The sequence below is a fragment of the Anopheles bellator genome, chromosome 1 (assembly GCF_943735745.2).
Source record: "Anopheles bellator chromosome 1, idAnoBellAS_SP24_06.2, whole genome shotgun sequence".
Taxonomy (NCBI): Eukaryota; Metazoa; Arthropoda; class Insecta; order Diptera; family Culicidae; genus Anopheles; species Anopheles bellator.
The window spans coordinates 56,518,823-56,587,096 of NC_071285.1; the positions used below are offsets into that span (position 1 = coordinate 56,518,823).

Below are 68,274 nucleotides of genomic sequence, written 5' to 3' on the forward strand. Positions count from 1 at the left end.
TTTCCCCTTGTGTATATATGCCAGTCTTTGCTGATGTAGAGAAGTGCGATAGCGCGCGTAAGGAAGTAGAGTTCTATTTGTTTCGGTTCTCTTCTTATAAATGTTGCCAACGATCTCCGGTGTCCTCCGGTAGTCCTTCCGACGTTTCCTAGTTTCTCGGTGGGAAAACTCGGTCCGGCTTCTCGGCTTCCGACGGTTCATGTGGGATCCTCCAAGTACGCGTCCTTCGTACACGGCCTTAGAGGACGTGCAGGTTCTCGCAGCTCTTCGACTTTGTGATGTCGGTGAGACAGATTTTGTGCAGAATCTCCTTGGCGATGTGTAGCGACATTTGGGTGCGCGAGTTCCGCAGGTTCGTGGCACTGGCCCGCTTCTCGCGCTGCTCCTTCAGGCGTATCTGTCCGGTGGACGTGGCGGAGATAAATTTAGCACCATTACCGTAACGGGAGTGACAGGCGGACTTACCTGTTTGAGCACCCCGACTAGCAGCTCGTCGACGTTGTGCTGAATTCCGCTCGAAGTTTCGATAAACTTTGCCTCACGCGAAGTGGCCAAGTGTTTGCCCTCTGCAAAAAAAAAAAACAAATGGCACACAAAAGTGTCCCAACCCGTGCCCCGATTATAGGTCACTCTGCTGTATGTCCGGTTTCCCTGCCCCCTCGGCTTACCGGCCGTGGTGATGACTCGGGCTCGCGCCAGGTCCGACTTGTTGGCCGCGATGATGACCGCCTTTTCCTTCGTGTAGTGCTCGGACCAGAGGTAGTTGAGTATTTCCTCCGCCACCCGGAACGAGTTCCGATCGACGATCGAGTAGACGACGACGCAGGCGTGCGGTTCGTACGTTGACAACGAGTTTTCCACCTGCGGAATGTGGAACGTTTATGCATTCGTGTGCATAGGTGCAGGCCGGACCGGCAGCATCCAATCGGCCAATATTGGTCAACATTGCGCTCGGTGGTGGAAGAAGGCCAATCGGCCACGACCTTGGAAATTGTCACGTTTCGACCATCATCAAACATATTTGCAATGTGCGATGCTTGGGTGCCATTCCGTGGCGAGCGAATCGAAGCGTTTTTGCGCCCCAGACAATCAGAAAGTTCTAGCGGAACTGCACGGCACGATACGATTGCTTTCATTTTTCTCTCTCTCTCTTGTGGGGAAAAACTCAAGTCGGAATTTGAATCGGAAAATTAAGCGTAAATGAAAGATAGAGCCGAGTGGCGTTCGAGTGTAAATTAGATTAATGCAAATTATTCCACTTCTGCCATGGGGGAATAGACTTGCCGTGGGATGGTTGGATAATGTAGCCGAAATTCGATTATTCAGCAAATATGGTTTTAAATATTTAACAGATTATCGGTCTACAGACCAAGTTGATACTATGAAAACTCGATTAAGAGTCGCACTCTGGGCCTACTACGTACTTCATAGCAGTCGCAGCTGCTTTGATCCATGAGCTCATCTGCGACACAGTTTTTTTTATTCTAACCACTCAAACTCAGATACTTACACTCATTTCCACGTTCGGGTGATCGATGAATATCATCTCGGACTCCTCGGTGTCCAGCAGCACACTGACGGTCTTCTCGCCGAACTCATCATCTGGGAAGAATCGTGTCAAATGGAATCGGAAAATCGGGAAAAAACACAGAAACCGATTGAAGCAAGCATCGCAGCCACCCGGGCGATGTTAATTATGGCTTGCCGCCTCAACGGCCCCGAAGAAGCCGCTCTCCTTTGGGCATCAAAATTAATCATGCTACCGACCGACCACGGAGCCGTGGCCCCGACGTGCCTCGCTTCACGTTCTGGAAAATTGTTCAACTCGCACAGACCGCGGAGCAACCCTTGAAGCACCTCCGGTGTTTTCTCGGAATCGGAGTCTCAAATTGCCCGTGTGCCTGTTCTTGTCTGTCTGTGGCCGCCTCCGAGAGAGGATCATATGTTGTAACCCACTTTTCGTTTTTGCACATAATTAGGTCTCATCAAATTAACCTTTGGCCCACCGTCCCCCTCAGATAGTCCCGGCCAGCCCGGGCCGGGGGCGCACTCGGTGATTGAAACATTACAGTTTCGTGCGGTGGATTGTTAGACGATGAGGCTGTTATGGTGCCCGTGAAATGTTGTGGGAGCAAATTTTTCACTCCTCCGTTTGGCCACTGGCGGCGCGGCTCCACATTAACCAATGCTGATTAATTAACAAAGTAACGTAATAATAGGCGATTCCGTAATGAGCGTATGCTTACTGTAGCTTGGAAACTATGTTACGTTCTTGAACTGTTCTGATCCCACGTGGAGCGTCCGTTTCCGGACCGTGAGCCACGGGTCGTGTTTCATGTAGATTAGGTTTAGTATAAGTTGACTCTTTGATGTGAATGATGATAACTGCCATGGCAGTTATTGTGCCCCAACTGCTAAGCTTTACACAGTTCAACCTGTTTTGCTGTAAAGTTCTTTTCTACTAATCAATTATTTGCTCAAATGCTAACCCCCTTAGTGTCTAGTCTATGTGGAATTCTCGCCCAATACAGTCCACTACTTCAAATAGGGACTTTATACCTTTCATAGGAACAACACTTGGCTACTTACCAAGGCTAGCATCATACGTGTGCATGTACTCGGACGTCATAAACTGTGAAACCAGTGCCGTCTTGCCAACGCCAGAGTCACCCAGCATCACCACGCGGTACCTGGCGGAAGTAGATCCAAAGATCGCGAGGATTCGCTTAGGATTAATACTTTGGAAAGGGTCCTGGGTTTGCGTCCTGGTTACCTGGTAGGGATGGGTTCACTCTCGTCGTCCTCATCGCCGTGGGACGATGGAAGCGAGTCGACGGTGGCGTACCCTCCACCGCAGCACGATCCTTCAAAGGGCGACCTTTCGCTGGCCCTGTTCGGTGTTGAGGACGAGATTGGGAATGTGTCACTTGACGTCACCTTAGGCTGCGCCATCCTGCGCTCCCTCGACTTACCGGCTGGCGGTCGAGTTGACGCTGGTGTTACTCTTGGACCGCCGCGAGATGATCGAGTCGCCACAGTTCACGACCGTGCCCTTGCTGATCGAGAAGTGCCGCAACCGGTACAGATCGTCGCTCTGGCGCGGATTGTACGGTCGCTCCGGCAGCGAGCAAACGCGTGGCCGCGCGTGGTCCGGCACCGGAAGCTCCAGGAAGTTGGACGTTCGCCGCTGGCGCCCCCGAGCCGACGCCTGGAACGCCAGCGGGCCAAGGTCTTCGTTCGAGAACACGGACGCGTTGGAACCGCACGCACTTTTGATCGAGTCCCGCGAACCCTTCCGGCTGGCCAGGAAGGCGAGCCCGCCCCCCTTGTGGCTGCTGCGTCGCCGACCCGGACGACCCCCACCGCCGCCGCCGCCTCCGACACCGATCATCATGGCGGCATCGCTGGCCTGCGTCAGATCGCTGGTGGACTTGCGGCACACCAGCGACACCACACTGTCCGAGCAGGTCCGATCGAGCGTCGAGTGGGAGTTCCTCAGAACCTGCGTTTGGGAAGAGGCGGAGGTTGACCAGTAAGTAGACTCAGTACACTCAGGACATCCCTTGCCCTACCTGGTAACCGGGGTTCGAGATGATGTTGATCGTTTCGCTGTTGAGCTGGCGGCGCGAGTGTCGCGGTGAGACCGACGGAGACTTGGTCCGGGTCACGGCCGAGCTACTGTGGCCCGGTGAGCTACAGCTTGCCATCGAGCCATCCAGTATGGATTCACTGCGGAGGAGAACGAAGGAATAGAAGCTCTTGGGGACTGAGCCGGACCGGCGGCTGCTTACTTCTCGAGCGAGTTGTCCGGCGTTTTGCTGGGATAAATTCGTTTCTTCGCCCGATCGATGTCGTGCGTGTCGATTGATATGCTGTTGGAGAAGTCTTCCTTCGAGACGGAGGGATAGCAGAACTCGAACCGCTTGCCTGGGAAAAGAGGGACACACAGGAGTCACAGACAGGAGCTCTCGGGACCAGGATCACACGCAGGCCTTACGCTCAAACCGTGGACTGATGGCCACGTAGTCGAGCTCCACCGTCGACGGGGTGGTCACGGGCGTCGGGCTGCGGTAGTCGAACACGTCGCCGACGTCATCTTCGGTGGTTTTGATGATCTTCGGGCTGGCCGGCAACGAGGTGCGCTTGCTGGTGATACTGCTACTGCTCGGCCACGAGTCCGCGTGGGTTTTCTTCAGGTCGCGCCGGGCGCCACCGGACCTACCGGGGTTGGCCAAGGCGGGCTTCCTCGTTGGTGTCGGCTGCCCATCATCCATGTTGCGCCCCGGTGCTGTGTACGGTTCTGGTCCTGCTCAAGCAGGCTACATGTCTCTCGCACACTTCACTTCATTAGCATCCAGCCAATCACTTACGACGATGGGCTACCTCGAATGCCATCACCTGGAAATGCCACACACGTGAAATTTGATACGCCCCGTACCTTTTTTTTCGCCCCGTACCGTCCTGGAGTACTGTTCCCTGGGGTCTCCCCTGGTCCCTGTATAGATCGATATTTGTGGTGGTCGACACCAGTCGACGTGGAACGGCCCGAAAAACCAATCATCCATCAAAACGGACCCCCGGGGGACCCCTTTACCCGGGGGTAGACACAAAGGGTTTGGCAGTGTCCCTTGTTGTGGCTCCCGCCCGCCCGTACGCGTCGGGTGTGTTCGCTAAATCACGCGCCGTTGTTCGACACCAAATCCCATTCTGGGTCCCTTTTTCCGTTTTCGTCGGTGTCCGACGTGAAGGTGGCCACCGCCGTGAAGGTTCATCCTCCTGGCTTACTCCGGCACCGACCGGGCCCGGTGGTGGCCGTTGTTCACCCTCTGATAAATCTTCATCAAGGCAGGCAGGCAGGGTAGGATTTGTGAAAAAGGACGCGCCGGTCGATGTCGGACGGATGGAGGGGGCCTTACAATTATAGGCCACAGGGAAAACGAGTCCAGAAGGACGCTCTTCCATCGGACGCCGGGCCACGGCTTGGACCGGAAATGATGTCGAAGCGCGCGCGCCCTGAAGAGGGACCAGCTAGCGTACCACGGGTAGCGCCGGGAACCGGAAGATTAGGGACCTGCTCGGGTCGGGAAATTACATTACAACACTCCACGCCAACCTACACATCCCCAGTGCAGTGCTACAAATCGTCCCGGAACTCGCCGGCCGGCCGGTTGACGAGCCATAGCAAATCCCTGGGTTCGTCATTACGGGCGCCGTCCAAATCGATCGTCCGGCGAACGCGTGCGAAGGAAGTAGATGAAAGGTATTTGATAGGCGACGCCGCACGTGGTGGACGTAGGCGCTCCCAACTTCCGGTCACACTTCGGTCCGGTCCGGTCGGGGACTCGGGGTGTGACAACTTTACCGCGTCGCGATTACAACTTTTGGCCGCTGCCTGCCTGAAACAGATGAACTGGATGAAGAATTATGTTGCGTGTGGCCACGTCCCACGACACAACCACGCTCACCGGAAGTGGTGTGGTTTGGGTGGGTAGCGTGTGAAAATAAAATTTGCCAATACATTAATCTTGTCCCGGTTCATCCCGCGTTGACACATTTCGAGCCGGGAGCCGCCCCGGACTGAGTTCGGGCTCGACTTTGGACTCGAGAGCTTGGGGCGGACCTTAACAGGTGGTTCCCTGAGTGGTGAAGCTAGTTCAGGGTTTTGATTTTGTGGAAATAATCTTTAAATTGAAGACGGTTAGTCAGTGGACAGTAGTGAACCCATTGCCATATTACCTCTTCTAAGGTCTAAGGCCTATACAGGGTGGGAAATTTAAAATGGAAATATTGGGCAACCTAATATCGTTGACATTAGCTGTCAGATCGAGTAACAAGCCAAGGATTCAAACTGCGCTCAAGAACAATATTTGCTCAGCCATTGCCGCCAAATCTGACGAAAGCCGAAAGAAAGGCACATTTGGTTACTAAGGTCAGAGATGATTCATTGGCGCGGTATCATTTCTAAGAAGTGATTATAACAAATCTCCTTTGACCAGCATAAACGATTTTTCAAATGAACACCATAAAAATATTTTTAAAAATTGTTTTTTTAAAGAAACAAATGCTTCCACTTTAAATGGTCCACCCAAAATCATCTGACAGAATATCTTTGGCTTGCAGGAACGGCTTACTTCGTTTTGTCTGACGTTTGCACTGATTAGCGTTCCATAATATTATGACCATCATATTTTCCTTTTTACAGACCCGAAAGGGGAGCCGCGCATGGTGACGAATAACTTAAAATCACCAACTCCCAGTAACGCCACACGCCAAAAGTGAGCCTTTGAAAGCCTACCTTCACCACTTTTCGGCCCGGCTCAGCTTTAGTTTCGGTACTGTTTCACGAAAATTCCCCCCAGCTTCTCGCGAAGAACGGTTGGCCGAGCGCGCGTTGGCGATCCATTTCCGGCGATCCTGATTCCTAAGGCGGCGCTAGGGCGCTTGGCCGCGGATCTCGGCGGATGTTTTATTCATTAGGCTTATCGCCGGGCCGGGCCGGGCCGGGGAGATTACAAAATGGTGATGCTGGATAGCAGATGTCCCTGATGTGGCCGATGATGAGCGGGCTTAACATTAGCCAAATTTCGGTGCCAGGAACAGGGCGAAACATCCCCCATCCCTCTATCATCGGCACAACCAGGTGGGTCCTGTGAACGGTGGTGGGGCCGTTTAATGAACCAAATCCCCGACGGGTGTACCTGGGTGTCGTCTCCTTTTGACACTTTTGGTTAGTCGCCCGGGACGCCATCTTTGTTTCGGTCGTCTTCTTTTCTGCTGTCGTCGTCCTTTGGGGCGTTGATTGAAATTTTCATATTTAACCGTCAATCATAATGAACTCACTTTTTTGCACGCCGCCCGTACGGCAATCTGTCCTGGCCTCGTGGCGTGGCGAAAGGATCAACGTGGCACATCCTTTGTGTGCGGGCAGCTGCGGGCTTTGTGGTGCTTCGGTCCCACTTTGATTGGTTGTGACCCAAAAAGGGAGGGAGGCCCTCGCGGTGTGGCAACACCGGGTGGTCCAAAACCGTGTCCTGGCTCATAAAATGGTGCCCCTTTCCGTTGAGTGAGTTAATTTCGTACCGCCGTACCCTATTGGAGGGCGTATACTTTTACGGGCCATGACTGCATGAGGCCGACCGAGGACAAAAGAGTCGCGGTTCAATCAGCTCGCGTCCTGGCCCCCGGGTCCTGGTGGGGCACTCCCCGTAGCGCATAATGGAACCATAAACACGGTTCCTTCATATTGGTTCCCCGCCAGGGTGCGCAGAGTTTGATGTGTCGCTGGTGGGTCTCGCCCTTTCGACCGGTAACACATTAGTTTGCATCATGCTTTTGGAAAACTACAACACTCTCGGTATTGCCGGAAGTTCGGGAGATCTTCAACTTCACCGCGGACCAAAACTGGACATTGAAACCGGAGGCCGGCCAAGAAGTGTCTTCTGCTCATCTCCATCCCGGAGTCAAACCCCAACCACTCTGCGGAGTTGGCAAGAGTTTCGTGTTACGCAAACAGTCCCTTTGAACGCAAGTTATTACGTTCCAACCTCTCGTGGTAACTTTTTCTGCCCGCCTTGCCAAGTATTCAATGGGTGGAAAGAAGTTACATCCCAGGCCTGGTGGGAAGCAATTTGCAATTTTTTGGTCCCGTCCCACAAGAGCGAGAGTACGACGCGGACTTGAAAGGCGGCCATCTTGTTTCTTGCGGGGTGCGATCAATTTCATTAATGCAAAAATTGCCGCTGATTCGGTTTCTTTCAGCTCCAAGCTTGATTAAGCGCGCCCAGGCGTCGAGGCACGGACTCGTCGGACGTCGGACGGGGTGGATTGAATTTGATTAGCCAGGAAGCTGGGTTGACAGACCACCGAGCACCGACGACACTGGCTCCGGCAAAGTTTCTTTCCGGACATACACAACAGCGCCAAGGTAAGAGACGGGGTAATCTGCACAAAGTCGCTCACAGTTTGTCTCGTTTTAGGATTAGTTTCCTTCGGACGGAAATAGAGGGAAGTTACCCGCGGGTGCGGATCCCGGTCGGGCGGGTATATTGTGAGGAAGTAGTTTGCCGACCGGATATAGAGAGCGTCTATATCCCTGTATCGATCGACTTCCGCCGGTGAGCTTCCCCGGGCGTGCCAGGCCAAGTGTTGCTCTCTGTCGAGAAGTTTTGAAGTGGCGCCGACCAAGCGGCGAACGATGAGGACCCAGATGCTACACTGCAGGGAGTTCCCGGAACACCAGGTGCAGGTGCGCGGGTAAACGAGTCAATTATTCTCATCTTTCGAACCTCATCGGCGTCGCCCGCCCGGCTCCCCAGTTTCTGTGTGACGACTGTGCCGCATAATTACCCCGTTTCCTGCACGGGAGGGAGGAGGCCATTAGTATAGTGGGGCGAACGGGTGACCGATGGCGTAGTAGAACTTGTTGCAAAGGATTGATCATCCCGCCGGCCCGCGCTGGTGCCAGTGGTGGTTCTGGTGTGGCTACTTCCGGTGAAGCCGCAGCCCCGACACGTGGGCGAGGGGCTCTCGGAGGACGACCGGAAGTGGCATCATGTTGCACCGGTGCTGTGCTGTGCATTGTGTAGTTCATCAACGTCAACAAAGTGTGTGCAGTGTCGAGCAGCTAACAAGCGGCTGGCCTGGCCGGGCTTTGTGGCGTCGTATTATTCGGCCCCGTCGGAAGTCCGACGGGGCTGGTAGACCGTGTCAGAACAAGACCAGCCAGCCGGTCCAGCGTGGGATGGCATGGCGTGGTTGCTTTATGACCATCGTTGACACATCGTTGGTCGGTCGGTCGTTGCTATGGTCGCATTAATTGAATGCACCTCAGGCCGGACCACGGGGCGGTAGCTTAAAACCACCAGACTTCAACAGGACGTTCGGCTTCGGGTGTACGGCAGACAGGACGGCGTTTTGATTGGGTGCACCGCGTAGAGGAATTTAAGCTTCTCCCAGCTGGTATCTGGTATCCTGCCCGGTCAGATGAGTGTAATTGAAATATTTGCCTGAAAATGGTTCCAGTCCGTGGATGTGGAAGGGATCAACATTGATGGAGAACTTAGCGCGAAGGTTCAGTCCCAGTAGCGAAAGGACACAAATGTAGCGGTCGGTTGGACAGTTGGATATCGGAACCCACCCAGCAGCCCACACCGAATACCCGAAACCAATTCAATTTTTCAATCAGAATCTTCAGCGCACTGTGTGATGATTAAATTTCACCGAAGGGAGGATAAATGGAACCATTTTTACTGCGAACCAAGGCTCCGTTTGTACCGACGAGCGAAGAAGAACCCACGGGCTTTTGTTGTCTCGCCAATCTGTCCTCCTTCTCGAAACCCGCCAGGCGTTCGCCATTTTGTTTCTTAAAGGTGGTGGCCTCGGGAGCTGTAAGGCTACTTCGGAACACTACCACACGATTTGTTCGGCAACATGTGCTCTGCTTTATGTTGCAATCGTCCGAACGTCGTCTCACGCAAAGTTTATATAAGTTGTCTCACTCAATTCCAACAAACACTCGGACATGCTCGAGGAGCAAGGACCACGGACCACACAGAGAGAGAGCGTGTATTTATGTGTAATTGGGGTTCCATGTTTGTTGATCTGCTGCTGCTACGCGTAATAATTCCATAATCCATCTCGGTTACCTTTCGACAGGGGCCTGGCGCCGACGCTGGCCTTCCCAGTAATGCTTGGCAAACAATCAACACAACAAACAAACCGCATCCACCATTGACGTCCACTTCCCGGAGCCGGTGCTAGGGTCGCCCTGTGGCCCCGGGAATGTGATCCCGTGTCCGTCTTGGAACACGAAGGTCGGCCGAGAGGATCTTGGCTAATTAATTGGGTCCGCCTGAGCTGTTGGGGGCCATAGCCCCACATTTCACTTCACAAACAGAGCGAGAGAGAGGCAGTGTATGGTGTGTGCGTGTCGCGGGGATGCAATCGAATGCCCACCCAACGGGGAATCAATCAATAATCCTTGTTACGCCCATCGCAACGGCAAGTCAGGCAGGTGTACTTACTTACTGTGTCCGGGAGGGGAAACGGAACGGAACCAATTTAGCGATTAAAGCGATGACGGAGCACGGAAGTCGTCGGGGGGCAACTCGACAATTGGAAGCGGATTCCACTCGACAATGTAAATTCATTCGCGTGTCCGGCCTCTGGAAGGCAGCCTCCAGCGGCTTCACGAGCCACTGTTTCTTGCTGTGCTCGGTTGGCAATAAAAATGTGAGATTGGAACCGAGAAGACGGGAAACGGTGTTTTATCTGTTTTATGGCCGCCTTTCGCTGCGATAAAACGCTGTAGCTGAGGCCTCTAATATCCTTTTGCGGTCGCCAACCGTTCGAGCTCAACGAGTTGGGGGTTGGCGCAGGCCGCTGGTGGTAGTGGGTGCCAGTAATCGCATTTTAAGCGTGCCATGAATTGGATTCGAGCGACATTAATTTGAATTAAATCGTAATTAGAGCCAATCCGACGAGAGGGATCCCCGCCATTCCCAGGGGGGTCGGATTCTAAATGAATTCAGCAAGCAACCCACTGTAAGCCATCAACACCCTTAAGCGCCCCGGCACCTCGGATCGTCCTCTGTGTGTACGTGTGTTTGGGTGTGTGAGCAAAACATTGACCTAATTTTTTATGCATTTTTCAGTGCGCGAATTTCATCATTTCCGGGCCGGGCACGGCCGGTTTCCGGTCATACGATTGATGGCGAAAATGGCGTTCTCGGTCGTTTTCTAAAGCAGCCATTCTTCGAGAGATAAATGACACCCAGGAGCAGCGAAGTTTGGGCTTCGTGTTAGTCAGAAGCCAGTGTGGGCCACCCGAAAAAGGATAACCAACTGCTGCTGTAAAGCAATCATGGCGGCCAACCGCGCGCTATCCGGGATGAGTCGTCAGACTGTTGGGCTGTCGGATCGACCATTTATTTACCCATTTTGTCTTCCCTTTCCGCTGCGCGAAGTGATGTCGATGGCTTTCGACCTCGACCGGCCAAAGTTTTTGGGGTGAAGATGAAAGCCAACTCGCGGCCAACCGTTATCGGATATCGAATTTCAAATTATCCTTCGCGACGCGCCCACAACGGGCAGCTTTTCAGTTCGCTTCAAAGAAATTGTGTTGACGGCACACCAAAAGTTTTTCCATCGCCTTCGGCGGTGAAAGAAAGTTTTTTTCCCTCTCTTCGTGTAATCTGTTGGCGACTGCCAATGGTTGAATGAATCTTCTGTCCCCCTCTATGCGGGGCGCTTTTCGGAAAATCTGCGTTTCCCTTTCGCTCATTCTATTTGGTGCACGCTTCCGTTTGCCTTCAAATGGCCACTCGGCTTAGTAGTACAGTTCACCTGTTGCTACCCACTAATTGCCTTTTTTGTTGGGGTATTTGTTAGCGTTGGAGTGCCCTTCGTTGTTGTGAAGTTTAATGTTTATCGGATAGACTCATTTGCACTCTTGTTCCAATCCTTTTCCATGCGAAAAACGGCCGCTAAAACTCTTGGCATGAAACGAGCACTCATTGCAAATCGGTATGAAGTCACAGTCAAGTTTCTAGTTCCAGAATGATGAATATGATTTGGTTCATTGTGGTGGGATCGACTGGGAGCTACATCCATTATAAACTGCTGCAGAAAGTTATTGCGCTTCAATATAATCACCAATCGGAAGGTTGAACTACCTCGACACATGTCCTGTCAATGTAGTCCTCCCCGCGAAGGAGGGCTCAAAACTTAGCTGAGCTATCAGTAATCTGCCATTTTGTTGTTCTGTTTCCTCCAGCAAAAAAATGCCTTTTGTTAAACTTATTCCCCGCAGATGATCTTGAATAAGATTTCCCCAAGTAGGTGGGTTCCGATAGGTTTCCCAGAAGGGAATCCCAGGGAATGTTCCCCAGGTTGTAGGAGATGCTGCCAAATATTTTCACCCAATCCAAAAAGTTGGCTCCTGGAGTACATATTTCAGCGCAGGGGGTTTTGCCGCCTCGATCCGCCGATCGATATCCGACTTCCGGGGACCGATCACCAGCAGTAAACCCGCAGCGGGAACCGCTACCTTTCGTTCACACCACAAACCACAGAGAGTTTCAAGCACCAAAAATTCGATTTGTGTGTGCCGAGGACGAGGACGCCTTTTTGTGCGGTGCGAACTCTGCGTCAATTCGTGTCGGGGCGTACATCGGATTATGGGGCCCAAAATACGGAGCCAGGACTGCGGTGAAGTCCTTTACCGCTTTGAAAATAAATTAAGAAACCCAATAAACTCTTCTCGCAACACACATACACAGACGTGCATGTCGATCTTTGCTTCGGAAACTTTGTCCCGTTCCGTGTGTGTCGCGCCGAGGCGCAGGCATAATTTATTTAAAGCGATTACTCCTTCGTTCGCTGGGCGAACATCCTCGAACTCCGGGCGCTTCCGGCATCGCAGCGTAGCGCAGCGAGAAGAAATGGCGCGCCTTTTTTCGGGCGTCCGTTTCAAACGGCGAAAAGTTGGAGCCCCAAGAAAGGAAGTTGGAAATAAATGTCGATCCCATTCTGCCACGAGCAACCCATTCTGCGACGGCCGAACACAAAGACGTTGGCAAGACGAGCCATTTCTTTGCAACCAGCCTTGCGGTCCCATTGGATCCTAGGATTGCCTCCCTGCCGTTCTGCCATTTTTTTTTGCTTCGTTGTGTGTCCTTATTTCGGTTGGGCCTGTTGGAGGATGAAGCGATGTTCCTGCAGTCTTTTAATGTAATCCGGTGCCAAGTAATGACCTACCGGGGATTGTTTCGTGCACAGAGAGAGAGAAAGAGAGTGGGAGAATGAGTTTTGAACTTTAATACGACATCAGACAGATATGTTCCCCCTAATGATGCCGATAAAAAGTTAAAATTTGTTTAACAAACTTCGCCCAAAATTATGGGCAATTGTGAAGCCCCCCAACGCATCACGATCCTCGGGAGGACTCAACGAGGCCCCTATCAATCATCGCCATCCGTTTCGCGCAAAACCCAGCCTCCAGTGTGGGGTGTTGCGCCGTCCGTGATGGTAAATTTTATACATTCAATTTTACAACGTTCTCCGGCTCGCCGGCTGGAAACGGAGAACTTAACGCAATTTTGATCGATTCGCTCGCGCGCACCGCGTAAAGTGCTTTAAATTACGTTTGCGTCAGGCACAGCGGAGGACCCCGACGACCATCCCGACAAGCAAAGGGGACAAATCAAGTCTCGCCGTTGTCGTCGTGGAGCGTAATGTCGGACGTTTGTGCGCTAAATTGGCAATAAAGGACATACAAACCGTCTCGCTGGTCGGTTTGACCGGCTGGTTTGGCTGTCTGGTGCTACAGACGGCAGTAAAGAAGTTGGACAATGGGAAAAGTTCATCTTCTCGGTATGAGACATAAAGATAGGGCGAAGAATTCCATTCTTAGTCCAGATGGTTCTTAGACTTGTTGTTTGTATTAGATTGTCGTTGGACAGCATTAGATATCCGGTCTGGTGTCAATCGGTTCCCAATTACCACGGCTACTGCAGTATGTCCCCGGGAACAAGTGTTACCGTTTTTAATAATTTCAAGATAAGTTATAGTACGTCTCTTGAATATGATTTATAGTAAAATTAAGGTACTAGAAGGAACTTACTGGGCAATTCTTTCAAACGCTTTAGACCACCTCTATTGGGGCGAACCGAATAATTGGTCTTCGTTTGAAACAAGCATCCCCGAAAAGGCCATCCAAGCAAGGACCGGTCGTATTCCAGGAGCTCACTCGTCACACTGTGCCGCCTCTACGTCAACACTTGTCCAGCATAGCCCTCGAAGGCCCGAACACAGAGATGCGCTGCGCCGTTGTCAGATCGATTACAGAGATGTTGCGGGTTGCGTTCGGATCGTCCCTTCGCCAGTTGATGGGAAACGGACCCAAAAAAACTGTGGCCGCCTGATGAAGAGCACCATCGCATCGGGCCCTGGTCAAAGCGGTCTCTAGGAGGCAGGCTCTAGCGCTAATTTTCCGACCAACGTCAAGTACCGTCGAGTCGCGATTTCCGCGGACGGCGAATGAACTATCTTCCTCGTTCAAGAGGACGCCCATCAAGAGGTAGGACCGTTTATGATGTCCGAGTTCGTTTCACGCTTTTGATTGATTTTCCTCGCGCTTCTCTCGATGAAAATCGTACATCATCGCCGTGTAAGCGTTGCTCGCCCGGGTGGTAACACGCATTCAGGAATTATCCCTGTACCCTGGGCGTTTCAGATCAGATTGGGGCGCTTGGTTCTTGTGGGCGCACCGTAAGCTTCATTTCCGTCAACGTGCACGTGACATTCGCCTGGGCACACCAGTGTTGTACGTCGGCTTTTCGGGCGCGCTTCAACGCTCGCCAATCCATGTTCAACATCGTTATGGAGGCCACCACCATCATCCGGTAATGGACGACATTTGATGGTCTGAAAACCAGCCCCCGGACCGGCCCGGCCCGGCACAGCTTCCCACCGAGCGTTGTCGATGGCATCGAAGGGCATCGAATTCAGCTGTTCATTTCCCGCCGTCACGTTGCTCGCCACGGGCGCTGCGCTCCGGTGCTGCTGTGGGTGGCACACACAGCGCACACATCTTCATCATCCTTCACGGGGCCGCCTCTAAGGGCCTCTGCGAGTGAGTGGGTTTTGATGGGGCATCATAATGTTGATGTTCCGAACATCGGCTCACAGATATTGTAGGGGTTTTTTCGGTCTAGTCCTTCAACCGACGGCTGGATGGTTCCAATATCCTGTCACTGGGACAGACTTCGCTTTACATATTGGCGTGCAGGACAATGCAACCGGTAAATAAGTACACTCAAAGCATATCACCATCCGATATCCTTACAAAGTTTGGGCATCTGCCAAGCAACTGATTCTCCTGTCAAACACATTCGCGAACCTTTTACATCCTACTATGTTCTCACACGCATGCCAGAATGTCAATCCATGTGAGTCCTTTTTTGCCTTCAACATCACTCAGTTGTCAGTCAATATTGTCCATTCAACGGTTGTGTTCCGGTTTTAGGAAGGAATTTTTCGTTCAAGTTAAAATCAGGAAGGCTCTTTGTTGTCCATTATCAACTATAATCTTTCTTCGTTTTATGGGTAATCTGATAATTCCATCGGAGTACCATTGACTGTGGTTTCTCGAAATCGCGTCCCGGTATTTTCGGAAGCTCTTCGGTGGATCATTATTCTCAGTAATGCAAACGATGCCCTAGCTATGATAATTCTGATATATTTTCAGTTGTGAATACTGCCCCTAACAATCAACCGCTAGTCCCGGACCCGTTAACAGTTCTTGAAAGTGTATTTCCTTCAAGAATGAATCGATCTCTTCTGAATCTGAAGCGTTCCAAATGGGACTGAAATACGGTACTTGAGCCGAGCATTAAACGGAAACACAGGTCTCAGCAAAGACTAAAGGCACGTGTTGCTGCTCAGTTGTTGAAAACCTCCCTGGTGGAGAACATAAAAATGGAACGAACCTGTTTCCCGCGCGCAGGCGAGTAGCTTCCCGGCCAAATGATGATTAAATCCGAGCCACAAATTTATTTTTCCGATTACGGTTCGTTCGGCCGGGCGGAGGAAATCTGCAAAGTAACTGCGGCGTGCGTACGTGCGTGCTGCCGTTTGTGGTGCTTTTATTGCCAATCATGCTCTCCGCACAATGGCCTCGGCACGGGGCGAGATTTCGGGAAGCCACATCTTTTCGATTTATCACGAGCTTCTACACAACTCCCCGAGCGGCACCGAACCGATCATCGTCGCCGGCGCCACCGAGCAACGACGACAACATTTTGTTTAGCAAGTCGCGCGCGTAATCACGATTATCATGCCGTTGCCGCTGGGGAAAATGGAAAATCGCTTTGCCCGGTGCGCGCTAGTCTCCTGCCTTTTCTCCTGCCTTCCGACGCCACATTATCATCCCACTGTCAATTTTCCGGCTTTCTTTGTAGGCGGCCCCGGTCATACCGGGGAATTCTTTCCGGAGCGCCTTTATCGCCACTACATCAGCAGATCTCGGCAGCAGCCGCAGGCAGAGCAGGTAAATTCGATTGCCAATTCGAAGCTGCGTAAGCAGAAATGGACCAGGAAAATGGTTGGTTCGCTGCGAGGTCCATTTTGACTGTACCAAGCCAAACACAGCCGGCCCAGCCGTGTGTTTCGGAAAAATGGAATGTAATGAGGCGAAAAGTTACCGCAAGCGATAAAAGATTAATCGAGCCACCCGGCGGCGGGAGGAACTGGGGCGCGAATCGCCGACGGCTGATCAACGAGCATTTCAAGAAGTTTCGCGAACTTGCACAATCAAGGATGTGGGGCCGATTTCGGCTTGTTTGCCACTGGAATCAGGGAAGAACACACGATTTAAAACACTTCCTTTTTCCATCATTCCATTCTTTTTTCAAGGACACCGGCCGACGCGGTGGGCAGAGAAGGAAAATCGACGGAACTTTTTGTTTGTGTGCCGAAGTTTGCCAGTCCTTTGTCGATGGAAAATGGGCCCGTCAATAATAGATGGTAAATCGCGCAGAAAACGGGCGGCATTCGTGGAAGACGGGAATTTGATTTTCTCGATCCCCGAATCGGCATGGCGTGGGTTTTCCTGCAGGCACACACCCACACGCACATGAACATATCGCCAGGCAGCGGATATCGTTTGCAGATCTTTGGGCCTCTGGAGGACGGTGTGTATCGAAAACAAATAGTGGAAAAGCGGAAAAAACCGGCAGAATATGATAGAAAGAGAGAGAGGGGCAGGTAGAAGGCATTGTAGTACGGTGGAGAAAGTTTATGCAATGCCGGAACGGGGGTTTTTTTGTGTCCCCTCCGATCACAAAAAGGAATCGCTAAACGCCATGCGTTTGCTGGCGCAAAGAGAGCTTCCGAAGCTGTTTTTCCACGCTGTGTCGCCACGTAGTACAACCCACCCGGAGCAGAGGGAAAGAGTCCGGAAAACCGTCAACGTCGTCCTAGTCGCGGAAGATAAAAGGTGGCGCGTGGCGTTCCCGTCAATATCCTCGGGGCCAACACACACAGCACACAGCACTCGGGCGCGTCTTCCGGTTTTATGCTGTTCCGTGCTTTCATGTCGCGTGTTACAGCCGAAATGTGTTTATGTTTGGCACCGGAAGTTGTGCGCGCCGTGCCTTTTTCTTCCCCCTTTTCGGCTTCCGCAAAGCAGAGCGATGCGATGGGTGGCCTACGATCTCTCGTCTGAAGCGACGACGAGACCTTTTAACTCCCCACCGTGCCGGCTAAGGATCTTCTGACGAAGGGACCGCCCACCCGCCGGGAATTTGGGTCCCGCGGCTCCCCAGTGGATCCGTCAATGGACACTCAATCCCGGCGAGTTCCCAAAGGATATTGGTGCGCCGAACGCCGCAGGTGGTCTCCGTCGCTATCGACCATTAAATTTAATTTTCCGCAACGTAGCAAAAATCTTGAGCTGCTCTGGTGGGGGTCGGATCATGAAGGATGCGACACCCTCCACCCGTTTGTTGGGGCATTCCCGTCACGTGCTTGGCGCACAGCGTGTAACGACGAGACGATGACGGACGGACACGAATCTTATGCACCTTTTTGGCACTTCACTCAACGCTATTTTCTTTGCAGGAAACGGAAAACTGCGACCACCTTCGCTCGGGGGCTGTCAAACCGGAAGTGGCGAAAACTGGTCAGAGCACTACAGGACACTCACTGGCACACTGAGGTTGAGGGGGATGAAAACCGTGGCACACAAACAGTAAGTACACATACACCCACGCGATGCGGATGCTGTCCAGGGATGATGGAGAATCTTGACCAGGAAGTTGAGGCACAAAACCGCACACGGAAGAGGAAAATCTTTGTACACTCTGGAAGTCGTTACGCGAATCTCAGCAAATACGCACACTCCGTGTCCGCGCTTTGGCAGTGGGCAGGCCGTGGCCGTGTAGCGGACCGAACGAGTGCCACCGCTTGCGTGGCGAATTATCCTGGGCGATCAAGGACGACCGATCTGGTTCGCTCTCCTTACCGAACTGGTGGTGGCCCGCTAGCCTCGGCTTGCTGCTCGTCCTCGGTGGCGGCGGCGAGAGTGGCAATGGCGAGCGCAGCCACAGCGGCGGAGATGATTGATGGGAATCGCGCGAGTGACCGAACGGGGCGGCGGAACGGCGATTTCCGACACGATTGCCAGCGATTTTCTCCGATTTTCCCGCCCGCCGAGACGACGGACGGGACGAACCCGAAGTTGGCTCTCTCTCGGGTCGGGTACTAGTTTCGTCCTCGTGCCCTCGGTCCGTCTCATTTGCGCGCATCCGGGCCGGAATCTCACCCAACTGTTGAGGAGGTGGCCAGCCACTACTCGACACATGTGTTTGTGGTGGTCGAAAGGGAAGAAAAAATCGAGCAAAAATGCTCCCGCACCCCGTGGGGGGGTTCTCTGCGCCGCGCGTCCATCAAACGAAACGGCCGACAAGGGTTTTGAAGGGGTCTCCATTCAAGCTTTCGTAGCCCCCGAGGGGGAGCCGCAAAGTGCGTCGATGAGTTTCTGAATAGAGGGCTCTTAATAGGGGGCAGATGAGGGGTGATATCTTCGCGGTCAGTTGTCGTGGACAAAGTGCGTGTAGCTGCAGCACAAAATCCCCCATTAGTGGCGGCGGCACTTAACGTGAAGCGATGTCAGCAGAGGCACTGGCACTGTGGCACATGTCAATGCGGGAAAGATGAGGCCGACTTTTCGGGCTAATTCAAGTGTCTGATTTTGAATAACGAGATGAGAGGGCGCAATAATGATGGGGGGTCGTCATTCTATTCTGTCGTCGAAACGAGAAGCGATACTTACGTTGAGCAGCATGGAAAGTGTACCAATTTATCTGTGCAAAACCCGAAGGGCAACCCGGATGAAAGAGAGGAATCTAGGGCGCAGGGTGCGGATGGGCAATGCCCCGAGCAATGGCTTGGTGCAAGTTTTCCGCTAGTAAAATGCTCGCTAGGGAGCAGCGGACGGTTAGATTGAGAGAGTCGGTCGGTCGGTCGGGTCCTTCGGTCCGTGTGCACGTTTTGTGTTATGCTCAGAAAACGTGCGCATTGCACACTTTTCCAGCGTGACTCGGGTCCAGCTGATCGGAATCAAACAGGCTGTCGATAGGAAGGTCTGGTGTTGGTGTGTTATTGGTTCCGCACACATTCATTTCATTTACATTGACAGCATTTTTCGATTGTGGTGTGTTGAAAACTATTTTTCTACAAACACGCTGCTTCCAAAGGCATCCTTCAGCATTCAGTTTCGTTATTAAATATTCCATAAAACGTTGAAAACATTTTATTCTGTGCCGGTAAAATAATGATATTTGAATCGCACTTCACCGAGCGGCTTAAAAGCTCTCGTATGCTCAAAAGCTCACCGCGTGTGCCGCTGTAAACAAAGTGCCCTGCTTCTGAAGTGGATCTCCGAACGCACCGTAATAAACGAACGGGAAGCGTACCGGGCTGTCAACTGTCGAAGCCGTCACAATCGCGAACGCACGTAAACAGTGCGTAAATTGAAACCATTAGCGTGGAAATAGTTTGTTAAGTGGCCAACGAGCGAAAATGGATGCCCATCGAGAAGCAATTCAGAAACAAATTCACCAAGACTGGGCCAACCGAGAGTACATCGAGGTGATAACGGCCAGCATCAAACGCATCACGGACTTCCTGAACTCGTTCGGTTCGTAGCTCGGTACGCGGAGCTCCGGAGCAACTTTCGAGTTTTGTTAATTTGCTGCTTTTCCCCCACAAACCCAGACATGTCCTGCCGGTCACGGCTAGCGGTGCTGAACGAGAAGCTGACCACGCTGGAGCGAAGAATCGATTATCTGGAGGCGTGCGTCACGAAAGGCGAAACGTTGCAATAGTAGTAACCAATCAACATCCCGTCCCGGGACCATAACAAACCTTCTTCTGCCCGATCCGCCGTCGCAGCAGCCGGGCTGGCCGACCCCGCGTTGCGTTGTTGTAGACAACCAGCCGTGACCGACGTGTGTTCAACGGGATGCTGATTTCATAAAGGTTTATCAAAGCAACCGAGGCATGGGTGTCGACAGCGCGAGTAGTGATAGAGAGTGAGAGCATGTGCTAGGGAAGGGAGATATCTCCAGCAAAGGGCAAGCGTGGAATGGACATTGGCTCGATCCTTGCCGATCGCAACGAGCCTTTTGATAGCGTTTATTTATACGTTTCGTTTGGCTTCATACCGTTCTTTCTAGGTTAATAGATTTCGCAGCGCAAAAAAGGCACTTCTACATCCGCAAAAATGGCGGGCGTTTTGATATTCAGTTCTCTCTGCCGTCATCATGTCACCTCACCAGAAGCTAGGGACTAGGTTAAAAGTTCGATAAATGAAAAAAATAAATATTTAACTTTATTTTTTCAACCTTAACACGCGACGAAACAAGGCGCCGCGCGAACGCCACGCTGACGACACATTCGAACGGAAGAAAGAAGGGACATCGTGCGCAGTCCTCATGCAACTGACTGCGCCTTCGCTTGACTCGGCTTAACACGATTAAAACGATAAAACAATGGATTAAAAAATGGAATCGAAGCTGGCACAGGCCAGAGGTTTCGAAAAAGGGGAACGATGGGGGGGAAAACACGGGATTCTACAGATTAAATGAATGCTGCTGCCCCTGGCGAGCGGAGTGGAACTGAATTCGACAATGATTGTTTTGTTCCAGCAACGCCCACGATGGCCTATTTCCGCTCGTAGCTATCGTATTCCGCGTCGTCCTCGTACCGCGGCGTGCTCGAGGCGCTGTACGACAGGGGCTGTGACGTCGGTCGCCGTTGCTGCAGCGAGATGTTGATCTCTTCCGGCGAACTGTAGACACTGTGGGTCGGTTGTGGTGACGACAGCCGGTAGGAGGAAGGTGTCGTGGCGTACACCGGCTGCTTCCGGATCGTCTGCTGCTGGTGGTACGGCTGCTTCGCGGGCTGCTGCTGGTGCTGCGGCTGGTGACGCTCCTCATGCTGGCGCAGAATACGCTCTTCGTCGTAGTGGCGCTCGTCAACGTAGAAATTTTCCGGATAGTACCGCTCCGAGTACCTGCGGAAAGGAGGGGGGGAAAGGAAAGCTATTACACGTGCACGTGGATCGACCGGGCAAACCGACCTTAGTGTAACGTTCGGTTTCGTCATATGCTCCTCCATGTTGATCGGTTTGTAGAGATAATCGTTGACGAAGTGGTACTTGGACGACTGCTCGCAGATGTTATCGCCCGAGGGCGGCATGCAGATCAGGTGCACCTGGTGGAAGGTGAACCCTTCCGGGCAGATCCACGAGTGTTTCTGGTTCTCCTGGCAGTAGTGGAACACCTCGCAGCTGAGGCTCTCGTCCGCGTAGTAGCCGGTGGTACGGCCGGCACACTGGAACTGCGACTTCTCCAGCAGCACCGTCAGCCGGTCCGGTTCCTCCTCCTGTTCGAGTTCCTCGCTCGAGTACGACGGTTTCTTGAAGCTCTTCTTCAGGCTCGACTGCTGCTGCTGGCGTCCGCTCGTGTAGGACGCCACCGGCCGATCGTCCTCTTCCTCCTCGGACGAGCTGCTGCCGTATTGCGTCGAGTACGGGCGGGCCCGGTACGCCACGTTACCGGCGGCGGCTGATGCCGAGTCCAACTGCGTCGACGATACCGTCGACGGGGATTGCTGTTTGTACTGCTGGCCTGACACTGCACACAACAGCAGCAGTCCACAGCACGCGCGCACGGTCAATCTGCGGAAGACCACACGAGGGTAAGGCAAGTGATGGGAAAACTTTCTCCAACCCGCATCGCATCGAACAATGTTCAATTAACAAACGGAAAATTGTCTAATTACAGTAAGCGAGCGAGAGAGACCGAGAGGGGGCCACACATGCATGGTGCGACGTGGGACAAACCGATCATTGTGCTCAACCCAACCATTTTCACAACGCAGCCCCCCACCGAGGGTCATGACCTTTGGGTGTGGCCAATTCGCACAATCAATGCACGAGGAAATTCACAAGGAACAACTAGCACAGACACAGAGTGCACATTTGCATCTTCAAATGGCGGCCTACGAAGTATCCCACCACCATCCACCTGCACACGTGGTCCGGGTCCGGCCATGTGCCGGGTTTTTGCTCTTTGCTGCGTGCGCTGTGCGTAAGCGACCCTCTTACGCAACGTTCGCGTGGGCACCCACCACCCCTTTTCGGAATGGGGTTTCTTAAAATTGCTCAAAAAGCGCCGGCGTTGTGCAGTCCGGAGTGTCTCCGTCCCTGAGATCGGTCCTGCAACTAAATGTCAGCAGCGTCACCACCGACACCGAGGTATTTATTAACTGGCCACCCCTTCACGGGCAGGCACTCGGCAGCAGCTTTGGAGATGACAAATGGTGGCTTTTATCTGATCTTTTTCGTCATACAGACACACGGGCCACGAGCGATCACGGCTGAGTGATGAAAGTCGAAGAGGAGGCGATCGAATTTCAGCTTATATCATGCAAGAAAAAAACAAATGGTGTTCGGCGTGAGCCGCGAACGGGAACACCGATGATGCATATGATCGCACCGTGCACGATTTTTGAAACCTTAATTAAGCCCGACAATGGGGGAGGCCCCCATGATCGGAGTTTGGGGTGCCAACTGTCCCCGCCGCTCGATTGGACACATCTTTCATAAACAAGACCGACAGATGGCTTCCGTCTTGTGATGAGAAACGGCCACCACCGGCCATGACGACGACGATGACGGCAACGGATATGTTTTGAAACTCCCAAGCGCCGTTTTAGCGTTATGATGCTTTATGTTTCCTTTATGACCGATCGATTGTTTTTCTCACATGCACGCGTAACGCTCGAAGCGATCACGAAGGGCGATCGCTACGATCGAGACGCGACATCCACGAGATGGTGCAAAATGTACCTGTTAGTAAGCGTAGCGGCGATCGCCGTGCGATCTTCTTGATAACCTACTTTAACCTAAGCGATGCCTTCTGGCCGGTGCTTCTGACCTTCTTCTTGGATCTCCCGCTCGGGTAGATTGGAAGGGAATCTCCACCCATCCAATCGCGAAGATCGAATCGAATCGAAGATTCAGACACACGCGCGTTACGTGGCTCATTTGCCGGCGCGAGCATTAAGAGGCATTATGTTGCTGGTGCCACGTGAAACAATGGGCCATGCTGCACCGCACGCGGTCTCAAGGCCACTGGCGGCAACTGTGCAAAGTGCCCAAGAGGGGCGTGTGTCGAGTATTGTTTTCATTTGCGCCTGGCTTTAAACGGCCCCAAAACTTTGCACACACTGGTTCGATGAGTTTTGAAAGGTGTTTTCTATTTACCATTCACGTTCACTTAACGACTTAATCAACCGCCTTTTAATAGGATAGGGACTGGCACCACCAATTTTTCCTAATTTATTCCAACTCTCCCGCGGAACCTCCCGGTTGAAAGTGCCACTTCTGGCAATTTTGTCTGGGGAAACACTTTCACCAATTCGCGCAGTATCCCGTTCGCCTGGTTCCGGAAGTTCTGGCCCTGTGCCGTGTCGCTACGAGCACGTTTCCTTTCCGAAAATGAGGCGAGCGAACACAATTTCTTTTCGTAATCCAACAGCCCAACGGATCGGCTTCCGAACGCACCTTTCGTACGGTTTTTAAACGCTACACGCATGGTCAAATCCACGTGTGCCTAAGTTTTCGAAATAAATAAACAACAAATTGGTTTGGTGAAACTTGGCGCCACTTCCAATTTCTATGAGGAGCTCTGAATTGAATAATTGGCCTCTTGTGGGTGATGGCGAAAATGAACGAAAAGTGAGCAAAAATATGGAAAATATCCAAACAAAGACCCAACCACCAAAGGAAGAAAGAAAGCAATGTAGAGAGAGAAAGAGCGAGCGAGCATAATAAAAGCGTGGGCCAAAACCCGGAGCTCAGCCTCCGGTCGTGGAAAAGGAAATGGCGAATGACGAATGTTTTCCGCCTCATTATGTTACACTTGGCGGCTTGATTTTAATGTCTGTACGGCCGCTGGTCACAGTATCCGGTGGCCCCGGTTAGTTCCGGTAGTTTTGGCTGTCGAAGACTAGGTCCTCACAATGCAACGCGGGCTCTTGGCGCAGTCGGTGGCTTTCGCGCACGTGTGTGAAAGTCTCGCTCGCCGTGGTCAGGAAATGGAGCCTAAGCCTACCAGAAGAAGAACAATAAGGTAGGCTACAGAGGCGGACCGGATCCTATAGAAAGTGTCGAACGGAACACTCCCCAGTACTCCTCCCGGGGGTTCACCGGTGGTGATTGACGGAGGGTTTCGGGTTGCATTCGTTTCCAATCGTCTAAAACCACACAGACCGATGAGTTGCACCTTCGAGGCACTTGCATCACAGCCTGGCCGCACCTTCTGTCCTTCGCCGGGGTGTGCAATTTGGAATACTAATGACTCGCGAGATTCGATCCTCCGCGAGTCTGCAGAGATCGTCGGTAATTAGCGTTTCTCAATCACCGGTAAGGCGATGTAATTGAGACAAACTCTTGGGGAATGTCTGGGAACGTAGGAAGTTTAAACCCACAGGGTGGCTCGGTGCGCGAAGGTAGCCCACATGGGACTCCCGCTTAGCTCCTCCTTAGGGCTGGAGCTTAAACGTTCGTCCGCGCCATCTAGTAGCCGGAGCGCGATGAGCCTCACATCAAGCGGGCGATCTAGTAGCCATCGCCCCAGTGCGTAGCTGTCATTGGCATTTTCAGTCGCCGCCATCTTTAGTTCTTATCCAACACACTCGAACACGTCCGAATCCGGTTCGACCCGGGGCCACCTCACTTATGGTATTCTCGCGCGGCACCAACTGGCGGCCAATTAATTTCATAGCCACCGCTTGGCGCTGGACGTTTCGAACGAGAATCCAATTGCACCCGTGATGGAGCGAAGTTGTTTGGCTCATTAATCACCGCGCGCGGCAGTGGGACACCTTTGCGTCGGCTCATCATGTCACGGGGACGCGCTGTGGTAGTGGTAGCCAGGCATGATCTTTAGCAACTCTCCACCTCCGTTTTTCCAGCTCGTTTTCCCCGGCCCGACCGGCCCGTTACGCGATCATTTATCAACAATTTGCAGCCGAACGGCTTCATCCAGTGCCACCACCGGGCAGCCAGTCCAATTTTCTGAAGCCCTCCCCGTATCTGTTTCTTTCGTTTTAGGTCTCTCTCTCGCTCCCCGCGGGTCGGTCAATCGTGCATCGAAATGGCGAACCCTGCTTGAGTGATGGTACATCTTCGATCTCCCGCGCGAGATGCGTTGCGACCCCGAGCCGTGGGAATTTCACTGGCACACGGTACCCCGGGCATGCCGCCTGGCGAGTTGGACGATTGTGAAACGACGAACCGCGCAGGTAGGATACAGATGGTGAAGCGCTGCTTCTCCTGTTACGACAGCTCGAGTTGTGGGCCCGGGAGGGTTACCGATCGCGGTGGTAGGTGCACTTCGAGGATCAGCTGGGGCTTGCCCGGGCTCGTACAGGTTATGTTTTAGGTTAATGTGTAGAAGTGACCATTTTTGGTGGAGCCCGCAAAACACCGTCCCCACACACAGAATAGCCGGCAGGGTGCCGCATGCGGCATTCTGCTCGAAATGGATCACGAAAAATCAATCCCCATGTACCCGAGGAAGGGGCCCCGGGGCGTTACATAAACGCAGCGCTCGCGCGCGAAGGATGTCGACTTATTTATGAGCCCTCCGTGGTCCAGTTTTCGGACGGTGCACGCGGTGCGTGCAGAAAAAGACATGTTTAAATAATGATCATCTCGGAGCATGGTGCGCATAAGGCTCCCCGGGTCCAGGTCTCTGGACCCGGGTGCCGAAGAAAGTGTTCGACTTGGGAGAAGGAAAAGAAAGTAAAAGCCAATCGATTTGATCCACCTGCAAGGAGCATGTAACTACCGATGAGGGCCTCAGCTTCCAAAACCGGGCCCGAGCCGGGTCCGGTCCTGGTCCACTGTTAGATAACTGGCGGCGGTGCGGGTATACGATCGCACTGGTCCGCTGGCCGGAGGGTTATGTTCCCGCTTTTTTGTCCTTTTGCGGCGCTCAACGCAGCGTCGATTCTGGACCACCCCGCCAGCGTTGGTCCGGTTAGTTGGTCAGTCGGTTTTACGTCTTTCATGTCCTCAGGGCTGTCCTCGGTTGATGATGATGCAATCCCCGGGCGTTCAGGTGCGTTATTTCATCGGCACTAATGATTCGTGCCACCGATTCGTGGCCAATTCGTGGGTTTTGGGTTCAATTAAGGTACGTAGGGACGGGAGTTCTTATTTTTTTAGCTGCCAAAGGTGCCAAAAGGAAGGAAATCCAACTTCGAACACAACCGATCGGAGCAAAGGTGGTCTGTGACCGTTGGCGACGGATCTTCAACAACTTCGCTCGGTTACAAAACGTAAAAGCGGCACGCGGTAATACGCGGCATCTTGTGCCCTGCCCCCGGAGGCTCTTTTCGGCGTTTTATTTTGGTAACCGCGAACCCATTCATTCGGCAAGCGCCTCGGGGCACATCGGGGCAATTTGGAAATGTGGTTCAACGGTGCTGGCGACCGTCACCCAGTTTTGTGTAGCCCCAAATCCTTCGGGGCGAAGAAAGGACGGTCTCCGCCGGCCCGCGAGCCAATGAGAGACACGCGAAACGGGCGAAATGGGCCAATCACTTTGTCAACGGCCCGAAGACACGGGTGGGTTTGATTTATTACCTCACATTCCGGGCGATTAGCATTCGGTAAAGGAAAAAAGGCTCACTGCACCGCACTCCTGCCCTGCGGCAGCATTATCTTCTTGGGGGTGCGCGCGGGCGCGCAGGTTAGGAAATCGGAACCAACGGAGTTTCGGAGCGGCCAACCAGCCAGTGTTTTTGCCGACCGCGAGCGTGACGTGATGTCGTCAACATTAGTGTCAGAGGGCCTGGGCGAGCGATTTGAGCGCGCGTCGCCCGTCGAAATCGGGCACTCCGGACACGACCTGCTCCCCGACCCGACGGCTGCAGAGCAGGCAATAATGCCCGCCAGCTACACGTTTGTACGTGGCCGGGGAGTTGAGCGCTTCCCTCCGGGGCCGGGGCCGATCTGTGGGTTCATACATGACGAAATTTGGTCCGGATTCGATTTGGTTGCTCTGGGGAGTGTGCTCGGGTCTAGAAGCTTCCCATTCGCGTTGTGGTGGATAAGCGAAGCGATTGCCCAATCCGGCCCGATTACCGATGAATGCAAGCCATTCAAGGGACCGATTGTTTTAGTGCTGAATGAAGTGTTTGTTGTGCCTACGATTTGATTTATGGATTGATAATTTGTTTCGTTCGTATTGGGTTAGATCCCTTTGTCTCTTCCTTCGCAGATGAGACAGTTTATGAAACTTCTCTTGAAGATAGACTCCATTTTCGTTAACTCAATTTACTAAGACCACAAAACAATATAATCACTCTTATTGGTGTTGGAAATTACAACAATAAGTGCTAAAGAGTCCTTCAATTGGAGCTTTTCATCGATTTTGAAAACTATTCCGTTTCGTTTTCATAACAGATCCCAGTTTTACGCTGTTTTGCATTAAACTTGATTTCCTGTACTAAAACCAGTAACCGAAAGTCATCGTTACCATCGTTAGTTGCATAATAAGCAACCCAAAATCACCAAAAACCCGCTCAACTTACCTCATTTTGTTCGACTAGCGGCGTGACGAACAGAAGAACTGATGATCTACCGCCCGTTCCTAATCCGTTCCGATGACTATCCGAGATCTATCCGGTGGAGGAGCTGGCAGCGACCGAAACGGAAAGTAAGCAGGAGCACTTTCACCGCGGGGTGGTTCACTTGAACGAAAACCCGTGCCTCGCTCTTCGCGGTCGATTGAATCCGGACGGGTTGGGTTTATGGAAAAACGGAAAATGGATTAATTTGAAACACCCGTTCACGAGAGGGGCCCGTGCACCTTAATTGATGATTAATTTGTACTAAAGTGCCCCGTAAGCGATGGGTTGGATGTGGCGCATCGGAATCCTCCCCAGAAATAAGCTTGAAGCGCCGTACACCTTTCGGACACAACGGCACACCGCGAACTGTGCCGAGGTTCGGAGCCTTCGCGTTGCCCGATCGATCCTCAATCCTGGGCGCTCTCTCGGAGCATCCGCCCGCGGGCGGCGGGGGAAGCTCTTTGGGGCTTTTGGGGGGTTGCTTTCTAGGGTCTCTTGGTTGGGTCGTTGCTGCTAAATTTCGCGATACACACCGAAGCAAACGAAGCACCCAGCAGGGGCAGCCAAGTGCCGAGTGAGTGAGCGAGGTTCGGAAGGAGAGCCCGGCGAGCACGAGGTGGGATGTTTGCGACGGGGACACGCGAGACAGACGCAAGGCACTGCACTTTCCTTTCGCTCGTTAATTGTTATGCTTTCGATTATAATCGCATATTACGGATCAACGGCAGCAGCAGCGGTGGCGGCGTGGAGAAAAGGCAGCTTCGGCACATGCTGCTGATGCCGTTGCCGTTGTTCGGCCGTTGTTGTGTACCTCACATTCGACAAGGTGATCTTCGGGAAAGTGCGGGAGGGCCCCCGCGGGGGGGCGTTGAAAGACAGGGAGCGAGAGGGAGAGAGACTGAGAGATCAAAGACCGCTAAACATCAAGTGATCTGGGACCGAGTAGAAAATTACTCTCGTTTTTTCCCCGTTCCTTTTCCTTTGGCAGCAACAGGCGTTAGTTACCCGGCCCCCGGTCCAGACACACACGTACACAAACACGCTATCCTTTTCGGTCCCAAAAAGGGTTTTCATTTGTTCGCATCATCATAGTTCTTTAAACAGTTCGAGAAGTGTCACAAAATGTTTATCCGGTCTGAGCGATCTCGCTTGATCGCACCTATAATTTCGAAACACCGATGCGAGAAAGTCCTATAAATCATTTCACTCAAAACACACACCTTCGATGTTGTTGCACACCGATCGGTCGTTGCGGAACTGATGCGTTGATCTAAAGGCCCGCCGATCACTGGCCCGGGTGCTCTGTTGGGTCTGGTTGCCGTCTCGCGCACGAATGTTCTGCCGGTGTCGATGAATTTAAAGTTTTATATTTCGCCCGCTCGTGTGATCGTGGCGCCCCACCATGGCTGAACCTCGTGTGCCACCGTGGTCTACGGATCACGCGAGAGATGTGGAGTGCTCTCGGCTCGGCTCAAGACAGTGCGGCGCATGCTGGAGTCCGCGACCGCGAACTCGGAATTTCCCCCCGGGCCGGGACCGTATGGTACATTGAATTTGGCGTTTATTTGTGTGAGCGAAAGAGAGGAAAAGAGAGCGAGAGAGAAAGTCACACGGGGTTAATTGTTAATGGGCATCACAATCAGGCTAATGACAATATTCGAATATTCGTATTTTGGATTCAGGTTGTGGGGATTATTTTGCTCCAGTTTGATCAAAACTTAAAAGCCACACCCTGTTACTTAGCCTTGTTAGCATTATTTTCCCCTTTATCTTAAACCATAAATTTAATATCCAATTCTGAGTGGTCGTAGAAATGCTCCTTCGTGAGCTACGATTGTCTTCATCACATCGTTTTAAGAAGGGCCCAAATCCTGAATGCACAATAGCGGGATCAACACAATAATAGAGTGCCTAAGAAATGGATTATCTTCTGATAATCTTGTTTAACAATAAATCTTGTCTTGCTCAAATTGTAGAGGTTACTTAGCGGTACTGTACTAAATTATACTAAATCTCAATCTACTACATTGTACTAAATTTCCTTTAGTCCAACAGGTTTTCTTTATCATTTTCCCTTTTAAGCATCTCTGCCATAAATCAAATAGAAAATTCAAAGTACGACGATCATAATCGTACGTGCATTTGGTGGCTACTCGTCACGTTGATCGTCACTCGCTACACTGTTGATCGTGCGCTGGCACGAATTACGATCCTTGGAAGAGCCCCGCGAACGTTTTGCCTTCTTCTTTTTACTTGTGCTCCGCGGGCTCTCCAAACTTTATCTCGCCTATTTTATCTTAATCCAATCAATGTGTGTGGGTAGTTAGTGGAAAGCCGATAACAATGATACTAAAAGCAAATCGCGCACCTCGCGCGCCACCATAAGAGAGGGAAAGTGATTGCGAGTGAGAGTAAGCAAAGCAAAGCAGAAAAAGGTGGAAAGAAAGAGAGAAGATTAGCGCAACACCAGCTAATAATGGCGTGAAACGCGAGCAGTCTAATAAACGGAACGGAAAGGAAAATGCGCCGCGGCCGCGCGTCATGCGTTTGCGTTATGCCTCGGAATGGACGGCCAACGGATGCCAGGGTTTTTTCGGAATCCCGCAGCCACCGAGGGGAGCCAGAGTTTGCAGATTAGTTCTCCGGTGTGCGCCATATTTGTTTGTTTGATTTGTGCAGCTAGCGTGGGGTGCGAAGGTTTCGCTTTCCGTCGGCGCGCGCGCTCCAAAATGGCGTTTGGCGAGAGGAAGCAACATACTGATGCATGCGATCGTTGTTTTTTGCGAATTATTCGACTTTCTTTCTGCGCGTCTCACGCGCCCTCTATCGTACCCCCGTGATCGTGATTGCACGGTGGGCGGAGGAGCTCATTCAACCGCCCGCAGTTGGCACGCGTCACCAGCTGTGATGCGCATTGCGCGGGTGCGTTGCAAATCGAGCCACAACGACAGAGGGTTGGGGTGGGCCAATGGCATTACATGCGGAATGTGAACTCAATTTCACGGATCGTTCCTCGCCCAATGACGCCCAAAGCGTGCATCGCGCTCTTTTGGGAAATTGAATTGGAAATATTGCACTCGGGACATTCCATTCCCGGGCCGAGGTCCGGGTGACCGCTCGATGCTTCCGTGAGGTGGCCGCTATGCATTATGTGCCCTCTCACTCACGAAGTTCCTTCATCCGGCTTTTGACGAATTTGATATGGTCCCCCGAGTAGCTGCCCTCCGATTCTGAACACGGACTCCGCTTCGGACCGTGGCCAATCGTCAATCACCTCGTCCCTGAGAGGGTGCCACGACGACCTTGACGCCAAGGATAGGGGAAACGATCCGAGGTTCGATCACGATCTAGATTTACCGGACAACGGCAACGAATCCGCAGTTCCGGCCGGAGAGGCCAGAGAGGCGAAGTCATGTGTTCGCACCCCCACACGGCCTCCTGGACCGGATGTAGCAGCATCACCGTAATTTGCATGTAATGCCGTCGGAGCCCGGCCGAGGTTGCCCACTTGCCACACGCCGCTTTCGCTGCAGCAGCATAATGTTGCAGGGCCCCGTTAACACGTTTTGCTTGCGTTGCATTTATGCTCCCGAATGCGATCAGCGTGTGTATGTGTTTGGACTTTGTTCCCGTGCGAGACATATTTTCATTTCTCGGCTCGACTCGGCTCGCTCGCTGGCTGGTTTGTGAAAGTGCCACCGTCAGACGTCAGTGACTTACTCCGGAACTTCTCCGGCGGCTTCGGAGTGCACTGGAGAGTTGCAAATTGCAGTTAGATCAAGCCGCGCGGTGGCTCCGGCTCCTTGAGATCAACCACGGACGGTAATCGATCGATCGTTCCACGTTCCAAATTTGTCGAAAAGCGCGAATTTCAACCGCGAACGCGAATCGGACGGAGGGCGAAACAACTGAAACGCCGTGGCCCCCGGCGCACGGCGATTACTGTTTCTTTTTCACATGTTTTTTGTTGTTATTTTTTGCGTATCACCGTGCGCTTACGCAAGATGCCCAATTTCCCATTATGTCAGCGCGCAGCCGCACAGCGGGTTGAACATTATGGGATGCAAAAGCAGGGTTGTGTGTATGAGTGGATGGATGATGGTTCCGTTTATGGTCCGGTGGGGGGACATAATAGCAATAACGTGAGCATATGAGCAAGGGCAAAAACAAAAACGAGAGCAATTTTAACGACGGCGTAACGGGAAGCCGCTCTTCAGATGGCTTGTAGTGGCAGAAAGCGGACCCCCCCAAAACGTGGACAGGCCATTGTGGGGCTAGTTGTTTTTTGGTTATTTTTCCTCAACAGTAGTCTACTTTCTTGTACTATTTGCTTCACTGCCAAGCAAGTCTTCAAAGTTGGGCCACTTATGAAGGTGTCAGGACTGTCTTGAAATGACTGAGTATCGGCCTGAATAGGTATAAATTCATAAATTTGTACCTTTTGATTGCTTCCCGTTCGTTTGTTTACGTTAATTGTAACTTTCAACTAAACTAAATATAAAATTGTATGAGAATGTGACATAGTTTTAGGTTATGTTGCTTTGAAAAGCCTCCTTTCCTTTGGAACTGCACGCTGCACACGAAATGAATCGCAGTTGGCGGAGAGAATTTGACATTTCAAATGTTAGTCCCAATTGGCAGTAATCTGCGTTCTGCGACTCAAGATTTCCTAAAAATCGTTCTAAACCATGTGTAAATTAAACATTTACATGAAAATTAATTGCCAAAAAATAAATTTCCTTGCTTTCCACTCCTACCCAGCGTGGTTTTACCGCACGGTCCTTTCTACAGTCCTCGGCTGAAGAGATTGTTTGGATTAATAGAGCAAATTCTGTTAAATTACGTGGGGTCTTTACGTATGTTACAAGGATCATCAATAATACGCACATCCTCTCAATGACTGGTCTGGACAACGATGTGAACACTAGGAAAGGTCATAAACTTGTACGTTTCATGGAATGCAATGCATCCCTGGATCATAATGCCTTTGTCATTTACTTTTTTATGTTGATTTAGACCCCGTATAGGAGAAAAATTCAACTCCTCATGACTGTATCGTAAGCCGATGGTAAAATACGACCCTATTTTCAGGCTGCCTTAGTTATGTTCGTAAACTTTTTGAAAATAAAGTCAGATTTACCTGCATTCCAAAGACTACGTCGAATAACATTTTTGTCGAATATTTTTGGTGGATTGAAAATCATTTAGTGTTGACGATATTCACTATACCTATACCTCATTAAAAGCGAGACTCTGGAATTTGCTCGAACTGAGGGCACATGTGAGAGTACCGGATCGGGATCGGGAAAGCTTCAAAACCACTAATTCATCGTCATCGTCGTCATTTCTCTTTCAAAAATTATCGTTATGCGTTGTGATGTTGGGAAAAGAGAAATTTTGTATTCAAAGCTTCTTTGTTGCTATGATCTTGCTATGATCCAATCTGTCGTCACTTGTTGGTCTCGCGTCGTAGATCGTCGTCGGTCAGGCGGAATGTGATATTTACAACCAAGATAAAACCCAGCCCAGTGGCCATTTGTATACGGTTCATTGCCACTAGGGGCGTTCTGCTGGCGTTTCCGTGGTAGGAAAATCACGGCCATCATCAGACCCCGGTCTTGGGAAAGTGCTCCACCAGTGCGCACCAGTTAAATGATTTTATCGGGCCTTGATTGCTAATTCGATGCTACGACGAGTGGGACGAGTTGATTTTCCTGCGCAGTGGGCCTATCAAGTTGACGATCATCGTGGTGATCGTATTATAGTGGCGGATCGCAACCGGCACCATCAGCCAATCGCTCGTTTTGCTGACTTGGCCACAAAAGAATCCGAACCCAGCAGACTTTAATTATTTCATTCAGCAAACGATCTTGACAACCTTTTACAGCCCGGGTGGCCCATCCATGTTTAATAGCCCGCGTGCTGCCGGTGTGCAATGGCATCATCGGACTGTGCAATCGATACCGCGTTGGATGATCCATAAATGGAGGACGGATTCTGTCGATCGCCAACACCCGAGCTGGGTTACGATGGGTTTAATTTGAGTTCATTAATACACCAACGCGCGAAAAAAGGATAAGCAAACGGTCTCGATAAGAGGTAATTCTCTCGCCCCCTTGGCTCATTAGACGCCGAATCGGAGGCTGAGTGTTGTGGCGCAACCGGTGCAAGCCGGGTTGCTACAGATGGGTCTGCGATGCACTTGCGCATGTTATGCCCCTCACACTGGGCCGTTAGAAGTCCGCCGATAAGGCTTAATTGAAAGCCGGCCCACTCGCGGGTCTGGTGGTGGGTTCGTCGCTTGATGGTCGAAGTCTTCAAATCTGGAGCACTTGGGCACGTTGCGATGGGGTGGCCGGGGCCGCGATCATTGTCCGATATGTGTGTGTTGCGTTGTGGCCCAAAATCGATCAGAAATATAATGTTCAACACGATCGGATCGATCGGTTGCTTTCGCTTGCCGTCGACATTTAAGTCGGTGTCTTTTGGATACAAATGGACACGCATTGCCGCCGGCTGTGCGGTGGCCCGGGCGACTCTTGCGTGCCCACTTCGGTTTTCGCTTTGAACTCGATTTGTCGCCGTTGTCGCAGGTCGCGCCACGTGATTACGTAAGGCGCGACGGTGTTGACGATGCGAGTTGGGCACACATTGATCATCGCGGCCAGGTGCACTTTCGCGCGGAACGTAAGGTGCGTTCGCGGCACCCTCCAGAAACGCCAACAGGGCCACGTTTATCGGCACACTTTTGTAGCAGATATTATTTTTGGGGCTACTGAGCGGCTCCGGTTTTGACATGGAGACGCTGTGGGGACAACCGACAACCGGCGCCACCGAAGACGTAAGTGCATCCAGTTTTTCCAGCTTTTATCAGATTAACGGTCGCTTGAACTGGTTTTTATTGACGACGGCGACGGTGGCGTGGTGTAATCGCGGGCCGTCAATCAAACGGAGTCAACTCGATTACCTCATTACAGCTGGGCTGGCACCTCCAGCTCCAGGAGGTACTTCCTGGCCACGGGGCTGACCTTTATTCTCGCCGGTTGGCAGACGGGTGGACTCTGGAGTGTTGATAAGCGCGAAGCGAGGAAGCGATCGACCCGTCGTGACTTGCGACCGTTGCAATTCTTCTGCCCACAACCACGACGACGGTGGCCACATTTTTTCGCAGAGACCCCACGGAGGTGAAAAGAAGTAAAAGTAGCATGCATTCCACACTCTCCAACAGGCGAACCGCGGTGTGGTTGCGCAACGACCGATATGAAAGCGATGCCGCGCCAGGCCGTGCGACACAAATTGAAACACAAAACAACCGAAGCAGCAGCAGCATCAAGGTACCGATCCTTCGCGCGTCGAGTATCCTCCAGTCCTGCCGGGAACGACAAAGATAGTGATCCCATTTACTTTCGCTTGCTCAGCACCTATTTTCGGCAATCGGTCGCGATCGCAAACGATCAATCAAGCCCCGTCCCCGAGAGCCCCGAGAAAGACACAAAGATCACACCTTACTGTACTGGCTCTCTGGTTCGTTGTGTGTTCACTTTTTATTTGTTATTCACCCGCCCGATTGTGCCCGATCTATTGTGTTGGGCACGAGGGCGAAGCGATTAAAATATGGATCCTGGCCGACGGTGGACGCGACACAAACTGGCAACTCGGCTGGTTCTGCCGCCGAGGTTCGTTGCTTCTTTTGTTTCGCGCTTAGAAAGTAGCCCACCATTTTCAGGGTGGACAGAAGGTGTCTCCGACAGCCTATACCCTACGGTAGTACTTCTACTTCGTGTGCCCTCCCAGGTGCGGTTGCTGATGCTGTAATGGCCCTACTATTACTTAACTCCTCACACGGGAGAGGCCCACCAGGAAGCCCGACGGTTAATAATAAGAATGGGGAGGGTCCTAATGGGCCTGGGAATTGGCGGAAGGTGAAAGATCGGCTTTGGGGTTTCCTGGGGCTACTCTACAGACTGTCCACTGTACAGAATAAAACGTCAATTAAAAGAACTCTACACGAAGAACCCTCACTAACTATCTACTCTGGCGCTCGGATTGGCGCTTGGGCGGCTGCCGTACTTATCGTAAAATCAAGAAAACAATGTTCCGAAAATAATAATAATAAAACATAGTATGTACACGTAATATTCGGCGGACTGGTTAGTTGACTCTGAGGACTGTCTGCGGCGCTCTCTCTCTCTCTCTCTCTCTCTCTCGCTCGCTCTCTTCGACACCTTCGAGGAGTATTGTTTCCAACTTTTACTCCTTCTCTCACCTACATCTCCGTTTCGGTAATGAATGTTTGCGTGTATGTGTCCAGAATGTTTGTGGTGAAAATGGGAACTCTTCCACATCATCGTCATCATAAAGACCTCCCTGGGCGGGGAGGCCATCATCTACTACTACTTCATCATTTACTTCTTGTCCTTGTTGTAGTCGACAAACACTCGGACGACCTCGCCGGAGTACTTCCGCTGGGTCGGCGTGAAGTACAGATCGGACGTGTCCGGCACGGATCGTTGCTGCTGCTGCTGTGGGTGATGTCCATTGCCAGACTGGGCTGGGTAGTGGCTGCCGTTGCCGCCGGAGGGCTGCGCTCCACGGGAGGACTTGCCGCGACGATCCTGCGTGTAGTAGTCGTTGGGGCGCTGCGATTGCATCTGCTGATGGTGGTGTTGCTGCTGCTGCTGTTGATGGTGCTGCATTTGTTGCTGGTGCATCGGTCGTGGCAGAGAGTATGCTCGGTCAGCGTAGGACGTGGACCGGTCGCCAGTCCGGTCGTACCCGTGACGAGGCTGTCCGGAGGGTGGGTATGGGCCCCCGTACGCCGGATTACCGTTCCGATGGTCTCCCCGCGGGTGAGTCGGCATACCGTGACCACCGTCCGTTCGGTCGATCTCGTAGTACTGCGACTTGTTCGGTGAGTGCGACATCTGCAGGGTCGTCTGCTGGCTATTGCCGTTGCTGTAGCCCCGGTCTCCGGACGAGCGACCCTTGTGGTGGTGACCCTTTGACTCCGCCTCGAAGTTGTCGAACGCGTAGTTGGTGTTGGACGAGTAGTCTTTCCAGGCCGAGTTGGGAATCAGTTGGTCCTGGGAGTCGCGGGAGAGATATGATGCCTTTAGCCATCACCCGGTAGCCACTCGCAGGGAACACCTACCTTCAATCGGTTACTTCTTCGCGTATTCACGATCGTACAGGTCGCCTGAATGATCGCGATCAGTACCAGACCCGCGATGCAACCGAGAATCAGGTAGAGCCGCACACCGGCCGGGAGCAGCTCGTCCTCCTCCTTCGGGGATGTGGCTTGCCCTGCGATATCGGGAACGGAGTTATTTCTGTTCGAAAGGGGGAACCACCCTGTCCCAGAAACTCACCTTCCAGCTGCGTAAACTCCAGGTACGTTGGATCCACGGAGAACGTACCGACCTTGCCCGAGGACAGATTGTTCACCATCAGGTTGTGGATGGTCTGTTCGAGCTTGGCCGGATCGTCGGCCAGCACATTCCGGCTGCCATTCTTCTGGTCCTTATCGACGAGAATGTTCATCTTCACCACGACGCTTCCATCGGCCATTCTGCAATCGGAAGTTTAGCGCCGTTAATCGTTAAAAACAAACCATGGAATTACCCTTCCGACTTACTTTTCAAAGTCCTGCACATCGGTCCTGTAGAATCCGGGCACCTGTTTGAGCACTCCGTTGAACGTCTCCGTGACGGACTTGGACAGATCCCGGTGCTCGGGGCTTCCGCTTGCCGGCACCTGGAACCCACTGGCCAGGTTCGTCAACTTAATCGAGGCACCGTACGCGAGTCGATCGACCGCCGGTGTCGCGGCCATCGTGGCCAGCTGTTCGAACTGCTTCGCGCACGACTTGATGCATACTCGCGTGTCGGTGACCACCGGGACCGAGCCGTGCTTGCCGAGCTTCTTGTTGACCGGATTGAACGCACCGCCCTCGATCGGGAACATCAGGTACAGGCAGCGTTCCTCGGTAAAGTCCAGATCCGAGTCGTCGCCCGTGATGCGCTTGCGGGTAAAGTCCAGCACCGTGCGCCCATTCTGGATCGCTCCGGATGCGTTGTACAGGTCCTGCCGATCGTCCAGCTTCGGTGCCGAGTATCCGTTGATCCAGGTGTCCATCAGGAACGGGCGACCGCTCTTGTCCACCCACCCGATGATGGCATCGGTTTGGGACATTTTCTGATCGTCGCTAAACCCGACTCCGGTCCACGTGGCCGTGTTCTTCGTCTCCAGGTGGAAGTGTACGGCTTCGCCGCGGGCCACCGTCTGCCAGCTGAGGAAGTACTCACAGTTAGCCTGCTCCGGATCACAGGTGCGCGGGAACTTGTAGAATCCGTGGCACTCGTTGTCCAGCTCGTGACCTACCGGTCCGGCCGGTACGATCACTCCTTCGCTGGCCGGAACCGGTTCTCCCTCGGTTCCAGCGGTTGGCGACCCGTTCGTCTTCGCCCCCACCGGCACCACCTTCGGTTCTTCCTCCAGGAAGTTGATCTGCGTCACGCCTCGCTGACTGCGATGTCCGTGGTACTTCAGCTCGTCCGGTTGATAAAAGTCCGGGACCGATGCCGCCTCCTTCTCGACGCCCGAAGGTGGCGAGTGTACGTACGCACCCGGTTCCTGGCCCCGCGCCCAGATCACGTGCATCAGGTCGTCCACGATCGCGTGATCGGTCGGTTCGCTGGCGTCCAGCTTCCGGCGGAACACGATCGTAGTGACGCCATCCTTCTCGAAGCCCCCGGTAGCCGTGAGGTCCGACTTTCCGCCCCAGAAACTGTCCACCCGAGGTGTCGACCGGTCGCGGGTGTAGTAATCCCAGACCCGGTGGTTCTCGCCCCGTGCCGTTCCGATCACGATGTCCGTACAGTCCATCGGGTTGAAGTCGTGGCGTGGTGTGTAGGGATTCAGCTTTAGCTTCGGTGTCTGCTGCGGCGGGGTTCCTTTGGGCTTTGGTTTGGCCGTCGGTTCCGAGGCCGGTTCGGACTTTGGCTCAGGTTCGGACTTTGGCTCGGGTTCAGCCGACGGTACGGCACGGCCCTTCCGCCTACCGCCAACCTTGGGCTCCGCGGTCGGTTCCGCCGTAACATTGTCCGGTTCGGGCTCGCCCGTAGGCTCGGGTTCCGATTTGGGCTCTACATAGGAAACAGGACGTTAGAGGGTGTCCTAAATGACCTTAAGTTTGCCAACCCCGGTACGAACCTGGTTCCGCTCCTGGCTCTGCTCCCGGCTCTGCTCCCGGTTCTGGCTCGCTTTTGGGTTCTACAAAGAAGGGGAAGAAGTTCGAAATTAGTTTCATCGCGAACCGGAGTCGGCAGTGACTTGCCGGGACTACCTGGTGTTGGTTCCGATGAAGGTTCTCCGGCGGGCTCTGGTTCCGACGCCGGCTCTGCACCGGGCTCTGGTTCACTTTTCGGTTCTGGAACGAATAGATTTAAAACTCAGTATGATGCTACAGAAATCTCGCGCTCAACTCGCGGACACCTACCCGGCTCCGAGCTAGGCTCTGCGCCCGGTTCCGGTTCAGATTTGGGCTCTGCAATGGAACACACAACAATTGACCAATGAATGTGATGCCACAAACAAAACAACAACACCCTCCGCTGCTCAATGGGCTCTACTGGACTCAAGTTGTCCTAAATGCTCTTTGCTTTACACTCGACCGACCGCGCGATGCGATCAGCACTGGGCAAATATTGACCGACACACTCTACGCGTGTCGTTCCACGTACCTGGCTCTGCTCCAGGCTCGGCGCCCGGCTCGGCTCCCGGTTCTGCTCCAGGTTCCGGTTCGGACTTGGGTTCTGTGAACGAGCGAGAAACACATCAGACACACGCTGTTGACCGACACCGGTAGTTACTGTTCCGGCAATTACCTGGTTCCGAAGTGGGTTCAACGGCCGGTTCGGGTTCGGCCGTACCCGCTGCAGGGGTTCCACCGATCAGAGGAAAGTTCTTACACTCGGCCGTCAGCTTGCGCGGCCTCCAGCCGAGGGCAACCCACGACGTCCCGTTCACCTTGAGCACCACCTCGATCTCGGCCTGGTCCTTCAGCACACGCCAGTACACGTTCAGGTCCGGTGACAGAATCTTGGCCTTGTACACCGAGTAGTCGATGTCGGTCGACTTGATGGGCGATTCTAGCGAGTAAGGTTTTGATTAACCCCTGCCTGTACTGACCCTGTGCTGGACTTACTTTTGTTACACCCGGCACCGTACCACCCGAGCCGGCAATAGCACTGGCGACGCGGCAGTGACGTTCCTCCCAGGTCCACGCACGTACCCTGGATGCCACAGTCCTGGTTGGAGACGCACTCGTCCCAGAACTCACACCGCTGGCCGTAGTACTTCCGGTCGCACTTGCACCGCGCAATGGACTTTCCGTGGCCGGAGCAGGTCTCGTGATGTTCGCGGCGCGGAACGATGTCCACATCGGCACACGACCAGAACCGATAGTTGCCGCCCCATTCGTCCGCCTGCCGCACCAACCGGAGCGTACAGTCGCGGCACGTAAAGTTCCTCGGCAACGCCACCTGGTATTGCTGTGCCCTGTAAAGTCCGACAGACAGAGAGATGTAAGGATAGATCAGGCTTCCGCGGGTTGTCAGCACCTGACTCGTGAACTTACGTGGCGTCGTCACGCACGAAGCGCTTCTCTTTGCTGCTCGGTGTCAGGTTCAGCACCGGTTTCTCCTTGGTGTCGAGTACCTCCAGCCGGAAGCCACCCTGCGGGAGAGAGCGTGCCGTAGCATGAGCAAACTATTGACCCACACACTCTACATTGTTGTTTCGGGACGACACTGTGCGCTGCTATCGTGGAGCGCTGCTCCGCTTTTATCGAAAGGTAAATTTTGGTATCCCCAGCGCGGTGCCTACTGTGATAAGCGAGTGCAGCACTTCAGAGCCGCTGGGTTATAAATAGCGGCTCGGGTCGAGCGATCGGGAAGTTCACCACCGACCGCCGTATCACCATGGCGACCAACGGGATGGAGCTGCTTCGATTACTACTCACTACGCTACTGGCCCTGTCACTTCGGACAGAGGTCGAAGCGCTTCAGTGTTACAGTTGCAGTGCCGAGAGTTGTTCGAAGGTGGCCACCGCTGGTACCACCACGACCTGTGCCAATGCGGACGATGTGTGTTTCTCCCGTTTCGACGCCACGAGCCGTAAGCTTCGAGCGCTTGTCTGTCTGGTGGTGATCCGACACCCGACAACTGATTGATTTGAGTGTGCGTACTTTAGTTTTAGCAACGGAGCGTGGCTGTTTGACGGCCACTGCAGCCCCAGCGGCCTGTACGGGGACCGACTGTTTAACGTGTGCGTCTCCCGATCTCTGCAACGACGCAGGAAGCCCACAGCATCGCTGTGTGGTGTGCTCCTCGCTGACGAGCGCCGAGTGTGTTACGGATCCGAGCAGCCTGGTGGCAGCCCAGTGTCCGATGGCCACCGGAGTCGATCTAACGGCGGCGCAGTGCTACAATCGTGTGGTAAGCCTCAAAGTGCAGCCTCTCAGGAAGCGAGCTTACTATTGATACAGTGCTCTCTGCCATCAGATCGGAACCGTTACCGAGCGAGGTTGCGTTACCTCGCAGCGAACCGTGGACGAGTGCGGTGGTATCGGATGTGCAACTTGCACCGGCACCGGTTGTAATGCGGCGGAGTTCCCGGCCGGCCGGCAGCAGTGCGTGAAGTGCGATGGGACCACCTGCAACAGTGAAGCGTCCACAACAGTGGTCTGCGACGATCCGTACGATACGTGCGTCACCGTGCAAAGGAGCAACGGTAGGTCCCTCCCTACTCGAGGGGTCGTACACCCCGAGTTAACGCAGATCTTCCTCTCTTATCGACCCATCCACAGGGGATGTGATGAAATCGTGCGAAAAGGCCATGACCTCAGCGGATGTTGCCTACTGTCTCGCCAACCCGACCCAGTGTGCGTACTGTGGGAACCGGCTCTGCAATGGGGTGCCGTTCGATGCCACCAGCCAGCGGCGCTGTTACCGATGCGACGGAACCGGCTGCCTTAAGTCGGCTGCCCAGCTCGCAACCTGCCGGCTGTTCGACGACGATTGCTACAGTTCCTTCACCGGGTGTAAGTGTGTCCCGTCCCTCGTGCTGCCACCCCACTATACTTCCGTTCCCGTTTTCCGTTTTAGTTAATCCCTCCCGGCGTGGTTGCCTCTCGGAGCTGACCTCGGAAGAAACGGTCCAGTGTAAGGCGGGTGGAGTCCCCGACAGCCCTTGCATTGTTTGCAGTGGTTCCGAGTGTAACCTACAGGCTCGGTCCGATCATCGCTGCTTGTCCTGCACGTCGGTCAAGGACGCAGCTTGTGTGAACCCCGCCGTGGGAGCGTTACAACCGGTGCAATGTCCTGCGCCCACCACGGAGCTGCTCGCCGATGCCCAATGTCTGACCAGAATTGTACGCACGCCACGTCTTCTGTCGGAGTACGATCTGATGTTTGATCACTTTCTGTCCCACCTTCAGGTTGGCACGGTGACAGAACGGGGCTGCATTAGCGGGGAAGCCGACCTGATGACGTGCGGCGAAGACGGACGGTACTGCGCTACGTGCGGCATAGAGAACGATGGTGCCGGTTGCAATTCGAAGCTCTTCCCGAGCGATCGCCGCCGGTGTACCGTTGGCACCGAGTCCAACGCGTACTGTCCCGATCCGTGGGACGATTGTGTCCAGCTGCTGCAGAGTGGCACCCGTAAGCGTACCTGCCGATCGTTGCTGACCGAGAGCGAACGTAGCTTCTGCGCCGCCAACAGCAATCGGTGTCGGTTCTGCGGTACCGATGGTTGTAACGCTGCCGAGATCACGTTCGACTACGTCGAATGCCTGTAAGCGGCCTGTACTTCCGTTCCGGACCGGAAATTACACTCGTCTAACTTGTTTGCCTATTTTCCGAAGGTCGTGTGACTCCGGTACCGATGTCCGGTGTGCCACAAACCCGGCCGCCCTTGGGACATTCGAACGTTGTGCGGCGTGTGCCTCGGCGATCCTAACGATCGACGGAAAGACCACGACCCGGCGCGGATGCCTGGCGAGTATGCCGGCGGAGGTGTCCCAAGTGTGCCCGACAACCGGTAGCACTAGCTGTCAACGGTGCTCCACCAACCGGTGCAACACGGGGAACTTTCCCTCGGCCCGCCTACAGTGCTACCGCTGCACAAGTCCTCCCTGTGTGTCGCACCAGGACATCCGGCTCGAGTATTGTCCACAGTATGCATCCACCGACGCCTGCATCGTGCAGACGTCCACCGATGGTCAACTGCTGCGCCTCGACTGTCGCAGTGCCCTGTCGGAGTCGGAACAGGCGACGTGCCTCAGCCTGAACGCTGCGGGTCTCTGCCAAATGTGTGGTACGGCGGGCTGTAATGACCCCGCGACTTTTGGCACCTCCAGTAGCTGCATCCAGTGTCGTAGCTCGCTGAACCCTCTGTGCCAGGAGCAGGCACTACAAATCGCGGCAGAACCTTGTTCCGATCCGGCCAACACTGCCTGCTACACGCGGCTTACGGCCGTCGGCACACTGACCAGCCTCACGGAGCGCGGCTGCCTGTCGGATCTGGCGGCGACCGATCGGGACAAGTGTGCCCGTGGGGAGGACTGCATCGTGTGTCGGTCCGGAAGGAGCGATAACTGCAACACGGTCCAGTACCCGGTCGCCCCGCTTACCTGCTTCCAGTGTGACTCGCGCACCGACGGTGAGTCGTGTAAGGTGGCCCAAACGGCGCAACAGGCGCCGACCTGTCCGCAGTACGACGTGGCCAACAAGTGCTACACGATCGTGCACTCGAACGGTGATACCGTGCGCAAGTGTTCGACGGCCAGCAAGGACGTGGAGTGTCCCGGTATCGGAACCTGCGAGGTGTGTCTGTTCCGGGGCTGCAACAGCAAACCCTTCTCGGCCGTCGTGGTCACACCACCGCCCGATCCTACCACTACGCCTAAACCCAGTGGTGGTGCCGCGACCGGTGGCCTAACGATTCCGTGGTTGACGTGGCTACTCGGTACACTACTGTGCGGAGCCTGCACAGGGGCTGGGTTCCTGGCCCAAAGTGGATTCCACTTTCTTTAGAAACTTCAGGGAGTTAGGTAATCAACGCATTCGAAACGCACTCCATCATAGATCGTCCAAATAAATTCGACCAACAGAGGGAGCCACTCGCTGGCACGCTCCGTTACGCAATTTTCAATTACCTGCCGGCCGATAAGTGGCCAACCGAACGAACGAACGAACGAAGGAAAACATTGATTGCCAATCGAATCGATCGATCGATAATTGGAAGAGGCATCATCAGAAGCGGCGTCGGCGGCAGCATAACAACCCGAACGGTCGGCCCATCGGTGTGTTAATCTGACACTTCGGTTTCGGTCACGCGCGCCCGATGGTGTAAACTATTTTTAACCCATTTTCGCACCCCACCTGGCCAGGGACACCGACGCCTGGCACGACACTGGCCGTTCGATGGAAAGTTGCTAACTTGTGGCCGGTTTTCGGGATGTGCGATATGATGTCCGCCTGAAGCGACCTCGACCAAAATATTAGCACCTTTTCGGCACTGGACCAGTAAATAATCGCGGGGACCAACTGGCACAAAGCCTCATCATTATTCTGATTGGCTGGAGAGTTTTGGACCACTTCCCACACCGGATGGCGTCGAAAACGGGACGGAAACGGCACGTCGACATCTTCGGGTGCGAAGCTAATTCTCTCGCACGGTTCAGTAGCCCGGACCGAATAATTGATCGAGAATTCGACTCTACCCGGCAGCGTGCCGAAAGTTCCGTTAGCGAAAGAAAGGCCGCGCAGAACTGGCAGAACAATGACAATGATTATTGGGGGCTGTTTGCGGTCCCGAGTCCCGTTGCGGACGCGGTTCCCGTTGGCCGCGCGATAAAAGACCGCGCGCGCGTGTCGTGCCGTTTCTTTTCTGGCAGCTCCCGGATTCGATTTAGTGATCAAGATGCGCTGCGCTGGTGGGCTATTAAAATGCATATTTCTTTCGCTTTTCCGAGCGTCCCGTCCCGTGCGACCGTCGACACTTACCCGGTGCGGGTACGCCAGATGCCATGAGACGTTAAACGTGCTGCCCTCGATGAATGACGTCTTCAGTGAACCTGCAACGAACGGAGAGAAGGAGCCGAGATAAGACGTGCTGTTATGATGATGATCGGCGGAGACATTCAGGCCAAAGAGAGCCCGGAAGCTGGCACAAATCTGGTACCAGAAATAGGAAGAGAGAGTCGCAATGGTTCGGTGGTAAATTAGTATTAAATATTCTATTGTTTCGCCTCGGCTCCTACGGGGACTGCTTCGCATTTTCTTGGCCTCCCGACGTAGGCGGATTAGAGTGCGACCGAGAGGCAGGCCTTCTTCGGATGCATAAAATTAGAATTCATAGAACACGGTCTTCGGTTTGGCCGCGCGGTCTGGATTATGCAAGACCGACACCACACCGTCAGCCTCCGTCAAGAGTGGCAGGGAGTCAGAATCCGGGGCCCGACTCTGCAGGAAGCAGCAGCGCTATTGTTGTTACGGTGTGCGGTGCATTGTTTTTCTGGCCCTGTGGCACCTTCGACTTACGGCCCACCCCTAACGCTTAAGCCAGCAGTGGGCGTGATTGCTTGTGTGTGTTTTAAATTGCAAATCGATCGATCGATCGATCGTCAACCGTTGAGTCACCTCAGTGCCACTCATTTTCTTGATAAAAATGACACAAAAGCGAACTAGGTGGTTGTGCCCCAATTATGCTTCCGTGGCCATAATCGACTGGCGATGTGACCGACCCACGTCAGATCGCCCTTCACCTTCAACCGACGACGGGCCAGCAGCAATTATTCGTTCCATTAATTCAATGCTGGAACCGAGCAGGGGCCTCTGAAGGTTCAGGCCCCCCTACGCAAACGTCAACGCCACGTACTGATGGGGAGGTTATGTGGCCCGGTGACCACCACAAATGGCCGCCCGTGTGGCGTGACAAAACATTAAAATAAATTCCACTGCACCCGTACACGGAACGAATCCAAAGCATGGTCAGCGTCAATGGTATGGTCCGTGGTCCAAGTGAGCAACATTTAGTGCCGCTTTTCGCAGCGATTGCTGCTCACTTTATGGCCTAGGCGCCAGGTCGCCGCGAAAACGGTACCGAAATTATATCGCCCAACGGTTTTGGTGGCTGGAGGACAGGTTTATTGGTCGCTGGCATAAAGCACTGCCTGATAGACTCAGAATAAGTGCGCGTGAGTGTGAGTGAAGGTCACAGGCCACACGCCGTAAGAGTAGGAAGTGGTCAGCCCGTGGAGTGGTCAGGCCAAACATTAGCTCCAAAGATGGCGCGCCAGTCTCTTCTTGACGCGTCCGTTTTGGGTTTGAAACTCCGTGGACTCCGTGGATGGATGGGCATCTGTCAGGTCCGATGATTTATGATCGTGATCGGGGCGAAAGATCGCGGTGTACTAAGTTCCAGCACCGCATCGACGGTACTGGGGGCTGTCTAACATTCTTCTCTTTTGATACGATTGTGCTGTTGGAGAAGTTGAAGCCCATGGAACGCGCTCGGAGGTCCCGACTTCTGTGTGTGCCATGTGATCGTTTCACGTGGGCTCACTGATTGAATCGCTGAGTATTAAACGCGTACGCCGTTTCGAGTGGCAGTGCGGCCCAGAGAAGTCGGTGAGTGCGCATTTGAAGGTCTTGAGCACCCTTCGCCGGGTTTCGATTTGCATTACTTTTTACTATTGCAGGACTGGCTGCTCCCCCTACACACGAACCGAACCGCTGAACCTAAGCTGCGCAAGCCACCGATCCGTGCCGTGCCAATGTGCCAATCCAAAGTCCACATTCCTTGGGGTGCAAACACACTGCCAAGGTGTGCCCACTGCTTGTGGGCTGGCTGTCTCCGCTGGTTCCTTATTGGCCTTCAACTTGTTTCAACGTAAACCGTGTGTACGATCGGTCGCTTTATCTGCTACAGTACTGCCAATGGAGGCCATCTTCGCACAGCGTCTCCAGTAGCGACAGGTACCGTGAATGTTATCGAAATAAATAAACTTTATGCTCATGATATGACCTTCCACTGATCTTCATCTAGAAAAAAAACAGAACACAAGGTACACGTGAACCGATCTGAAAGGGACGCCGCACGCTTGCCGCATTAACCGAAACCGAGCGCCGAACGAAAAACTTCAACGCGCGCCAAGGACACGAACCCGAACGCCAGCAGTTGACCGACCGTGAGAAGTCTCGGTCCCTCGATTCTTGACCCCTTTACCACTTTTTTTTCTAAGCCATTTATTTGTTCACTTTGTGCAGTGCGATCGGTAACGATCGCGAAAGACTCCACGACCAACCAAAGCAACCCACCAATCAGCAAGAAGAAAAAAGAGCGCCCGTGGAATTCACGGACAATCCGTTGGCCCGTTAGCAATCGTTGGTGGCATTTCGGTGGAGGGTTTTTAATCAAATTTTTACGCCGCCACTGAAACGTGGATCGCGCCGAGTCCGAGCTACAAAGTGTGTTTCACATCTTCATCGGCCAGCCGCGCGATCGATGATCAGCGTTAGCGAGTCGAAAAAGAAAGTTCGCCCCGTGTTGGTGCGAGAAATAAGTGATTTTTCCGACAACTCAACTCAACATCAACATCGCACCGCTTAACGACGGCGGCGGTTCGTGAGCTGTTTGCAATCGGATTGCGCCACCACACGAGGTGCCGGTCGGGGAAAGCAATGTGTGAGGAGCTTTCGGGCGGGACATTCCGTGCGACCCTCCGTGCCTAGCATTCCCAGCCATCGGGAGACGTTTGTTGTAACTCCAAATACCTCTTTATTTGCGCTTCTAAATCGCAATGTAATCTGCCTTTTAAGAGGTAAGCGAAGCAGAGCGTATTTGTGAAACCAATTACAAGATTTTGACGTGTCCATTAAGGGTTCTCCCAACGGTAATTATATAATTTGGCTTTCTGTCACATTCCCAAGCGTTTGTTTCTTGTTGATTCTTCATTGCATTTCAGAAATTGAAGACATTGAGTTGAAGCTGCCTACATGCCAGTGTCTATCCGCATCACAGTTACGAGCGGCAATTCAACGGTCACGGTAGCACAATTAGCCACAACGGGATGTACCGCCCCCCGACGGGCTCCAGATGGGTGTCAAACGGGTGCAAGCGTCTCTCCACAACGATTAACCCTCGGCGTGCGCGCGGAAGAAAGAAACACTCCACCCATCAGCGAGAGATGCGCTAATGTTGCTAATGATGGACGATGCTGCCAGCCAGGCAGCCGGCGAGCGAGTTAGTGGGTCACACGGCTGTGTCGTGTGAATCTCAGGCAGTAGGTTAATATTTTTGGCACACCACTCGTGCAATGGTCCGTGAGCATGCGAAGGGACAATAACTCTCCCCGCCCGCCGGGGGATCGATATCATAAGCGGACGGCGATATCGAACCGCAATGATCATAGCCCCGGACCGGAGCATCCGGACTATAAGTGGCCTCCGCGGAGGGCAGGCAAAGCTTATGCAAAACACGATGCCAACCCCCGGGGATGGGCTGCTGTCGTGAAAGGGAAAACTGGCGAGTGCGAAACTGGCGCGCCCGACTGCGTAAAGAGGACGCGGTAACGCCAAAAGTAGCTCACGGTGTCACGGTGTCCCCGGGTTCCAGGACCCGTTTCCGCAGGTGTCCCGGTCGCGACCGGACCGGGGACGAGAAATTAGTCGTGTCGTTGCCTCGCGAACAGGTTTCCACGGCGGGCCGGGCGTGTTCTCTCGCTTTTAGGCCACCACCTTCGGAGACTCACCTTTGGGCATCCCACACGGCGCCTTGGTGCGGGAGTTGTCGAGAAAGTCCAGGTCGTACTTCCGGGCCGGCGGGAACGTTAGGGCAACGTGTCCCTCGCCGACCTGCAGACAGACGATGATCGCGATCAGGCCCACCACGACGCAGCGGATCGCCCTAGAGCCGGGCTCTACCATGGTGCTCGCGTTGTCACAGTGTGTTTTTTCGGGCCCCAACACTCACTCACTTTTACTTTTTCTTCACGGCTCTACGGCTCCGGCACTCGATCCTATCTCGTAGCCACCGATCGATCGATCGGATCGCGGGCCCTTGTGAAACGCCGCCCAATCGTGCCGAGGGCCACAAACACACACGTAACACTTCAAACAGCACAATTCACAAACTGACGTGAAACACTGGCGGGCACTGGCGCTGCGTCGGTGAAAAGGGCTGCTAGTTGGTTGGGAAATTTGGACCCGGCCCGTCTGCGGTGCATGCGTTCGTGTGCCGAGAGTTGCAAAGGGCGCCGACGTCGATCAAAAACCGGAGCACCGCCACGCAGTTTTGATGAAATCGATCAACTCATTAGTAGGCGATGCTGCCGAAAGCGAACCTCGCCAGTGGCGTCTTGGGTGGCGATGACATGGCACGGCAGTGCCTACTGGGAGACGACTCAACACACCACTCGACACTCTGGATCCGGTGGGCTGCAACAGAAAAAAAAACGGGGAAACGAACGGGAAAAGTCGTTAAATCCGTTGCAATGGCGTAAATGCAAATGGGCAATGGCGAAGGAGCGTGCTGAAGATGCCGAAGCTTCGAATGCTTTCGAAACGGAGAAATGGCGCTGGGGACGTAAGTTTCCTTTTCTTTTCCCCGCGGGCCGGTTGCGGAATGCATGCCATCCTCCCAGCACCGTTCGTTCATTGTTTTCCTGGCGCATTGGCGTGCGGCACCGCCAGAAGCTAATGTCTTCTTTTTTTCTCTCTCTCTCTGTAGGTCTTCGAGTGCGCTTGTCTTGCAGCCAATCAGTTCCGGTGGCTGCGGAGTGGAATACAAATACGCGGCCAATGCGGCCAATTTTCAAATCAATTTCACCTAGCAGGTGCCGGCGGGACAGGCCAACGACTCAATTGGTCTTAAATAGGCAGGGCTGCTATCGGTGAGATCTTGGGACGGAGAACGCAACACGGTGGCAAAATGGGCTGCTGAGACTAGAAGTAGTTGATTGTGTGTTCCTTTTTGTTTTGATCCTTCTGTCACAAAAATTGATGCTCTTGTCAAAAGTATGATCCGCTTCCGGAAAATACCCAACCTGATTGATGGGAACGCGATTCTGGCCACAACTTTCTGCGTTTCTTTTTTCCTTTTTTCCTTTAGGTGGATAACTTGCAATTTATGTCGATGATGTGTCGTGTCGGATAGGCGGCGGATTCTCAACGCTGGTTCCGATGCAAAATCGACGGGCCCGATACGCTTTCAGCAAACGATGACTCAGAAGCGAAATGGCAAATTAGGTACCGACTTGTTTTATCACACTCCGCCGCGAAACTAATTTACTATTTTTAACCATCTGCAGTGCCCGTGTACGTGCCCTGAACTAATCGCCCTGAAGCCGGAACCAACCCGCGATGTGCACAGCGCTGGCCAAAAGACGGATGCTACGCGATGCATCGATCACGTGTGTTCGAGTGCGCCAGCGCAGCTCATCAACTGTCACACCGCCGGAAGCGGGCCTCGCAACGGCCACCGGGAAGTTGGCCGTGTGATAGAGCGAGAGAGCCAGAGCGCTGATGGCAGTTTCCATTTTTAGGTTGCATCTCACGTCATTTTTTCCACTTGACACCGACCGATCGATTCGCGAGTCACGAAGGCCCTCCGCGTGAGAGACGCGCGAGACCTCGGATGTGCTCCCGCCTCGTAGCAGCCGCTGTGGTCAACCGCTTTTAAAGTGTGTATCGGATGTTTATACAGGCGTGCTGTTGCTTGTATTTATTGCTTTATGGCGACGTTGGTGCGCCGCGAGGTAACCAACTTTGAGGCCGGTCACGGGGTCACTAAATCATCGCGTCGATCACCCGGTTCAAGCCGTTGCTGCAGTGCCGCAGCAGGTGGCTGTGCCCTTGATGGGTCGCCTGTGCTGTTGCCCCATTGCTGGCATTGCTACCCGCTTATCAATGGAAAACAATTCTGTGCACTCGAAGCCAACGAGAGCATGATCATGGCCACTTCCTGGTTGTTGCTGACACCGGGCATCGATCGATCCGGAATCGAAGTGATAAAACTGAACTCAAGCCAGCCAACATGAAGGAAGTAATTAAAGTGCGAAACGAGAAAGCTTCTGCGGCGTTTGCGGCATAATGACGAACGCGCGCCGGAACAGCAACGCCGCGCATTGGGCATTGCGTAAGGCCCATGAAAAGAGACCCAAAACGAGAGATGAATGGCTGAGGCGGTTCCTCACAGTGGCGGGTAAGAGATCGGCTACCAATCGCGGGCGCGCGCGCGCACGCTGGTCACTCTAATACTAATTGCCTCCGCTTCATTAGACGTGGTGAAAGTGAATCCTGTGTGCGGCCCCGGTCAGTCGGCCCCTTCAAGGTCGGTGGGATGTGAAATGATTTATGTTGTTTCCCCGTTTTACCACTTGGCGCTCGATGTAATCATTTCCTTTCTTTGCAGCGCACATTCCGATCCACAGCTTTTGAGCCAGCAGCTCTTATGGCCACTTGGCCACAAACGAGAAGCTGCTTAAGCAAACGAATCACACACTGGCCACGGCAGGCAAATAAAATCGTGCCTCACGCACACAGCGAGCAAACGGTGGACATTTTATACGAATGTTCGCCAACATGGAGGCATTAGACGCCTGACGGCGGAGTCACCACGAGATATGCACCCGCCGCAGAGGAAAGAGAAACCGAGAGAACCAGAATCGAATCGCGCCAATTCAAGGCTGCTGCTCCTCGCGCTCGAACACACACATCGACACAGCCCGATAGTGGAATTTGCCAAGCGGCCAGCGGGGCCATTCGCAACGCTCTCTAACGTTCTTGCGATCCAGCGGAACGGATTCCGTCAGCAGCAAAAACCTGTCCTGGGACGGAACCTGAATTTGCTGTGAACCGGGTACCGCTCATTAGAATATATCAATAATTGGCCCGGGAGTGGCTGGAGTCGGCCGCGAGGTTGGGTGACAACACCGCAGCCCCCCGGAGATGGGTCTCGGTTTCTGGCGTAGCACATTTAACCGGTTGTGCCCCCGGTGAGATGCTCGTGAAAGTCTCGCGAGTGGAATTCGATTGGAGAAAGAGATTCGAAATCACGTCCCCCAAACGGCCACGGGGGAACAGGTTTTCCACCGGCCCATCCTGCCGCCACCAAAACTGCCAAAAATAAGTGCCACAAAAATAAGAGTGCGACACCGAACCCCGAGAAGAGGAAGGCAATCGTCGTCGTCGTCCAGAGGGGTGTCTCAAAGTCGCAGTCGCAGCATCCGCAACAGGTGAAATAAAGGTACGACTGTCAGACCCCCCGTCCCCAGGGGTGAGACCTGGGAATACGACGACGTGGACGACGACCGCTTTCTCCGTCCACAGCCCCGATCAGGCCCAACAGCCGATAGCCGGGTCTTAAGCCTTCCAAATTCGACTCGCCTCAGCCAACGATCTCGGTGTCTCGATCGCGATGTGCGCATCGTCCCCAAAAAGGAGCTGATGATACTGCACCCCTGCACCCAACGCTGTGCGGTGCTGTGGCGCAGTACGTACGGAGCGATCTCGGCTTTGCGCAACTCTTTTGAGCGTTTTGAGAGGATGCACTCGGCGGGGCCAGCGAGCAAGCCAGCGCGAGATTAAAGTCTCTGGATGTTATGTTGCAGTGCGCGCTGTAACCACATCGCCAGAGCACCGGAGGCGCTCGCTATCGATTCGCTACGCCGCCGTGTAAGGTGTGCGCAAAGCAATCGCTTCACCTGCCATGCCGGGGCTCGGTGACGGCCAAGTCTCGTCCCACCAGGCCGGGATGGTGAGCATAAAAATATTGATGATGTAACGATTGACGAATTTCGCGCCAGCAACCAGTCAGCCAACAGCGATCACGCCGGACGTGTAGAGTGAGCCCCCACCCGGGATGCGGTGGTGGATGCGCAAAACCGCCCGATCGCCCGACACAACGGCTTCTAATGGCGCTCGGTCGGGCCAGCCAGCCAGCTAGCCAGCCAGTCAGCATGGTGCAATTCCCGAGCTCGGAATTAATTACCGCATTCCTGCGGACCGCAACCCGCCCGGCACACCTGTCCTTTTAAATGATGCAGTTCACGTACGCACACACACCCACACGGCACACGTCTTGAGCTTTTGGTCATACCACACTACCGAGGTGATGTGCCTTTCACGCCACGCCGAGGTACATTCCAACGTCCGCGAGACCGCGTCTCAAATTCACATGCGTTGCGCCGTACGCGCCAACCACAACACTCCAAGCGCGAGCCCGAGCCAAGGGAGTCGTCGAAAGTTACCTGTGCGCCACGGGACGGGACGCGGGCCACTTCGTGCTGGCCGCAGCCACCAAAAGGTCGGACCTACCGCCGGAAAGGTGAGGGGACAGCGGGTGGGATGGCTAATGTCGCAGGCCACGCACTGCGAGTGTGTTGCTCGCTCAGAAGTCTCACTCACTACTGACGGCACCGCGATCACTGCGCCACGATCTGACCGACCGTCCCCAGATGTGAGATGGCGCGCGAACCACCACCACCAGCAAGTCGTCCCACGAACACCATCACACGCTCCGAAGGGGGGCCTCCGGCGGAGCGTCTTGAGACGTTGGAGTTGAGCTTTAAGTGCGCGCGCGCCCGTCCGCTCCGTTGCAGGCCGATATACACCACCGGGAAAGCTCCCGAAGATGATCGTCGTTTGCTTTAATTTATTTGTCATGTTCCATGTTCCAGTTCTCTCTCAGTTTGCTGCTGCACGAAGCGCTCCAAACCTACCTTCCGCGGCCGTCGCCACCAAGGAATGCGAGCGAAAGACCGAAGCGACCGATCAAGCGACGAACCCCGGTGATGGCGCACGGTATGTTTACAAATCGGGATTTCTGCTCGGTCGCGGTCCATCGGAAGAACTAGTTACTGGGGCCATCTTTGTGTGCGTGTGCATGCGGTGTTTGGCCCACAGGTGAGTTGAATTCCTTGACCTCCCTCCTTCTTTGCCAGCAACACAAAAAAGAACCGAACCGGTGGCGGGGAGCAAGCTCCGAGGCTTGCAACAGTGCGCGCGCGCGTACTTGCGCGATGACCACGGCCCGGCACCCTTAGATTCTCTTTGGAGCGCGCGATTGCGTTGGCCGCGCCATGCGGCCCCCCATTTTGGTTGGTTGCCGCGCACCGTTTGGTAAAGAATGCAGTAGTTGCAGGCAGCCGGAGCCGGAGCGCTGCATATGCCCATTTAACCCGAAAGGCCCATTCCAAAGAAAGTGAAACAGTGCGCGTGTGCGCGAGCGCTCGTGTGTGGTGTTATTCTGTCCCCACGGCTCCAACCGTTCGTTGGCAAAGGGGACGGGTTTTCTTGCGGCGTTCGATTCTTGCTACCGGGACACCAGTGTGTCAGGAGGTTATGTACAATTTATTGACGCAATATTGGCTAATACGAACAACCTAGTCGGTCTTCGGTGGGTTAATTATGTTCAACACGCACTCGGTTAGCCTACCGGACGAACTCACGTCCAAGCACAGGCTCCGTCGTTTGGCAACCGACGGTCCGGAGTCATGTTCCGGAGTGCCATTGTCGTACGAGTCTTCAATTTTAACGTCTCCCGCTTGGTGTCCAAGAGCCCAAGAGCCACCGTCGCCGCCAGTATCCGCTTCCGTTTTCCAGCTGATGCCATCTTCCGCAGAAGCTCCATTCTCGATTTTCACTTCTAGGGAATAGACCGATGGGAATGGGAAATATAAGAAAAAGGCTGACACCAAAAGAATCCTTTTAATTTTTTACCGTACCGTCCGTCAGCTCATTCACGTAAACCGGGAGCATCTCGCCTAAGCACCGGAGCAGGGCTTCCGTTGACACTGGACCATAGTTTCCCGCGACAGTATCGGACCCTCCGGTCCGTTCCTCCATGGCCGGCACATCGACGTACTGCGGAGGAACCTCAACCTCGATGACGTCCCCGGCGTCTGCCAAACCAGCTCCACCGTCATCGTTGCACTCCCGTTTGGCATTACATTCGTTCTCGATGAGCGTTTGCAGCTGCAGCATCTCGTAGCTGATGCTGGCCTTTACCTCCTCAAACTCCGACTGGCCCATGAGCCGCCGGGAGCCGTAGAAATTGGGACCCAGGGGAAAGCCACAGTCCAAGTGGATGTTACCGTCAATGCTTTCGTGCGCCAGCCCATCTAGTAGCCATCGCTCGAACACGACATTGTTCGCGTACACGAACATACGGTGCCGGTACAGCTTGTGGACATGGTTCGGTCCGTAGGTGTCGTCGGGTTTCACCAATGTGCTCCACTCGACAAACCCGGCATGCTCCATCAGCCACAGAAAGTCGTCCAAATGGCGGCACGCAAACAGCGACACTCTAGACGACTGAAGGTAATCCCGCATGCCGGACAGATTGACGATGACGGCCGAATGGTCCGTATTCCACTGCAAAATCTTCACCTGCGGATCGTTCGTCAAAACCCACAGCTTCAGAACGAACGGGAACTTGAACAGCCTCTCCAGCGACAGCCGTGCCATAACGGTGCACTTCAGTTCCGTTTCCTCATCGGCCATTTCTGCTGTCGAACGCTTCTTCGATGTCCTCGGTTGAAAGTCTCACGCACTACTGATGGTCGGACAGGTGCATTTTTCATCAAAGTAATCTCTGTTTCCCGCGAAATTTTCCGCCCAGTTTCCATGGAAACCACCGGCGGAGGAATGTAAGACGTGGCGGGAGGGGAGGGCCATGGCCTACCGTGGTATGGCGGGCGTTTGCAGGGCAAGTGTTTCCTGTTCCTTTGAGGGTTTAATCGAACTGCTCCAGTTCCGAGTCCAGATCGGTCACTTCTTCTGTCGAACGCTTTTCCGATGGTCTCTGTCTGAAAGTCTTACGCACCACTGATGTAATCCCTGTTTCCCGCGAATTTTTCCGCCCAGTTTCCATGGCAACCACCGGCGAAGAAATGTAAGACGTGGCGGGAGGGGAGGGGCATGGCCTACCATGGTGTGGTGGGCGTTTGCAGAGCAAGTGTTTCCTATCCTTTTGAGGGTTTAGGTGAACGAAAAACTTCAGAAGCTTCCCATTTTGCTATGTTGGACGCTGATGAGTTTTTCATCATTTTCATTTTCATTTTCATGCGTATTCAAAATAGGCCTTCTGCAGCAAAGTCAATGGGGAGCCCTGGTCCATGGTAAAATTAGACCCGAATGAGAGTAGACAAAGTAGGCTGCTGCCATGAAGAAAACCCTGTCATCTAAATGGCGAATAGTGGTTAAAGAAATCTGCGGACCAACTTTCTGTGAATGGCTCTCATCCGCCGAACCGCGTAAAGTATGATTTTAAAACTAAAAAAGGGTAAGCGCAGGGCAAAATAGAGGGATGGTTGAGAATGGTTTGCATTCCAAAATATGGGAACTTTATTTTACGAATAACTCTCTCGCGTCCTAATTCTTTTCTATTCGAGTATTCTTACTCCATGGCAATACGCTATGCGCCATATACAGTTCGTGGGAAAAATAACCCTTAACAGCTAAATAGAGTTTCTTACCAACCTAATTGATCTTATTCTCGTTCCGATTATCTTCAGATTTGGGCCCGTGATTCGTACCGGGCCCCCGGGTACAGCACTGGAAGCTAGCGTCGTCGTTCCATCGTTATCACTCCTCGGTCGATTCCGATAAGTTTGAGTAAATTTGAGGTTTCCTACTAATGGCCTCTATAGTCGGGATTGTAGGGCGCTTGGGGAGCGTACGCATCGGTCATCACTTGGTCGTAGCTCGGCGGATTAGCCATCGGTGGTCCGGTGGCACCGTGGGGAGCCGTGGGGGCTGCACCCGGATAAACCTGATGTGTCTGTTGTGGCAGAACCGGGAACTGAACCTGCCCCTGTGGGGGGACCGCCTGAACGGGATACTGCTGGACAACAGCGTACGGTTGCGTGGGGTACGGTTGTTGCTGCTGCTGCGTAGGGTAAGCGACCGTCACCGGATATAATCCGGTGCCGGACGTGTGGCTTTGAACCACCACTCCTGCGGGAAGCTGATTCTGGACACCGGTGGCCACTCGGTGTGTTTCGGACGTGATGACAACGGGCGCTAGGGGAGAAGCAACAGGGATCGATTTTAGCGACCATGTTATACGGGTGTCCCGTCCGCCCGTGCTATACTCACTCGCAATCACCATGCCTTGGCTAGAGCGTCTCGTGCAGCACCATCTGACCAGCGCGCAGATCACGAAGAACGCGAAAATACCACCAAATATTGCGACAAAATCCATCGCAAAGCTGGCACGCGGAAACTGTGTTCTTCAAGGCTACGCACCACACGGAATGTAAGCGATTGGAAACGAAACTTTGGACACCATCAAACACAGCAGCCACTGACCATCGTGTAGTTTTCAGTGTGATTCATACCGTGCGATAAGTGATAGAAGTGTTTGTTTCCCACGGGCACTCGTAGAATCGCAGCAAACCAGCAAAGCCAAGGCCGAGTATCGAAACAACGAAAGGAAACGCGCGACTTTGACAGTTCGCCGTGTTCTAAATCTCGGCTTGTTCTAAAAGTTCGATGGTCAGTAAACGTCAAACGAGAAAGCTCCTCTGACTGCGACCGCGGGATTGTATTTTTTCTGTGAACGCTTTCTTTCCGACGGACTGCGGCCAAATGCTGAACACGGTTGTTTAGTTTAGTTCAGTGTGTGTTTACTTGGATTGCTTTTCGTGAACATGGGCTAGGGACACTTTCGGGTTTGAGCGAATCAGATGCGGACAGCCGAACCGTGAATATTGCTGTGCATCGGCTACTTCGATCACCTCCGGCTCGGAATACGACGGAACAGCGCCAGGTATTTCGCGGGTGACCACGACGGGTTCTGGAAGCGAAAAGGAAGCGATATGTTAGCGATCGATGCGCGCTTTGCTTTGTGTAGACCCCCCAAACCATTGCCGGTACTTACTAGTGCGTTTACGGAATGCTCTGCGCCCGATCAAGTAACTGCCGATCAGGAAAAGCATGGACAACAGCGTCAAACCGATCGCTACGTTACGATCCATTGCTGGCCGGTTTGCAACTAATATGCGCCGCACTTGCTGCCGGCTGTAGCATGAGTCATCGATCGATTGCGGTGTAATTGCGGTGGGTGAGAAAAAACCCAAGTTGTTTACCGGTAAACACAAAACCTGTTCTTAACGTATTTGGGAGGGATGGATGACAAGCAAATTGAGTGAATGATTTTCGCACTCAACCATTAACAAATTGGGGAAAAAAAGTACAAAACGTGCATTACATTTACAAAAACATCGATATTAAACGAAAACAAAGTAATATTGCATAAAATAAAGATACTCAAGATGAAGGTAAACAAACCAAACTGGTATTTCGATTCATTGGCTGTTCAATTCGATTGACAGGTATAAACGTAATGCGATTCGTTGCACTTTCGCGATTCATGACCAGCGCGCCAAAATGTAGACAATCCGCATAACCCGTGCGAGCTTTAGCGGCGCGAAAATTTTAGTACCAAAAGCCCTCGACTGCCGGTGAGCTTTGGACCAGAAAGCTCCGCGAGCTGGAACTTTGCGCTACCTCTTGAGCTGGTATATTCCCCTGGTAAGTTTTGGGAATTTTTGCGACACAGAGACGAAAAATTTCTCAAACCGCGCGCGTCGTTTCGGATACGGTTTTGAATCGTGGTGCCAGTTTTTCATTAATTGAGGCAGGGTGATTGAGTTTTGAGCGTTTTATTAGTAATTCAACAAAATCAATAGAAAATCCGTCGTATGTATTTACAAATAATTTCTTTCCAGCGCAAAAAAAACATTTCATTGTAGATCTTCTGACGAAGCAGCAATTGCTAGGGGTTCATAACTGCAGAAAAGAAAGTTAGAAAGAGAAAATAAACCAATATTTAATCACAAATCATAAAACTGTTTTCATCAACCCACAAGAGAACGCATCCGAAACCGAAAGAAAGAAAGGTCTGCAAATTTCGTCTTGGTGACGAAAGGAATAAAGGCAATGGCCAGGCGCGGTTCGGTTTCGCTGTTCCTTCCCCGTGTCCGAGAATTTCTTTCCATAATCCATATGCACCAGCGGGTCAGCGACAAAGGATTCTTGTACATCTAATATATTTGTTTATTAGTTTGTTTTTTATGTTTCTTTTCCAAGCAGTCCTGCTTTTGTTTGTCTCCTACGCGTCACGCGGGGAGAATTGTTTTCTTCCCTCTTTCGCGTGTCTGCACACACATGCACTTCCAGGGAATCCGGGGAAAACTAATGGCCATCTCCCCCGATAGAGTTAAATTCTTTATCTCTCTCTCTCTGCTCGGCCAATCTGCCCCAAACGAAACAATTCGCGGATCCGCGGACCCGGAAACAAGATAACGAGATTAGGGTAACAACGGAAAGCTTCAACAAAACGTGAAACACAAACAACGGCCACGCGCGCACACAGAGTTTTGTGCGAAACTTTGTTCCGGTTCGGTGTGTGGTAGCGCTGCTGTCGGCTCTCTGCGGTGACTGTTCCGGATCCTTTTTCATTTTTTTTACACATTTCAAGGTACTATGTTTGTTGGTTTGCTCCTTCGCGCCGCTTTGTGGCTCCTAGCGCCTCGCTTACTTTGTTTTTCAAACCCAATAAATAATGTACACAACTCTCTATCTCTCTCTCTCTCTCTCTCACAGTGCCTCTCTGTCTCTCGTGTTATAAATCCTTAATCCTTTCACGGCCCCAACCAATTGACGGCACATCAAACCGAACCGTGCTGCTTGATGAAAAGGTACAGAGAGAGAGAGAGAGAGAGAGACAGAGAGCAAAAGTGATCATAGTATGCTATGCTGAACTAAACCATCAAACGTACCACACACACATACACACGTACACACCAAAGGAACATCGAATAGTAGAAACTGGAAACAACATCTCTCTTTCTTTCTCGCTCTTTAAGCGGATGCAGTGCCATCTCGCTCGCTCACATCCTTTTTAGTGGGGTTACTTGGATGGCGCAACCGAACAACGGGGAATAACATTTAGTACACACTCCTTCATTGCGCCATTTTTATGCGCCGTCTGCTTGGATCCGTCTCTCCCAGATTTCCTATCGTTTTGTTACACACTAAGCTCATTGTTTCCGTTACCTTTTACCTTGTGATTTGTATGATTTTAGAAAACTATACCCCTTTTGCGCATGTTTCACAATTTTCCTTTGTCTAATGTTTTTTTCATGTGTCTACTCGGCGTTTTTTAGTAATTGGTTCCTTTGTTGCGTTACCTTTCCGGCTACTACTGTGTCCCTTGTCACGTTTAATTTTTGTTTTCTTCTCATCACCGTGGCATAGTGTGGCCCGCTTTCTCTCTCTCTCTACACAGGCACACAGGCGCTTTTGTATCTTGTGTTCGTTTGGGTTTATCATCTGCGTCCTGTGCATTGCATTATTGTATAATTTGTTCACCGGAATTTGTATGTGTGGTTTTGTACAGTACAGCGTTTGCCCACTGATTCTGCGGAGGAAATGACGACACCAACCGACCATTCGGGGAGAGGCAGATGATGGGCGAGCGTGGGCACTTCGGGTGGCGGTTTTTCTCTCGCACGGGTAGACAATTCTTTCCGCCCTAAATAATCGCTCGCATTAGCATGGTGCGGCTGGTTCTGAGTAACAAAGTCTTCTTGCCATCTGCGACTCTTTAACAGGTTTTTCCTTTTCACAGCTTGTGTGCTTGTGGGTTCATGTTTGTTGAAGATCATCGATCACCACCGAGAGAACGAGGCGATCGGCAGGTCCATAATAATTTTCTGTTTTGCCTACACCATGCTCTCTCTCTCTCTCTACAGTTCGCAGCAAATAAACGGGTGGTCCCCCGAGGCTAACCCAATGGTTCTCCGGTTTCAAACCCCACCGGTAGCCGGTGCTTCGACACGATGGCTTGGCGTGTCCTTTCACCTTAACCGTTAAGGGGTTGCAAGAGATTATATCGTTGGCCGTCCGCGTTACCGCGCTTTAATGCTAATATAAGTTTAGCTCTCTCCGTATCGGCTCTGGTAGATAAATAAGTTTCTTGTGATACACACTTTGCTATCGTATCGCTATCAGGAATCGCAGGAAGAGATAGTTTCTACTGTAAGGTTTCTTTGTGTTCTGCCCGGGCATGGCTTGAAGCGCGCGACCAGTGATCTCGCCGTCCTCCCTCTCTGCGCTTCTTACTTTACTACAAAAAGACTGGTAACATTCACGTGACCTCCGGCGGCGGCGATCAAATGACGACGACGACGACGGCAAATGTATGATTTTTCTTTTTGTTTCATAATTTTTCGTATATAATACGGATATCAAAGGTACATTTGCGGCTCAAACGAGGGAAAGGAACAGTTGTTGCGCGGGCAAAGGGGGTAACTTTGGGGTAGAGTGTGGAGTCTGGATCGCATCCTCATCAAAGCGCCATTCGCACACTGCTCCTGCACCGAAGGCTTCCTTTCTATGGTGCGCTTTTGCTCAACACGACTACTGGCTAACTGTAAATAGGACAATAATGGGTAACGAATCTGTACTAGTTGTTAGTTCAGTGTGCAACGGAGAAGTGCAAACACATCGGAGAGCCCGGTCCCAACGGGTATCCAATCCGCGGGCGGGGACAAGTGCGCTCTTAAAGAGTAGGATCTAATCCTGTTTAGTTTGTTGGCGGCGGTCTGACGCGTTGGTTGGGATTGTAAATACGTTCCATTGCCCAAATTCCGTGCGGTTCGGTTCGGTAAGAAGTCTCTGAACGGGGTTTGCGCTTTGCGCTCTCTTGTAGAGAGCGCAGCGCTTTCGGGCTTTCTGGGCCGGGTTTCGTGGGCATCGGTTTTGTATGCTTCTGGAATGTTGTTCCATCGTCTTCTTTGTTTGTACATAGGCACTGTGTTTAAGGCATCTACAAAGTGGAGGTAATAATTAACATTCATACAAATTTCGACAAGTTTTTGTTTTTTCCGTTCCCGGGTGTGTCTTTTTTGTTTCCTGTTCTCTTCGCGCTGGCGTCCCTTGGGACCCTTGGCAGCACATATTCGCGCGCGGAGCGTGTGCTTTAAGGCACGAAGAGAGCGAGAATAGAGGACCGGAACGTTCCTTATCGGACTCCCACCGCTTCCAGAAGCAGATCGAAGGAAGGAGGTTCTCAGCAGGATGGATGGACACACTATTCGAGGATTTGCTTAGAGTTGTTCTGTCTTCCGTGCATGGTTCAGAAACAAAGCTGTTTTGTCGCTCTCTGGCTGACCCTTTTTTATCGTATCAATCAGACTATGGGTTACGCACGCTAATCGCCAACGCCAAAACCGCGGATGCGTCTCAGGTTCTGGTTATCTATACTAGTTCTAAGGTATGCTGTTTTGCGTTTATCAGCTTCATTTACATCATACATTCACATAGCAACACCCACACGTACGTACACGTACACATTTATCAAAAATCGGTCCAAGTGATAGAGAGAGAGAAAGAGAAAGAAAGAAAGAGAAAGAGAGAGAAAGTATAGTGTTAACACATCACAGCAACCCGGAGCGATCCGCGCGTACCAGGCGCAGCTTTCTACGCTTTGGAGGGATTCTCTGACAGCACGTTTAGCATCAAGTTACCTATGCCTTAACTTAACCACATTAAACCTTCTACCGCTAACACCGATGAGCTGTTTCCATGGGATCCATGCGATCTGTAATAGAACCGAAATGGGGATAGAAAACAAAACATACTTAAACAAAATAGTAAAATAAAGAAACGAATGAAAACTGATACTTACAAAGCACAGTGGGGCTATGGGCTAAAAACGGATAAAGTAAAGCAAGTAGCAGGATGCACGGAAAAGAAAAGAAACCAAAACAAAAAAAACCAATTCAAGAAATAAGACAATTTTCTTTACTTTCAATGATTCTTTTCAAGGCGCTTGCTTCCCTTTTTCGCTGACTCGCGCTCCGTTGCGGAGAGCGCGGATGCACACACGCGAAACAAAAAAACAAACTATTGCAATAACATAACTCTATGACTGGAAAAGAAGAAAACACTATTCTCAACCTACGCAAAGTACACAAACACGCGGCAGCGCAGCCAGCGGTCACTAGCAGTAGCTAGCGGCCGCTGTTTGCGCGTTTGCTACCATTTACACTGTTTTTTTTTTCGTTAAAAGAACGATATCCACTGATGATAAGAGAGTAACACAAAGTAAAACGGGGAAAAAAACAAAGAAGAAACTAAAACGAACTTGGCATAAACACGACATAGCTTATTGAAGGGCTGTTACTCGGTATAGTAGTAGGTCCGTATAGAGTAGATCAAATAAATATCATTCTTTGTAGCACTAGCCTAACCCTAGCGGCCTAACCACTGGCTCTGGATCTTATCCTTATGAACAAACACGCGCACTAATACACACATACGCACACACACGCGCGCGCACACTCCAGTTCTCCCGGCCAGCCAATGAAAGTGAAATGAAATCCGTAGAATCGTGGCAAAAACTAAACATCTACTATCATGCGTGCTCTCTATGAATATTGACTTTTGTTTTATCAGTGGTGATCAGGGAGAGAGCTGAAGCACACATATTGACGATATTGCACGATCCGTTCGCACGACGATCACACGCTACAACGTGCGATCATCACGCACGGCTTACGACCGTTATCCGTTTGTTAAAGCCGTGGTCACATAAAACCACTCTTAGCTCCCCCCATGATCCACAGTGCCAGCGCGCGCATATGTGTGGCTGTGTGTTAGGTTTTGCACCACAAACACAGACGATCGTACGATCAAACATAATAGTCACTAGAATGGTTAAAATCAAAACGCAAACGACAAGGCTCGATACTACTAACTGAGGACGCTTGGAGGGAAAGAGCAAACACCGAGAAAAACGTAGAAAAACGTGGCTATCCAAACTAAAGTAACAGCACGCGGCACGGCACGGCACGGACCGGTCCGCATGGCTTCTGCTTCCCGGATCTCGCCGGATTGTTGTTTGTTACCTGTGGTCTAAGTTTAATGTTCTACTAAGGCTAAGTGTGTTGTCCACATGTCTTCTGTCACCTCTTTTTCTATCTCTCTCTTTCTCTCCCTCTCTCCCTCTTTCTCTCTTTTTCTCTCTCTCTCTCTTTGTTTTCTCCCCTGCCTTGGTTTGTTCGTGTCACTAAATTGTAAAATATACAGAGAAGTAATCCTATTAATGGCACACAAACTAGTTGTTACAGTTTTTTGTTTTGTTTACTATGCTGTTTTCATATTTGTTTCGCAATTCTCTTCTCCAGATTTGCCGATTTTCGACTTTGTCTCTCTCTCTCTCTCTCTTTCTCTCTCTCTCTTTCGCGCTGTGTGTTTTTTTAACGATGTGAGAAATATTCATCGCTTATAGCTTATCGCTAGAGTACAGTTTTTCCATCCCATACCAGAGTCGAAACTGTGTGTATATGTGTGTAATTGTTTGTCCCATTTGTGTTCTATGAGTTCTTCCACCAACGTGTGTCATTCCGTATCGCTGTCGCTATCATCGTGAAGAGCTATCTCGGGTTGCCGGCTGGCGGCTGTCTGTCCTTACAGTTCTATCATCAATTGTTGTGTAGATATCGGGCTTTCTCCGTTCTCTGTGACCGTACGCTCTTCACATCAACACAAACACACACACAGACACACACTAGTATTCCTTCCGCTCTACTGTTTCTGAGACTGGCGAGACAGTTATAATTACGTCCTATACTCCTATCCCAACCAACGGGAGTTGGATGAATCCTCCCTCTGGATTGATATGTCTGGCTCGGGATCAATGTTTTATATTACGGCATATATATGGCATCACCACCAGCTACTACTGTTGCGCAACGCGGGACACTCTCGAACACGCACACCCACGTCACACACTGATGTCATAGAAGTCATACACTATGAACGATCGATCGATGGGCCATTATGGATCACATCGCCGGATCGGACAATCGAGTGTTTCTGTTCGAGTTGCGGCCTTCTTGACGGGGAAGAAAAGAATTTTAGCCAATCACCGAATACAAGAATCTGAAAAGGAATGGCCTCATAAACAATTGCAACACGTGTACACACAGAGAAAGATATTCCTCAGCATACACGTATACCACAGTATGGCCAAAAAATACCGAGAACTTTGATTTTTTTTTGTAATTCCGATAGAGACAAAGACTGTTTTGTGATTTTAAGACGGTCGCGGGATCCTCCTCATCCGGCAATTACAACCGGCGAGTGGTTTTGGCCTGCCATAAAGAACGTCTCTCGCCGGTCTAGGAACTCGAACTCAGGACCTCAGGTCCAGGACCTTAAGGACCTTGTTGGAAGTTCGTAAGGATCATCGTTGGAAATCATTTCGAGTGACTATTGGAGTCTCCGAAAAGAGAAATGTTGATACTAAAAAGGGGGGTTGATACTAAAAAGGGGAGAAATGTTGATACCAAGTGTATTGCATTAAGGGGCAGACTACTTTTAGGGTGATAAAACGAATGTAGAAGAATAAATAAAGATCTTTTAATTTATAAATCGATTCCGATATTCTTTGGCCACAGTAGTGTACAATTTCCTCGACCCGGAGAGAGAGTTCGGAAACACAGTTTCCTTCGCTAAGCACACAACGTTACTACTTACTTATCTGGCCACTACAACCGCCGAGCGGTCCCCTGTGGCAGGGAAACAAAAAGTTTCTAAGCGAACGCTGGGTTTGGGGGGACTGGGACACAAACCGAAAACCCCGAAAACATCTCAATAATATTGCACAATAATTGCGGTCCCAGGCAAAGTCTTCCACTTGGGAATGGAACCCTAAAGAACACCCGATGAAAATAAAGTGTCCACTGCACTACCAAATAGTGTGCTGTGTATGTGCGTGCGCGCGTGCGTCCAACAAGACGCGGGATCCGATCCCGAAATCCTTCATCAAGGATTAGCCAGCGCGCTGCTACGACCAGCACCGCTTAGTAGTGTGGTGGCATAGAGGTGGCGGCGATGGACTGTTGTGATTGAGCATCCACTGTGATACCGCCGCCATTCAGCGAGGGTGACGGGGAGTGTCCCGCGGACAGGTGCTTCGCTTCACTGCTGTTACTATTATGATTGTGATATGGCGACGTGGGTTGGCTGGAGTAGCCATGGTTACTGTTGTTGCTGTTGCTGCTGGGCAGATGCTGTTGCTGTTGCTGCTGCTGCTGGCGTTGGAGTTGATGATGATGATGGTGGTGCTGCTGCTGGTTATAGAAAGGATGCAACAGTTGCGACGAAATGTGTTGCTGTTGCTGGAGTTGCTGCAAATGGTAATGATGGTTGTGGTGACCGTGAAGCTGTTGTTGCTGGAGAGGCTTGTGTGTGGTCAGGTTGGTGCTCCCAGTGCCATTGTCTGCCTCAACTATCACGATCTGGTTCGAGTTATCATCCAGATAGCAATGGCCACCATCGTTACCACGGGAACCAACAGTAGGGCCGCCGCCGCCGCCAGTCTTTAGGGGCTATGTCGCCCAACCCTCCGATATTCTTGGTCTTTTATGCGCCTGGGCGGACGGAGCGTCGTACTCGGGTAGATGGCTGCCACCGGTGCTGAGATGCCTGATATCGACCGGCGACGGTGCGTTGGTTGGCGTCGCGGAACCTGCCAGATGCCCCCCGATAGGCATATAGGAGTCTGTTTTGACGAGTGGGAACCCCAGGTCAGTTCATTACGGTTCTGAGAGTGACTCTTGAGGACCGTCACGTCCTGCGACAACTTACCAGGTGTCGGTGTTAGGTGGCCGGTCGAGGAAGGTCTCGAGTGTATCATATGGGTGTGGTTGAGGTTGGCGCCTAACGAACCCCCGGCCGTACCGCCTCCGCTGACCACCACGTTGCCGCCCATCGAGCTTAGTTGCTGTGCATTGTTTCCGTTCGTATGCTGGCTGCTTGGCTGGTTGGGTGCGCTGTTCACGCCACTGCTCGCTGGTCCATTCGCACTGCCTGCCGCCCCGGTAGCACCATTGGTTCCGCCACCGCCGCCACCACCGGGTATGCCGGACCCGTGGTGATGCGACGCGTTGCTGTGGTGCTCCCGCGGCGGTGAGATCGGTTCCGCCTTAATTTTCACCGACAGGGGCGAAGTCGAGGGAGGTGGCGTACTGTTGGACACGGCTAGATGGGGCAAACCGCTGAAAAGTATTCTGAGTAAGTTCAAGCACAGTATTAACGCACCGCAGGTTAGAAAAAAAAATTCCGCGGCCACACTCGCCTCGCGGGTGGATCAATCGGTGGATCGGTGTGTGCTAACCTAGAGTGCTGCAAGCTGCCCATGGCGGCCGCGGCTGCTGCGGCCGACGTGTTTTGGCTGTGGTTGGACGTGGCGCCCCACGGGCCGATCATGATGTCGGAGTTGAGCGAAAAGTCCTGCGCCCCGAACGACCCGAGCGTGGTCGTGTAGTTCGTCAGTCCCGGAATCGGTGTCTGCAGCGCCACTACCGGTGTGTTTAAATTCGTCTGTTGCCGGGCCGTGTGCTGTGTAAAGGAACCAAAGGAATTAGGGTTATGAGGTGAGGAGATGAACCGCTGAAAGTGTGCGCCACGTCGTACCTCTACGTAAGAAATGTCGTCCGCACTGACGGTCGGGTTCATGGGCGTCGGGATGACTACTCGCAGATTGGTCGACCGTGAGCCGGAGCTTCCGCTACCGCCCGATGGGCTTTGCTTTATCGTTTGGACTGCGTTATCAAAATGGAACTCTGTTTGAAAATAAGACACTTTAGCGTTATCCGTTTTACTTTTGTTGTTTACAATTTCCCTTTTGGTTTCTTTCTCGTTCTCGCAGCTCGTCTTTCGACGATGGATGGTTTTTAGTGAGTTTGGCACAACACACGCCTTAGAACGGCCGGAGCCAACAAGCGAAGGTAAGAAAAGGAAAATCATCCAAAGTTCGAATATTAGTGTTCAGCAAACGTTAGACGTTCCAAAAACAAAAACTCTGTTAAATCAAAACACAAAACACACGGTTATCAAGATGTTGCTATGTAGTTATGTTGAAATCTCTCTCTCTCTCTCACTGCGAATCCGCTTCTCCAAACCGACGCCGGCTGGCGGCCAAAACGCGCTCTGCCATTACACGTTGAACTGAACACTTTTTGGAATTAAACACACTTCTAGCTATTATCCGTGCGCGAAAAAATTGGGCCTGGTGAGTGGCTCAGAAACTCGAATACCATCCGGGTATCGTTCGAAAGATCGAGCTCGAGCCGAGAGAAGCACGCCGGGAAAGTGCACAACACAGACAAAACAAAAAAAGGGTAGCAAAAACAAACCATGCTTACTTTTGTTATGGGTGTTATGGGTGTTATTGTTGTTATTATTATTGTGTGCCTGATGAGCTCCTATACCTGGACTCGGTCCGGGGCTCGGCGATCCGCCAAGGGGTGACGCCGAATGGGGGTATCCGTTGGACATTTCCAGGATGCCGCCAGAGGGATAGACTGTCGGGAGAGGGAACGAAAAATTGATCAGTCAGTGGGTAGACGTCGCGGGGTGGGTCGGAAATGGGACACGAACTCGAATCGGTTTCCGAGCTGGACGGCCGGGGACTAA

The 68,274-nt window shown here is 52.5% G+C and overlaps 8 protein-coding genes across 9 annotated transcripts in view; 2 read left to right on the forward strand and 6 right to left on the reverse strand.

The window, feature by feature from the left end:
* Positions 1-238: 238 nt before the first annotated feature.
* LOC131215933 (arf-GAP with ANK repeat and PH domain-containing protein cnt-2-like) lies at positions 239-4,274 on the reverse strand. The gene is made up of 10 exons (XM_058210328.1): positions 3,998-4,274; positions 3,792-3,927; positions 3,573-3,729; positions 2,973-3,502; positions 2,774-2,890; positions 2,590-2,690; positions 1,511-1,602; positions 669-861; positions 466-566; positions 239-397 (listed from the first exon to the last, which is right to left on the reverse strand). The coding sequence occupies exons 1-10, from the start codon at positions 4,272-4,274 to the stop codon at positions 239-241; spliced, it is 1,863 nt and encodes a 620-aa protein (XP_058066311.1).
* Positions 4,275-19,532: 15,258 nt separating this feature from the next.
* On the forward strand, positions 19,533-20,394 carry LOC131216715 (probable protein BRICK1-B). Its single transcript, XM_058211272.1, has 2 exons — positions 19,533-19,699; positions 19,777-20,394. Exons 1-2 carry the CDS (start codon positions 19,582-19,584, stop codon positions 19,884-19,886), a joined length of 228 nt encoding a protein of 75 aa, XP_058067255.1. The 5' UTR covers positions 19,533-19,581; the 3' UTR covers positions 19,887-20,394.
* Positions 20,395-20,724: 330 nt separating this feature from the next.
* On the reverse strand, positions 20,725-27,677 carry LOC131215934 (uncharacterized). Its single transcript, XM_058210329.1, has 3 exons — positions 27,673-27,677; positions 21,143-21,742; positions 20,725-21,076 (listed from the first exon to the last, which is right to left on the reverse strand). Exons 1-3 carry the CDS (start codon positions 27,675-27,677, stop codon positions 20,725-20,727), a joined length of 957 nt encoding a protein of 318 aa, XP_058066312.1.
* Positions 27,678-35,222: 7,545 nt separating this feature from the next.
* Positions 35,223-48,705, reverse strand: LOC131215935 (uncharacterized). The gene is made up of 13 exons (XM_058210330.1): positions 48,531-48,705; positions 44,782-44,852; positions 40,349-40,446; positions 39,917-40,269; positions 39,597-39,860; positions 39,453-39,524; positions 39,209-39,256; positions 39,056-39,139; positions 38,923-38,982; positions 37,346-38,855; positions 37,080-37,279; positions 36,863-37,014; positions 35,223-36,794 (listed from the first exon to the last, which is right to left on the reverse strand). The coding sequence occupies exons 1-13, from the start codon at positions 48,703-48,705 to the stop codon at positions 36,117-36,119; spliced, it is 3,765 nt and encodes a 1,254-aa protein (XP_058066313.1). The 3' UTR covers positions 35,223-36,116.
* Positions 40,688-43,888, forward strand: LOC131205498 (uncharacterized). 2 transcript variants are annotated; one of them, XM_058197616.1, is made up of 7 exons: positions 40,688-40,887; positions 40,964-41,208; positions 41,275-41,503; positions 41,580-41,813; positions 41,878-42,143; positions 42,210-42,568; positions 42,639-43,888. In XM_058197616.1, the coding sequence occupies exons 1-7, from the start codon at positions 40,692-40,694 to the stop codon at positions 43,807-43,809; spliced, it is 2,700 nt and encodes an 899-aa protein (XP_058053599.1). In that variant the 5' UTR covers positions 40,688-40,691; the 3' UTR covers positions 43,810-43,888. The 2 variants fall into 2 exon arrangements, with proteins under 2 accessions (XP_058053599.1, XP_058053598.1); XM_058197615.1 differs by having other exon boundaries at positions 41,878-42,568.
* A 7,384-nt stretch (positions 48,706-56,089) lies between the features above and the next one.
* On the reverse strand, positions 56,090-57,176 carry LOC131216566 (uncharacterized). Its single transcript, XM_058211094.1, has 2 exons — positions 56,878-57,176; positions 56,090-56,802 (listed from the first exon to the last, which is right to left on the reverse strand). The coding sequence occupies exons 1-2, from the start codon at positions 56,981-56,983 to the stop codon at positions 56,414-56,416; spliced, it is 495 nt and encodes a 164-aa protein (XP_058067077.1). The 5' UTR covers positions 56,984-57,176; the 3' UTR covers positions 56,090-56,413.
* Positions 57,177-65,594: 8,418 nt separating this feature from the next.
* Positions 65,595-66,182, reverse strand: LOC131215936 (G-box-binding factor-like; the record flags this gene model as incomplete). The annotated part of the gene is made up of 1 exon (XM_058210331.1): positions 65,595-66,182. A coding segment is annotated over one exon (525 nt), but the record flags the coding sequence as incomplete, so codon positions are not given.
* LOC131208246 (myocyte-specific enhancer factor 2) overlaps positions 66,057-68,274 on the reverse strand; it is a 3,779-nt gene continuing 1,561 nt past the window's right edge. Inside the window, exons 3-8 of the mRNA XM_058200940.1 lie at positions 68,239-68,274; positions 68,004-68,162; positions 67,273-67,421; positions 66,974-67,197; positions 66,445-66,866; positions 66,057-66,358 (exon numbers count right to left, since the gene is read on the reverse strand). The exon at positions 68,239-68,274 is cut by the window's right edge and continues 340 nt beyond it. Coding sequence (XP_058056923.1) covers positions 66,186-66,358; positions 66,445-66,866; positions 66,974-67,197; positions 67,273-67,421; positions 68,004-68,162; positions 68,239-68,274 — 1,163 coding nt within the window. The 3' untranslated portion in view covers positions 66,057-66,185. The remainder of the gene's footprint in view (positions 66,359-66,444; positions 66,867-66,973; positions 67,198-67,272; positions 67,422-68,003; positions 68,163-68,238) is intronic.

Excerpts from the sequence above, each read along its gene's own strand:
- LOC131205498 (XM_058197615.1), top strand. The coding sequence starts at position 40,692 with ATGGCGACCAACGGGATGGAGCTGCTTCGATTACTACTCACTACGCTA. Across the intron at positions 41,814-41,877 it reads CTACAGTTCCTTCACCGGGT|TTAATCCCTCCCGGCGTGGT; the intron begins GTAAGTGTGTCC and ends TTTCCGTTTTAG. Across the intron at positions 42,569-42,638 it reads TTCGACTACGTCGAATGCCT|GTCGTGTGACTCCGGTACCG; the intron begins GTAAGCGGCCTG and ends TATTTTCCGAAG.
- LOC131215933 (XM_058210328.1), bottom strand. The coding sequence starts at position 4,274 with ATGGATGATGGGCAGCCGACACCAACGAGGAAGCCCGCCTTGGCCAAC. Across the intron at positions 3,730-3,791 it reads CCGGACAACTCGCTCGAGAA|TGAATCCATACTGGATGGCT; the intron begins GTAAGCAGCCGC and ends TCTCCTCCGCAG. Across the intron at positions 3,503-3,572 it reads TCTCGAACCCCGGTTACCAG|GTTCTGAGGAACTCCCACTC; the intron begins GTAGGGCAAGGG and ends TCCCAAACGCAG.
- LOC131215934 (XM_058210329.1), bottom strand. Across the intron at positions 21,077-21,142 it reads AAACCGAACGTTACACTAAG|GTACTCGGAGCGGTACTATC; the intron begins GTCGGTTTGCCC and ends TCCTTTCCGCAG.
- LOC131216566 (XM_058211094.1), bottom strand. The coding sequence starts at position 56,983 with ATGGATTTTGTCGCAATATTTGGTGGTATTTTCGCGTTCTTCGTGATC. Across the intron at positions 56,803-56,877 it reads CCAAGGCATGGTGATTGCGA|CGCCCGTTGTCATCACGTCC; the intron begins GTGAGTATAGCA and ends CTTCTCCCCTAG.
- LOC131216715 (XM_058211272.1), top strand. The coding sequence starts at position 19,582 with ATGGATGCCCATCGAGAAGCAATTCAGAAACAAATTCACCAAGACTGG. Across the intron at positions 19,700-19,776 it reads GGACTTCCTGAACTCGTTCG|ACATGTCCTGCCGGTCACGG; the intron begins GTTCGTAGCTCG and ends CCACAAACCCAG.
- LOC131215935 (XM_058210330.1), bottom strand. The coding sequence starts at position 48,705 with ATGGTAGAGCCCGGCTCTAGGGCGATCCGCTGCGTCGTGGTGGGCCTG. Across the intron at positions 39,140-39,208 it reads AGAGCCTAGCTCGGAGCCGG|AACCGAAAAGTGAACCAGAG; the intron begins GTAGGTGTCCGC and ends TATTCGTTCCAG. Across the intron at positions 38,856-38,922 it reads AGAGCCAGGAGCGGAACCAG|AGCCCAAATCGGAACCCGAG; the intron begins GTTCGTACCGGG and ends TTTCCTATGTAG.